At 34.8% G+C, this 72089-nt stretch overlaps 2 protein-coding genes and 1 long non-coding RNA gene across 3 annotated transcripts; 2 read left to right on the top strand and 1 right to left on the bottom strand.

Moving 5' to 3' along the window:
* Positions 1 to 29618: 29618 nt before the first annotated feature.
* On the top strand, positions 29619 to 32281 carry LOC113352941 (L-ascorbate oxidase homolog). The gene is made up of 7 exons (XM_026596686.1): positions 29619 to 29854; positions 29940 to 30049; positions 30244 to 30514; positions 30630 to 30732; positions 30838 to 31183; positions 31364 to 31729; positions 31814 to 32281. Exons 1-7 carry the CDS (start codon positions 29672 to 29674, stop codon positions 32085 to 32087), a joined length of 1653 nt encoding a protein of 550 aa, XP_026452471.1. The 5' UTR covers positions 29619 to 29671; the 3' UTR covers positions 32088 to 32281.
* A 497-nt stretch (positions 32282 to 32778) lies between these two features.
* LOC113346769 (rop guanine nucleotide exchange factor 1-like) lies at positions 32779 to 36402 on the top strand. Its single transcript, XM_026590277.1, has 5 exons — positions 32779 to 33271; positions 33407 to 33523; positions 33782 to 34317; positions 35125 to 35478; positions 35798 to 36402. The coding sequence occupies exons 1-5, from the start codon at positions 32980 to 32982 to the stop codon at positions 36221 to 36223; spliced, it is 1725 nt and encodes a 574-aa protein (XP_026446062.1). The 5' UTR covers positions 32779 to 32979; the 3' UTR covers positions 36224 to 36402.
* Positions 36403 to 45036: 8634 nt separating this feature from the next.
* On the bottom strand, positions 45037 to 49683 carry LOC113346768. The gene is made up of 2 exons (XR_003358614.1): positions 49514 to 49683; positions 45037 to 47578 (listed from the first exon to the last, which is right to left on the bottom strand). It is a non-coding gene; the product is annotated as an uncharacterized LOC113346768 (long non-coding RNA).
* Positions 49684 to 72089: the final 22406 nt, after the last annotated feature.

Raw genomic sequence — 72089 nt, 5'->3', positions numbered from 1 at the left:
ATACTGATGACGACATCAACTTGCATGCAAGATATTTTCATAGAATAATTTATTTTGATTCTTTGATTAATGAAATAAAAGAAAGGGAAGGTTATAAGGAGGGAAGCCGGCTGGAGTTTTGGGAGGCTACACGCCGAACAGAAACCGGAGAAAAGAAAAAGAGGTGACGACGTGTTTGAGAGCTCAAGAACAAGGGAAGAAGACGACACCATCGGTTTAATCTTTCCTCTTTTGTTATTATTTTTGAAGGGTTTTAAGAAACCCATGATCATGTCTTGCTAGATTTTCATAACTAGGGTTTATATTGAAACCACATTAAATATAGGTCAATTGAATTGAGTTATTTGACAAAGACTATTTTGATTTCAATAAATTAATCCCGTGATTTTATTTATTGATTTAATGATAAAAATGAGTTGTTGCTTCACCGGTTTTATATAACCTTTATGCGTAACTGTTAGGTTCATAAATACATTTTTTCGTCTCATTATTTGATAATTCCATGCTTGGGTTAATATCTTTGATAAGTTATGCTTAGAAGAGCCATAAATTATTTGTGAATCAATATTTTAGTTTTGTATAAATTTCTCGCTGATGCAATCTGATGGTTCATGCTTAGATTTAGTCTTTTGATGTGCCATGCTTAGGGTATGCCAGTGATATTTGCGATGCTAATATATATAATAGGTGATTTCAATAGTACGAACAATAAATAATTCATGGATTATGTTTCATTTCAGTAACTGAATAGAAGTTGTGGTGGATACTATAAACTCTGGTTACGAATATTTCCTTTGGATTCATTCAATTAGTTTACTTTATTTTCTTCGTTTTTATTATTTTCTAAAAAAACCAAAAGCATCCTTATTGGTTAAACGATTAGAGATATTGATTAGAGTATTTCCACCGCTCCTCCGGGGAACGACCCGTACTTGACTCTGTCTGCGATTGCGGTTATCACATATAGGGTTCTTCCCGGATCCTATCAAACCTCTAACAACTGGGATCTTTAAATCCCAACATTATTCTTGTGTGTCCTAGTTGTAAAACTAGAGTCATCCTATCTTTCAAACCTTCTACGGTTTAGCGATTAAAAAGACTTCACCTATGGATTCGTGAAGCCAGGTCCAATTATCTTAATCTTGATACTTCGAGTATCCTTATCTTGTTTTGATTGTTGAGTTTCTCACTCAAACAAGATATAAAAAAAATCACAAAGTATCTTCGTCTTAGACTTTGTGATTCCACAAGTTTAGACTTGTGAGGTGAATAATAATCTAGGATGCTATTCGCGAGTCATAAGACCGTATTTTGAGATTTTCTAGACTTTGTCTACTGCAATCGATTTCCCACCTCACCTTGATCATTGATCAGAATGGAAATCACAAATAGGCTTATCTGTGGAGGCAAATTGGTTTAAAGTCTTCAATTGAGTTGAAGCAACTCTTAGGTTATAAAGGACTTTAGCTAAGGGAATCATTTGCGCGGAATCCTGCTGGGATTCAATAGACGTAAGGAGCGCAACTGTAACTGAATTGTTGTGACGGTTTAATTCGCTCTAAACTATATTCCAGTTCGAAGTTCTGATAGTAGGCTAGAGTCTGTAGCGGTTTAATAAAGTTTGATGTTCAAGTCTGGACTAGGTATCGAGGTTTTTCTACATTTGCGGTTTCCACGTTAACAAAATTCTGGTGTATATGTTATTTTTTTCCGCATTATATTGTTTATCTTCATAATTGAAATATGACAGGTTGTACGTTAATCAACCAAAGTAGATACATCTAACCTTGTTTGTTTGGGTACAACTTGATTGCTTCTTGGATATTGATATTTGTAATCGTTCAAGTAGTCTCACACATAATCAGGTTCACGGATTTGGTTATGTAAACTTTCTGATTATGAGACAAAGAGATATTATCTCGTCGTATAATTCCTTGATTGAGATTCATTAAGTTGAACTCTCGGAATCGTATTCGAGTTTAGTCCATACAGGTTGCTTAAGAAAAAATTGGTGGTGCATTTTGGTACCCATCACGTTTTCAATCATGTTTAACCCATTGCACATAACTCAAATCTAGACAATAATAAAGTGAAAAGGGAAAAAGAATTGCAAGTTCTTATCAATTCTCAGTTTGTTTATTATTTATCTTTGTTTCAAGTCCCGCCTTCAGAATTTCAAAAGGAACGCAAGAAAAATGCATTTTCTTATCACTTCCAATGGAACGATATAAAAATCAACCAAAAAAGCAAACAAAAATTGATTTCCACAATCATAAAAAAAAAACAACTTAAAAAATCATTACAGAGCATATTAGTGTACAAATATGTGCACATCTACAAAAACCTAACAAATTTTAGTATCCATACCCACATGACATGCCATATGTTTATTACAAAGCATTTAATGTACAAAAGTGTACACTTTTACAAAAAAAATACACAAAACAAGTCGTGCATTCATCATAGAACATATTGTTCTACAGATATTACACATCTACAGAAAAATAATAAAAAAAATAATTTATTCAAACAAAACAACTCATGCATTCATCGCAAAGAATTCAATAAACAATATATAAACATAAACCAAATATAGCATTGATTTAAACAAAACAACCCATATATTCATCGCAAAACATTTCAGTGTACAAATATGTCCACATCTACAAAAAATAGCAAAATCAGACATCGTTTCAAACAAAGATAGGTATCTACAAATGAGGTCCAGTCAAGATCATTGTCCATATATCTGAATACGATATTCTCATGAGACAAAAACCTCTACTGCTTACATGCAAAACGCTTCAAATCATCTAAAGTTCTTTGCATACAAAGACACAAAGGTGATGAATAGTCACCATGATTCAAAATAGTATACACAACCTTCTCAACATGGTTGATACCCTGCATATTACAAAAAATATATATAGAGAACATGTATGGTGTATATTAAAGTGTGAAAGCTTTACAAAATGAAGCATATATATACAATGTACGAGAGTGTGTACATGTTATGAAATCACCATAAAGGATATCACTTACCCTTTTAATCAAACACCATCAATAAAATTCAGTGTGTTATAAAAAAACACGGATAAAAAAAAATCTAAATCATATATAAAAGATCTCAGAAAATGGTTATTCTTAGGATCAACCAACATAGAGATCTCAAATATTAAATCAACTAACACATAGATTAAAATCCAAAAGATTTGGATCACATTTTAAGATATTAAAGAAGTAATTCTTCGAATCAAGCTTACGATCACCATAAAATGAAACATGTACCGTATATAATAAAGCACATATTCTAAATAATTTAAAAATGAAAGCAAACAATTTCTTTTTCGATTAATAACTAGGAATGACTTTCAACGTTTTAATAAAGCACACAGATGAAGAAATCAAAGATCAAATCGATTCGATTTCATATCATACATCAAAAAAAAAAATCCAAAACAAAAACAGAAATGAAAAAAATTTGGATAAAAATCAAAAACTAAGAAATAAAATAATCAAAATCAAAAGATGAAACATCAAATTGATTTCATATCATTCATTAAAAAAGAAATAAAAAAAACAGAAGAAATAAAACAAATCGAACAAAAGATAATTGATTGAAAACGAACCTGGGATCAAAGTACACAATTTAGTCCAACAAAATCGCCTCCAAAATCTCTCGCGGTGTCTCCCTGTTCTTTGAATCTCTCCTAGTTCAAAATATGAGACCTAAAATTTAAACTCTCGATTATTTACCGTAACTTTGAAAGGGTAATTCCGGTACTTGGAAATTTTAAATTATAACTGAAGTTTTTAGACTAACGAGTACTTGGTTTGGGAGGGGAGGACTAGAATGTCCAAATCAAAGGAAAAATGGGACTAGACGATTGTTTCTACTTTATTTAACCTGCAAAACCAGACTATGGTCAGCTCGGTGGCCGATTTTGGCTAAAAATCGAGCCAACCGATAGATGTGCATCCCCAATGTTGAATGACCACTAAACTTGATCTTATATGATATTTGAATCTTAAAAAATTACTTTTCAAATTGGTTAAGTAAAAAAATCAGAAATTAGGTTGGCGCCTATAAATAAAAATGTTAAGTTTTTGTGAAGCAAATTTTTCTAACTTCTGGAAAAACATAAGCATTTTGATGGCCTAATGTCAACGTTTTGCATTTCCAATTTGCAACTGATATAAACGTTGAGAATTATCAAATTTCATTTTTTTTTAAATTTGTTTCAAATTATTTTGCATAACTATATTATTTATATCATTTGAGGATTTTTAAATCAAATTTATCTTTTTTATTTGATTTATTTTTAGTTATAATTCAAAGTATTTTACAAATTTTTTTTGGAATCTATTCCCCAAATTTCTCCCTCTCTTTTGTTACTACCAAATTATCTCCCTCCCAAAATTGAATTGTGTTTTTTTTTTCCCGCAAAACTAATTACTACTACTTCATGGAAGACATAAAGAAAATCTTTTTTCGATTTCGTTCCGTAAGAGTATGTTTGTTTCTGTTTTATTTATTATTACTTGTTTTCAGTCAACATAATAACCTACATTTTTTTCTCTATGGAAACTCCTCCATCGCTTTTGCTTTCTCCCTGTGCAAAAGATCCTCTTTTCGAATCCCAAACACCTCTGAGATCTGTTATAGTATCAACTTAAAATCCGTAAATCAAAACCTTCATCCACTAAATCATGACATCTGAAACAAAACACATACACCAAAAGTTTATATCTATAAACCCTCGACCTTTGAAAATCCCTTAGATTTTTTTTCCTGGAATTGCAAACCCATGTCTCAGAATTGTGATATTTGATTGTATTTTTAACAAATTTTAGGTATAAACTCTAACTTTGTTGTACGATTAATTGATGGAGTAATAATTTGATAATTCAATCTATTCAGAAAAGTAAGATATAAGGTATACAAGTCTATCCTTTCACATAGTAGTTTAAGAACTTTATACTACAAATACACCCCGCACTGATTTCTCAATTGTCTCTGCTTCCCTCCCCTAAGATTAACCAATCTTCTCTTTTGTGACCGAAGCAGGATGTGTACAACCATTTTCTGGTTTAGGCTTGTCATGTACGATATTGATATCTCAGACTTAAGTACTTTTACAGTATATTGTTTTTATCCTAAAACACATGCAATTTCCTGATAAGCAATCGTTGAATTTGAAAATCCCATTAAAGATTAAAAAAAATTGTTTGGACTTTTTCCTATAACGATGCATCTACTTTAAACTATCTTTTCAGTGCGGGAAAGGATCAAGGCCAAGGGTCTTCTATATGGGAAACATACATAAACTAAATACCATGTTTTTCTATATTGCAAGTTCTCTTCGAGAATTTTGTCTTAATTTTCTTAATAATTTCAGGAGGAGTGGGTGTATGCTCAGAATATCTACGTTGTGAGAATGGGGGCTAAAAAGAGTTCAAATATGATTAAAAGGATTTGGAGTTTACTTCTTTTTTCCGTTTGGTGGCCTCTTTAAAGAAACAGAATGATAGACAACACTTCAATATGCAATAAACAAGTCATATTGTTGTCAAATGGTTGTTATACAACTATAAACTCTGATTTTTTTGTGGTTTATTACTGTCAAACTTAATCTGTAATTGGGATGTCGTTATAACACATCCATGTAACTTCTTTGGTTTTGGTCATGGTTTTAATGGCCTTTATTCTTAATAAAATTCTCCATTTTCTCATTATTTTTTGCCTTTCCCATCAAAAATAAAGTTTAAATTTCTTTTTTTCATCGGAAAGTCCTACTAGTTTGGATCCTGCTGGGTTTTTTAATCAATCGTTCATGTTTCAGAAAAAAGTTGTAACTGCTCACATGTGTAAAGGAGTAGGGACGATCGGTTGTAATAAGTTCGACTAATAAAAAAAGTGGTAGTTTGTTTTCCGTTTTATTTTTTTATTTTTTTCACCATAACTATCTAATACTTTTTAATGACACATTTGGTATAACGCTACTATCATTTGGTTCATTATCGTCCTCACCATTTAGTATTGACTCGATAATTTAATCGCCCACAGTCGATTCCATAAGTGCATAATTTTCGATAGAATAATCCAAAAGTATTCGACATCCATTACATTTCTACAACGTCGTATCTTCTTTTCTTTTGATTGACCAATTTATGATTCGGAATCATCAAATTTATATTTTATAATATAAAAAACATTCTCAAAATAATAAATATTTATTTACCGTTAAATAAATAATATATTCGTTTATAGATAATTAAATAACCTGTTAAACGAATACTTTTCTCTATGGTTCAAATGTATTCATTTAACTAGGTTAGACTGGAATTTGGTTCCTGCTGGGTTTTCTAATAATCATTTTCCATTTCAACAAATTTGTAGTAAATGCTTAACGCGTAGGGAACTATCCTATTCTTTTAAAGCTTGTACAATTTAGGTTGCGATAGCTTTGGTAAATAAATTAGGGAACTTTCGGCTGTAATAAAAACCGTACAATAGATCCTAGCACTACTAAGAGAAAATGGATTATATCTGATCCGTCAATTGATTGACCAAACACTGTTAGAGTTGGAACCGAAACAACCCAAGCCAAACGCAACCCACAGAACAGAAATGACGGGCAAGAGGGAAATCAAATCAAACGGAAAATTGCTTCGGGGTGGGTGGGGGGTGACATATCATCATGTCATGTAGTATTACATACTATACAAAAGAGGAATAACAAATAGGTTTGCCTTGAGTATCTACCTATCTTTCCTGTAGTGGGAATAAAGTTTCTTTTATTCAATTGCTCAACAACGACATTTATTTTTGAATATGTGCAGGTTATTGTATGAAGAGAATAAGTTAAAAGACTTCTTTTTTTTTTTTTTTTTTGACAATCAACATGTTTGAATTCATTCAAATCAAAACATCGATTGCATGTTCGCTTAGAAAAATAACAAAAACATCAAAATACAAGATAATCAAGACCCTAATACAAATAAGGACATCAATTACAAGTAGATCGCGAAGAGAAAGAGCAATAAACCGCAAAGATATCCAATTTGTGTTTATGTATAAGGGGGAGATGATGGTAGATTCGGAAATGATTTCCGACCATTTAATCATATTGTAGCTTTCTTCGATAAGAGATGCTCCTAAAACAAAGGAGTAATTTTCCCATGAATTTGTCGATCCACACAAACACAGATGTTGATTGAAAGCGATGTGGTGATGAACCTTTGATATTTTTGAATCAAGAAAAGCAATGCACGAACCAGCCATTAAAATTTGAAGAACTCGCCCCACAACGACGAAGAAAAATCGCCCATAACGGCGAAGAAATATGTCAAAAGACACAAGAAACGATGTAAAAACATCTTATTCATTACCTACTACCAATAACTCAAAAAAAAAAATCTTGTTTTTGGACCAGATCTGAGCAAGGAAACTCAAAGGTTTTTGTTCTTTTGAGAAAGGGAGGAGAAAGAGAGAGAGGACAATGTTAAGAGACTGTTATGTAATGTTATATCATTATACTTTATTTCATGTATTCTCCATATGTGTTAGAGTTCTGTCACTAAAATTGACAAAGGGGGAGATTGTTAGAGCATTGCTCGGTTGAACCCGCCAAGCATTGATATGTCAAGCTTGGTTGTCATAGTTTAGTATTAAAACTCAAAAGTAGCTTGTTTAGATTTACTAGAGTCAACTTTGTTAGATTAGACTATGAAGTATACAAATGTTGAAACATACAAGTATTACTTTGAAGACCTGAAGATTCTGAAGACATAGCGACATCAGCGAAGACATCGTCCTTCTACTTGAGATTAGTAATAGAAAACTTGACTTTTTTCCATTTCTACATCATTACTTTCAAGTCATTTAGATTGAAAACATAACATGTGAAGTTATATACTAGTATTAGAAACTTGATCATCTTATTATGATCAAAGTGTCAAGGAAGAATACATAAGTTGTTTTTCAACTTAGGTACATTAATTTACGAAGTATAATTCTTACCTTTTGAACTTCATAATTGCGACATATAAATGATTTTTGTAACATGTTACTAGATTGTGTAATGAACTTAGGATTGATTTCATGCATAGAAAACTATGTTTGATTATACAAGTTTAAGGAAGTAGACTTACGAACTTGTTTCATAGTTGAAAAGAATCAATAATATTAGTGGTCTGGTTTTCATTGAAGATCTAAAGAAGGACCGATCCCTACTATGTTGGGAATCTTAGTGGAACCGATCCTTACCTATGTTGGTAGTCAAGGTGCTTAAGATGCGACTAGATTTGGTTTACATTTGAAAGTAAAGATTTCTATTGGTTTCATATCTTTGTGATTTGCTTCGTGCACAAACATAATCGTCTAGGATGCGACTAGATCTGGTTTATCTTTGATAGACTTGTTATATCTAGTCATATTAGATTGGAAAACTAACATTTGGTGGTATTCTTCAGTATCCAAATCTGATTGTTTGTATACCTACATCTGTTAAACTTGTTACTCTAGATCTTGGTAAATCTTACCTAACAAAGGAGTTTATTAGATTAAATTGAATAGTTTTTGTGAACTCAACTATAATATCTATGATTTACTTCGTGAGATAAGAAGGGTGGTTACCAAAAAGATTAGTTCTTTACTGTTTTGAAGACGGTCAAAAGGAGTTTAGTGCTTGAAGTCTTTACAACGGCTGAAACAACTTAAGAAAGCAGACTCTATCTGAGGATATGCGGGGGTTGGCCAGATTGGTTGTAGGTGCAAGGATACTGGGAGACGTAGGTTACTAGGGGTAGTTTACTTGGTCTCAACTATACGAATTTGGTAGTATTCTTTTTATAGCGACTTAATTATGAGAGTATTCAAAACTGGACTAGGTCCCGAGGTTTTTCTGCATTTGCGGTTTCCTCGTTAACAAAATCTTGTTGTGTCTTTACTTTTACTTTCTGTAATTATAATTATTGTTGTAGTTATAATCAAAAGTAAATATAAAGTACGTTAATCCTATGTACACTTTGGATTGATCCATATAGTTTAAGTTTTGGTTTCGAACTTGCATTATCTACCAAGTCTCTACCTTATGGTTTTCTATCTTCTTGACAGTCTCTGTTTATATTAGATCACGTAAGGTGTCGGACTTATAGGTTGATATCAAAAAGATTGTGATGTACTTGGTACCCTCATCATTTCAAAGCCATTGCCAAAATGTCTCTTTATTGTATGTAAGCAACCATTTCTCTATGACGTATGAGAGGTTTATAATCACGGTTACAACACCACAGTCATTAATACTCACGATATAGAAATCGTTAATCCCAGCCTACTGCATAAGAAAATATGTTATGCATATTTCATCATAGTATCAATTATAAGCGAGATCAAAATTGCAACCATTAGAAGTGAAATAAAAAATGCAATAATATATTGCCATGATAAATGAAAATTTACATGCCTGGACTTGTCTAAGCCAATTTCAGCCGTTCCATTGATCAAGATGCCTTAAGTGGGATATCTTCACAATTTTAGTGTCTTGCTGATGGTTTTCGAGCTTGATTGAGAAATATCCGTCTCTTAAAACCTTGTTTATTACTCCTTTGCACCAGTCATTCTCTATTGCAACTTCCACTTTATCCTCTTTGAGAAAAGGGTCATATTCTAGGAGCTGCACAGGGAGACGCATGTTAACAAATCCAAATTTTACAAGCTTGACCTTCTTAGTAGGTGGAAATTGATGTTCATGCGAACCTTCCTTATCCCCTTGCTTCTCCTTTAGGTTTTCAGCCTAACTCAAAACCAAAATTCAGGAACAAAACATAATTTGGGGTGGACTAGATAATTACATACATATCAGATGTAGTGATAATAGCGCAATCTGAAAATAAATGTGATACTCGATTATCAAATGCGTAAACAAAACATATACAAAGTATTTTTATGTAAGATGTTTTTCAACATTACAGCTAACATATCAATCAAAGTACAGTAAACATACAATATAAAAGTGAGCGTTTTTTTTACCAATAAAGGAAACAAAATAAAATCACTAATCTCTTTTTTTTTATTCGTATAAAATCATATTCAACTATACGAAGTTTAATATTGTACAAAGAGATAAAATCACTGATCTCATATTTGTATCTCTAATTTTAAAGAAACCCAATGAAAATAAACATTAGGTGATTTATTTTAAGAAACTAAACCCCCAAATCTTGAAATTCGATGCCTTGTTAACACGAGTCTTGAAATTCAACACTACAAGAAGTTAAAAATTGAATTCGATGCTTTATTAACACCAATCTTGAAATCCAACAATATACAATAAAACTTCAACAAACTAATAGTCCTGGAACTATTGAATTCTATCAATTTAGCGAAGTATTAATTTATCGATAAATTAATAAGTTACTAATATTTCGAAATATGCTAAATTTAAATTAAGATTTCAAAAAAAAGAAAATAAAAATATTATGTGTGTAGTGTATATACTATGATATTAAAAATTAGAATAATAAGATGAAAAACACAATAAAATCATTGCATAATTTATCAAGGGACTAAGAAAATTTAGAGACGAAGTCCAATGTTATAAACATATGAACATAAAACAAATAAATTTGGATTCTTATTTTAATACGGCACTATAATATAGTACCACTATACTTATTATTAATTTATATATTAGTTGATCCTTATTTGAACATAAATTTTTTATTAGCTTATAAACTTAGCAGGGTTATGAATTTAGCATATTAGCTCAAATCGGGACTAGCAAAAAAATAAATAGCGAAGTTATTAATTTATCGCGAATTAATTTAACGAAATTCTATTGTCATCAGAAGTTAAAAACCGATTTCGAAGAAATAGTATTGTACCTAAGGCTCATCTTCTTGAGGTTTCTCCAAGGCTGGATCGCAAGAACCATGATCACTTTGTCTATAAACTCTCAAACTATCACTACTAAACTCAATTTCTTCTGCCGGATCCTGAGAACACAATTTCACCGTAGCACCCATCCTGAAGAAGTTTAGTAACAACACCTTTTCGGCAAGCATTGTTATAGAAAGAATCAATTAAATCATTTACTTTCAAATTCATGTTATGATCATTATCTTGAGGTTGATTTGGTGTAACATCATGACTAGCCATTATTGCTTCTTTCAAAATCCTAGGTTGATTTTCTTGCAGAACTTTTTTTCTTCTTTTTAACAACAACACCCTAGATTGTTTTTTGCAGAGAAATTTGTTTCTTGACCCTTTAAAGGGTACTTGTACAGAGGACAAAGGAATAATAGAAATGGTTGGCTAGCAAGTAAAAAACCGGACACGTTTTATAGTAAACCGTTCAGGCGAGTCACTATATTTTAGGGATGATGGGGCTATGGTTTTGGTTCCTAATAATTGGTATCCCATTTGTAGTATGTACGTACTACACAAATATTTGGCGTTGGGTGTGTTTCTTTTGCCAATATGCTAGTGTGCGACGTTTCCCCCCCTATGATTTAGAAGTTAAAACAGATTAAGAACAAGAATAGGGATACATGAGATTCTCCATAATGTTGGCTACCTTTATCTCATGATTGTAATATGAGATATTGGAGTCACCCAACATTATTGTTTATCCCAAAAACTGAAAATACATCTGAATATTAAAAATGAAAACCTAAGCTATGGATTTCTCATCAAGTACGCGTCGTATTAACAAAGTTGAACTTGTGCATTAAAGTTCCAGAGCTCTAGAGTTTAACCTTTTTAGTTTTAAATGGTTAGGAGTTAATTTGTACGAAAGTTGTACACAGATGTAGTCAAATTTCCAAAATATTGGTCGATTAAAATTTACTATATGACTTTTTTCTTCTTCAAAAATACGAGGGAGTACCTAATATATTAAGATTGAAATTTAGTCACCACTATACCAAAAGTAAATGGGAGTTACTAGGTTACATAAGAGTTGTCTGAATTGAAAAAATTTAAGAATTCTATAAAAGAGTCTCCTCTCCATATGTTCTCGATCGATTATTACATACAACAAAGACATTCGCAGCCCAAAAATGAGATGATACTTTAAAATTACTAAATAACTCGTAGCATTTCCAAAATAATTATCAATATTATATCTTTGATCATTTGCTTTCGCATACATTCTTTTGAGCAACAGAGGAGTTGGTTCTGAATCGCCTTGAAAGGTAAACGTACGTCCATTCCATTATGTTGTCTATTGGAATGCCGGTTCAACACCTATCTGCTCTAATTTTTCTCTTGTTGAGAATTTTTCATATGATCCCTTAGCTTCAGTTATGTAACCTGCATAATTTACTAAAGTTAATTCAATTCATGAACTTGTTATATGACTTGACATTGACACAACATTTTTAATTATATACTCCCTTCGTTCCTTTTTAATAGGCTGGTTTTGTTTTTAGAGAAATTTAAGGAAATTAAGAGAACTAATCATTGAAAGTGGTCCTCATGACACTTGTCAATAAAAGAAGTGAAGTGAAATGGTCCCCATGACACTTGTCAGCAAAATAAGTAAAGTGAAATGGTCCACATGACACTTGTCATCAAAAGAAGTTAAGAGAAAAGTGGTCCCAAAAAATTAAAGTAACATTTGACTTTCTCAGTTAGGAAACCAACCTATTTTTTTGAAATATTTATTTATAGAAACCAGAAAATTAAAAAGGAACGGAGGGAGTAACTTAGAAAGGAATTTCAGTTTTCCATTGAGTTGATGTTATAGGATTGTAATAGTACAAATGGTTCAGATAGGGACAGGATTTTTTTGATAATGCTCCCGTATGAACGTGCCATTTGCTATTACCCAACTAAGGAATTCTATGCCGTGAAGGGTTAAAACAAAAATTCTAAATATTTTCTCATATACAAGCGAATAAGTGATACCAAGCAAATAATAACACCCACTACTTATTCTTCCACAATTAGAGAAAAATTCGAGGTGGAAGGATCCATTGCAACATTGCAGTAATGGTAATATCCGTAAAGGTATGTACTTCTTAGTTTCTGGTGTTCAATAAGGTGTGATGATGTCTCCTGATCTATCATGTCAAAGGAATTTCCTCTTTGGGTTTCAATTCTTTGCGTAATCCACTCCGAAAAATTGCTTGAGTAGTTCATCAAGGGTTCCTCAAGATGATCATATTGTTTCTTTTTTATTTGTGTAGTTCATAGGGGAGTTCGAAGGAGAATAGGGAAATACCAGAAAAGAAGATTAGGAGAGAAACTACATTTGTGAGCCAACCATGAAAGTTAATTCTACCATTTATTATATAATTATGTTGAAAATTCAGATGCAGCCAAACCTATTCGATTACATTGCATAAAAGGATGGATAAGGGTTTTTCTCTTATGTTATACATCTTACAACTCTTGTTAATATTAGAAATTATAGCTGCCACTCTCATGTTGTTTTGGAGAATAGCATGGGCTTCTTCGTTGAAAATTTGGTTGTTGGAGTGAGATTCAAGTTCTATATTATCTCTCGTTTTTTTTTTTTGATTTTCTGCAATTTGAGTTAATAGAATTGTAAAGGGATTCAACAGTAAAATTACCCTTTGAAGTAATGTTTCAATGCACAAAATCATTTACAACTTTCATCCGAACCCCAATATTTATGATCTGATTGATAAAATCTCAAAGCAAACTATTAATTTGTTCATATCCAAAATTTTGTTTTCAGCTAAAAGATGACTTACCTTTTTATTGTTATTTGTTCCACTTGGAGGCTTATTCAATGGTGGTTCGACTTATGGAATCCAGTAATCGTCTAACGTTAATATTTTCTCCATTACATAATTTTCATCTACAATTCTTTTTGATTTGCTTCATACCAGAAAACATCATTTCCATATCCAACGTATTGTTTGTTTAATTTGGTTTTGTGTTTATGTGGATAATATTTATGTTCGGGTAGTACTTATTTTGCTTTAAGAATTGAAACTCACCGAGTATTTGGGTTTTCCTTAAATCACCATCCTATTTTAGCTATCATGGATAAATTAATTTTTTTTTATGTTTTGTAGCCAGCCTATATCTTTAATTGGTTTACGGATCGAGTTCCACGTTTTAAGAGATTCCATTTTTTATTTTCCCATTCCCATTCTTACCCCACCATTTATCTCTTTGTAATCTAGTCAAATTACGAAAGACGTTCTTTGGATTTTAAAATAATTTATTTGGTATATGTCAAGTAAAGAGGTGATATTGTAATCATAACCTTCTTTTTTAGCATGAGAAAGGTTTTTTCCCTTCCAATTTAAGACTTTACTATTCATTTTTTCGAATAAAAGTTCAAAACATTTTACTTTTTGATAGAGGGGTTCTTAGATACCAATCATTTAGGAGGATAGCTTTTATTACCAAACTTTGTTTTATATCATATCCTGATCTCCAATCTATTTATGAACTAAAGAAAACCCTGATTTTCCAAGGTTTGTTAATTGTCTCGAAATAATAATAAAGTTAATGAAAAACTAAATTAAGTTGTTACTACTAGAAGTGTTCACATCACAGAAGATAAAATAGTCGTCGGGTGAATTTTTGCAAATTTTCATACCTTTTATAAGATCCATAGACATTTCTTTAAGAATAGTTCTATAAAATCTTAGATGTATGACATGAAAAGTACAGGGTTTACACCACCAATTTTTTTGTTCGAAAACCTGTATGGAAAAACCTAATACAATTGCATTAGATTTAATTAAAGATCCTTGAACAATATGTATATAGAGTTTTACCTAATCTCTTCCACAATTAATATTCTTAGACTACAAAGTCCATTAACCTGATTGTATATAAGGGTTCTTGGAAAATCTCACAAATCAAAGATCAGTCTAGTCGTATCCAAATCAAGAGGATCAGAATTCTGCCAAGTATGAAACTTGTTATCTATCTTTTAAGATACAAATACTACAAAAACAAGCAGCGTAATTGATCACAAATGATAAGAAATTAAACTACCTAGATTAAATACATATTTACTTGTGTTATTCCTATTATAAAGATAAAATAATATAATATGAAAAAGAAAATACACAATATACCAGAAGTTTTGTAAACGAGGAAGTTGTGTTTGCAGACAAAACCCTGGGACCTTGTCCAGCTTTGAACACCAAATTGTATTAAGACGCTATACACACTGAACTACTATCAGATTTCCGACTGGAATGTTACTGAAACCAAAATAAGTTCCAGTCCCTCTCCTTAGGTCTCTTGAACCTCGCAAGACTCTACACAATTGATTCATTTATATGACATCCTTTACAACCTAAGATTCTCTTCATCCTAAGTGAAGACTTTTGATATTAACCTTCCTATAATAGAGAAGCTTATTTGATTTCCTTTAGACCGTTTAGATCAAGGCTTGGAAATCTGTTTGCAATAAAAAAAAGCTAGCCAACCTCACGAATTCGGAACATTTACACTTAGTTAGCCGAGAATCCTGGATTACTAACTCTCAAGAAATTTTTTAAACCGATCAACAAAGAAGAGTTTTACATATCTATCTTGAGGAATCACAAAGTTAGAGACGAAGAGAACTTTGCAATTTTTATCTATCTCGTTCTTGATTGGAGATTGAAGGAAACCTCGACAATCAATAAGAACAAGATCATGATACACAAACTATTAAGGTAAAGATAGTTGGACATGGCTTCACGAATCCCTAAGTGAAGTCTTTAAGTCGTTAACCTAATTATGTTTCTTATGGGAAAACTAGGTTAATAGAGGACATGTTTAGCATACAACTAGGACACAAAAGTGTCAGTGATTGAGATTCCTAGTTGTTTGTGTCTCTCTATTTATATACTAAGGTAGCTTTGAATTCAAGCTAAGATAACTTAAGATTCAAGAAAACAATTTCTCAGTTTAGATGAAACTCTTGTAAGGATTTCATGTAAACATGTGAGAAGTTCATCTTCAAATTACATAGAAGAATATATACTATGGTCCAGGATACTGGAACCAGTCACAATGATAGTTCATAAAGTGTGCTATATGGATGTATAAGCATAATCATTTCCGTTTAAAACTCAAGACTCAAATCATGATTCACAAATACAAAGTGATGTAGTGATCAAAGATGTCTTAGAACTGTTTATGATAGTTGTAGGAATGCAAAACATATTTGCGAAAATAGTTTCTGAGCATCTGCTTAATTCGTACTGGGTAGGTATGTGTAAGGGTATAGTAGCAATGGACCAGTTCGTGAATTCAGGATGCTAGGGTACGCTTACTGGGTATGTATATCCTAAGAAGTTCAGGCCCTTGGGGTACACGTACCTCTACAAATATTCAGAACCTCAGGGTACACGTACTGGTTATGCGTACCTAATCCATGTCCATCGTTTCATTAAGTTCTGAAAACTCTCTTTCATATTTTGAAACATTACTGATTTCCATAGATATCAAATATTACTGTTGGAAAATTTCCAAATGATCAACTTGAAACAAAAATATTGCTTGAACAATAAGTTTTTCTTAACTGGGATTTCTAAGAATCGATGAACATCTATTGATTTAATCATATTTCGGGATGTTTAACAAGACAAGCATGACTCGAAACTTCTTATTTTCAATATGACACCTACCTAAATCATATGATATGGTCTCATAAAGATATAATGGTAATGATGTGAGTAAATAGATGGTTCATTTTTCTACCTCTTTGTCAATGAAGTTCTCCAAATATTTTTGTTTGATCTTCAGTCTTCAATCTTTGAGGGTTATCTAGTGATGTCTGATACTGAACTACCATACTCTAATCCTAGTTCGAGAGTTGACTTTAATAGACTAGAAATTGAGATATAGTTATGTGCACTATTGAGATATTAAAATTTGCGATTTGTAATGACACGTTCCTCCACCTATATTGTTCCCACTTACCTACTATGGTTATCCAGTAGTGTGGGATTTTTAACGGCACTATTGCGGTTATCCAGCAGCAGCTTCCCGAGACGTCACCCATCCTGTGACTACTCCAGGCCGAGCACGCTTAACTGAGAAGTTTTCCCCACAACTCAATCAAGTGTGCTCATCATGCCTCAGTATTATGAAAGGACAAACCATTACTTATATTCTATTCGGCCAACCACTGCCAAATATCGGGGTATTACAGTTATTACTGAAAGCTTCTTCCATATTTTCGTGAGATAGGGTACGTGACATGGATACATGCTTAATTGCAGAACACTTTGAATAAGAGAACTCAACTCAAGTATGTGGTATATATAAAGTGAACTCAAGAGGTATTTCCAAAAGTAAGGCCGGTTCCGTGACCAGTTTCTGAAAATCAGGTCAAAGTAATAAACATAGAGTTACTCATTGAACAAAACAGTACGTGAACCGTTTTCATATGGAAAAAATTTAGCAAACCATAAACAGCTTATAAAAATCTCACGGGCTTTGTGTTCCTAAAAGAATACCGTTTCAAAACGAGCTTAATATTAATATGTGAATGACACCTTCCTATATTGCAATGTTAAATTCATCAATTTTGCTTAAGCTTAAATATCATCTCAGATGGTAGATAAGTCTAAGACCATATATAGCTTATATTTTAGCTTGTTTTGTGTAATTTCTTATGGATTTTTTTCTCGTCTCTTGCTTAGGAGTCAGATAGGCACGGAGAAAGTAATACAAAGAGCATAAGATTTATTGAAGATCCTATCAAGTCATTTGCATTTTGGACTTTACTAGTGATGTGGTTGCACCAAGTGATTGACTTATAAAAAGTGTATAAAAGACAATAATGATACAAGGCTCAATCACTAAACCATTATTCTCAACCTGTCGTGTAATAGTTTGAGGATGAAAACATCTCTAGTAGCAGTGGGCTCAACAAGGGATGTCAATTTTTGTCTTTATAAAGTTGATGGAACGTGATAATATTACATAGTATTTACGCAGAGTAGATAATAAGACTCAAGGATATTAAGTGAAGAAGACATAAAGAAGAACTATTTGAATCAACTAGAACACCCGTTAATTAGAAATCCTCACCATACAAGATTTTTGATGATGATGAGGATCTAAATCTATGTTGCTTAGAAAGTACAAGGGTGGGTGTTTCAGCACTCACCACGAGATACAAGCCAACATTTAGATTTTTGCTTGACTTTTCTTTTTGAGTTTCAACCATTAAATCTGGAGAAGTTATCATAAAACTCAATGTCGTCATGGAACGAGATGAAGTTGGAACCTTTCCGTGAGTTTGTATGTTTTTCTTTGAAGGTGCAAGATAACTTGTCGACGAGATTGTTGTACCTAGCTATCATCACGTTCATGTTAGCCATCTGAACAGTTTCCATAACTGATAGCTCCTTGGAATCCTTTATGGTAGACTAAATACTTTTAGGGACCCATATCTTCGAAGGCTTTTTCCAATTTTTCTTGGAGCGTTTTGTGCCCATACTCTTGCTTTCAATTCGTTTATTAGTACAACACATAAAACTGGTATTCTTGGGATATGATACCTTGATGTGAGGATCAACACCCGTTATTCTATAACTAAGAGGTTTAGAATTTCGAATATTAGTTACACTTTTTAGGATGAGATTTGAGGTGTTTTTGAGATTTTCGAATCGACATTTCTTAAATATGAGCTTACACTTTATACGAACATTGTCATTCTATATGCAGAAGCAACAAATTTTCTGAGTTCTGATAGGATTAGAACGAGTTGCGTTGACATAAGACACACAGAAGAATCTACCCTTCTTGAAGGCACGATTTTTTCTTGCTCAGAGAAATTCAATTATTCCTCCCTTATCAAAGTAGGGACAGTTTGAGCATGGTCATGTGAAGGAGATTTTCTAGGACATCATGAGCACCATTAGCAATCACTTTTTCTAACTCCTTCGTACTTTCAGAAGCCATAAATACGGCTAACTTTTCTGATCCACAGACAATACTGCAAGTAGCATGAGGAACATTTTATATACGGGAGCGTCTACAACAGGGACAATAGGGAATGATCCAAATCTTGGACATGAGGTGGCACAATCTTAATGGTTAAGAGGGGAATGATTCTAACATCGGGATTAGTAATGGGATGAAGAGGGGAATGATTAAAGATCCAGATTTATTGTCCCATATCTGGACAATAACAGTTGTCCTAAGTGTAGAGTTACGGCACGGGCTTTCGTTCGTTAATGTTGTTACGGAAATATATGTAGTTGGAAATGTTTCTTGATTGTATTTTCTTAGTAACGGAGCTTGGCTGGTTTTTCAAAAAGATTTAATGGCGCTGCAATAACAACAACGTCGGATTCCGAACATTAGGTCGTGGTAGTGCTATAAAACATCATTACCATTGGTAAAATAATACTCTAATTCTGAAACCAAAGTTCTGGCAGTGTACCAATTAATTAAGTTCAATTCCATATTTTGTTGTTGTCCGAGTAGCTTGACATACTAAATCAACTAAGGTTTAGTACTAATCACTCTATGATGCATCATGAAAAGAAGTGGAACACCAAGCCACCAAGGCTTTTGGTTTTTGATCGGAATTCAACTGCCAAAGACTACGAACAATTGAAGTGAGATCATTATCACACACTCATCACAAAAGATTCATGTCCTATCCGTGACATCTATGACAAAGACAACTTGCAAATCTGGAGCTGGGTGGACATGGTACCGATCAAAAACTCTTTTAAACCCGGTTATTCCCAAAAATTCATCACCATTTTGGTACCTGATCGGTACGGTACCGATCAACAATTGTTGGTGATTCCCAAAAGTTCCTCACCGTATTGGTATTGGTATCGCTCAACAATTGTTGGTGATTCCTTACTGTATATACTTTTATTAAGAGATATATATTTATTGTGTATATTGTATATATGGTTAAGTATTTGGTCAGTTAGGAAAGACATTTATTACACATAGATTTGTTTTGTATCTATGCCTATTTAGTCATGGAAAAACCATTTTGTAATTCAAGCTTTTCATAATAAGAAAACCTTCGCAATTCTCTACCTTGTCGTTTCATGGCATTTGAGCCAGAATCGAAATAATCAAAATAATTGAAAATCAGAAGTTAATTTTTCTTTTAGCATCATGGCTTGCGAAGGATCGACTTCTTATGGTAAACTTAAAATTGATTCAATTTTACCGGAGAAATCATCATACCCGTATGATTTGAAGGATGTACGTAATACAGTGAAACGAAATGGCGATAATTATGAACAAGATGAAGAAATTGTTGTTAATACGGCATTTATGAATATTGATGTGAATTACAGCAAGTGACACATCTATACAAGTCACGGGATTTTCACCTGGAGAGAACTTTGACTCATCTGGGGTCCTACAGAACTCTATGGAATATGATGCAGCAATTGGTGATACTTCTGATGCAAATTTAACTCCCGTTACAGAAAGTAATGCTACTGGTGATATTTCTGATAAGGCAGTCAGACGAAGTGTTCGGCCTCGGATACCTAATACTAAGTTATAGGTTAAAGGATTATATATGTAATACTGTCAAAGCAATAGATCCTATCTCCTCCACTTCTCATTCGTCCACGTCCTCAGATACGCCTTATCCCATAATTAATTATGTGTCTTGTGCAAATTTTTCTGCTAATCATACTCATTTTTTGGCGGAGATTACTACTCTCAAAGAACCTACAAGTTGGTGTATAGCTATGTCTAAGGAAATTGGTGCTCTTGATAAGAATGGCACGTTAACTATTACTGATTTGCCTCCAGGGAAGAAAGCTATTGGATGCAAATGGGTTTACAAAATTAAATATAATTCTGATGGTAGTGTCGAGCGGTATAAGGCTCGTTTGGTTGTTGTTGGTAATAGACAAGTTGAAGGGGTGGATTATCATGAAACTTTTGCTCCCGTAGCTAAAATGGTTTATGTTAGAACATTTTTAGCAGTCGCAGCCGCTCGTGATTGGGAGTTACATCAAATGGATGTTCACAATGCGTTTCTTCATGGGGACCTTAATGAGGAAGTATATATGCAACTTCCTCCAAGATATTCAACTAATTCTCCTGGTAAAGTGTGTCGACTCCATAAATCTTTGTATGGTCTTCGTCAAGCTCCTCGTAATTGGTTTGCTAAGCTTGCAGGTGCTCTTAAGGATTTTGGGTTTATACAGTCTTATGCTGATTATTCTTTGTTTACCCTACGACGAGGTGAGAATTCCATTAATGTACTTGTCTATGTGGATGATTTAATTATTGCTGGGAATAATTCCGCTGCTATTAATGCTTTTAAAACGTATTTAAGTCGTTGTTTTCATATGAAAGATTTGGGCACTCTGAAGTATTTTCTTGGTAATGAAATTTCTCGAGGTGTTGATGGTTTGTTCTTATCTCAACAAAAATATACATTGGACATTCTATCTGAGACTGGACTTCTTGGAGCCAAATCAGTTTCTTCACCGATTGATCAACATCATCGTTTAGCTCTAGATGATGGACCTTTATATTCTGATTCCTCCAAGTATCGTAGGCTTATCGGACGTTTGATTTATTTGACCATTATGCGTCCTGAATTGTGTTACTCGGTGCATATTTTGGCTCAATTCATGCAGTCTCCTCGGGTGTCTCATTGGGAAGTTGCACTCCAAGTTCTTCGTTATCTAAAAGGCCATCCGGGTCAAGGGATTATTTTACGCAAGGATAGTGCTCTTCAACTTACTGCTTATTGTGATTCTGATTGGGCCTCAATGTCCTCTTAGTCGTCGTTCACTTACTGGTTACTTTATCTTTTTGGGAGGCTCACCTATATCTTGGAAGACAAAGAAACAACACACGATATCTCATTCTTCTGCTGAGTATCGCTCCATGACTCATACTTGTAGTGAGCTCACCTGGCTAAAGGCATTATTGAAATCTCTAGGTGTGATTCACTCTCAGCCTATGCGCCTTTACTGTGATAGTCAATCCGCTATTTATATTGCTGCTAATCCTGTTTTTCATGAACGCACCAAGCATATTGAGATTGATTGTCATTATGTGCGCGATCAAATTCAATCCGGTACTATTGTTACCTCTCATGTTCGGACAACTGCTCAGCTTGCAGATTTTTTCACCAAAGCGCTTGGACGCCCTCAGTTTGAGCTACTTCTTCGCAAGTTGGGCATTCGTGATCTCCATGCTCCAACTTGAGGGGGAGTATTAAGAGATATATATTTATTGTGTATATTGTATATATGGTTAAGTATTTGGTTGGTTAGGAAAGCCATTTATTACACATAGAGTTGTTTTGTATCTCTGCCTATTTAGTCATGGGAAAACCATTTTGTAATTCAAGCTTTTCATAATAAGAAAACCTTCGCAATTCTCTACCTTGTCGTTTCAACTTTATTACCGCTTAACTTATTAGGTGAACAATTATCAATTTGAATTGAAATATTTTGATCCGATAAAACAGTAGAGCTTTAAACTTAAGTGACATTTTCATACCCCAAGTCACCAACCATGGTAAAAAAAAAAGGAAGAAATTTTGATTTATATAGATAGTTCAAATTATAATAATTAGCAAATCCCTAAAATCAAAATCGAAGGTATCACGATGTCCGAATGAAATTAATAGCTAAACAACCACAAAAGACCATAATTTATAGAAATGAAAAAGATTCCCCAAGTAGTCAAAATAAAATTTTAACCAAATAAGCCTTCCAAATATTCATTTCTTTTTACTTGAAGTTTTAGTAGCCAATAAACGATTTCAAGTTACAGCTGTGTAGGCTCATATACTAAAATCCACCTAAAAAAATTGCTTCTTCAATCAAATCTAATTAAACCTTCAGTTAAAGTCTGCAATGAACCTATAATCCTCAGCGAATGTGAACAATAAGTTAACAACGATAGTTTGAGGCTCCTAATTTGATTCGGTTACACCAAAAAGAAAATAATAGAATTTGGAAACTGAATATGGATCTATGATATGGGTGAAATGGTTTAGCAAATTATTTTGGTAGTAGATCATATTTTACCTAGGTAATGGGTCTGAAACTTTCGCTCTACAACAAACCTTGCAACCAAGATAGTACCCTCCACTGTCCTGAATGATTTTGGTGGCAGAAGCTCTATCTTGAAGCCACTGCAAAAACTGGTAAACACAGATTAGTTCAAGCTGGTAGTTCAAAATGGCAATGGGATTTGGAAAAAATGAACCAAGTTGGCAGGAATATGCACCAAGTTTTGGGTCCCAAATTTGCTGCTAATATTTCTGAAAGGTTTTTGCAGAATGATTTGCTCCTATATTTGGTGACAATTAAAATTGATTATCATTATGTACTTCATATGAACTTTCCCCTCTCCAGGTAATATTTATTCATCTTAACCATAATCACGGTTTTCCTTAGCATCGTAGCAGCTCAAATGACCGGAACTTCCCTGCACATTTCAGCATTAGGTGTTAATATCATGAGGTAAAAAAAAAAAGAAAAAAAATGGGCAAAAAATGACAATGACAGAAACCTTGAAAGTTTTCAACATGTCTCGGTTTTACATATGGATCTCCTTGATGGAATCACCCTGCAGGGTTATTTAATTGTTCCCTTGCACCATCAAAGAGATGTCCATTAGCAGAAACAATCATTAATGGGATGAGTATAACCACCACAAAATAAGGTGTGCAAAATTCCTCACATGTCAGTCGTACCTCATGTTCGGCAGCACTGATGGACACTGAAACCGAAGGGTTCCCTTCTATTCAATGCTGGTGGAGTGGTTACATATGTCCACACACCCAAAACATCTGAGTATATAATAGGGTTTCAGAGACAAATGAGTCACAGTTACAGTAGTTCTTAAAATGGACCAAAATTATCAGTTTGGTTTGAAGCATAACTGACTCGTGAGATATGTCTTGGGCATGAAACTCTGAAGGTCTTTAGACACCAATCCTGGATCAACAGTAAGGAGTATTTTGTGCACATATATTGACAAACTCGGAAATTTTATGTTAAAGAGGAGTTTCTTAGCTTTGCAACCAGACCAAATTTGTTGAATTCCATCACACAATGATTTTTGTATGATTTTTTGAGTAAAGACCGTGAAATCTAAAAAAATTCTGACGACGTATTCAAGTCCTGAAAACGTGATTCCTGCCCTGTTTGTCGAGACGATTCTGACATACCTATAAAACTCATTCCTTTGTGATATAATTTTTATGTTAAATAGGAGTTTCTTAGCTTTGCAACCAGACCAAATTTGTTGAATTCCATCACACAATGATTTTTGTATGATTTTTTGAGTAAAGACCGTGAAATCTAAAAAATTTCTGACGACGTATTCAAGTCCTGAAAACGTGATTTCTGCCCGGTTTGTCGAAATAATTCTGACATATCTATAAAACTCATTCCTTTGTGATATAATTTTTATGTTAAAGAGTAGTTTCTTAGCTTTGCAACAAGACCAAATTTGTTGAATTCCATCACACAATGATTTTTTTATGATTTTTTGAGTAAAGATTGTGAAATCTAAAATTTTCTGACGACGTATTCAAGTCCTGAAAACGTGATTTCTGCGCTGTTTGTCGAGATGATTCTGACATATCTATAAAACTCATTCCTTTGCGATATAATTTTTATGTTGAATAGGAGTTTCTTAGCTTTGTAACAAGACCAAATTTGTTAAATTCCATCAGACAATGATTTTTGTATGATTTTTTGAGTAAAGATTGTGAAATCTAAAATTTTCTGAAGACGTATTCAAGTCCTGAAAACGTGATTTCTGCCCTGTTTGTCGAGATGATTCTGACATATCTATAAAACTCATTCCTTTATGATATAATTTTTATGTTAAAGAGGAGTTTCTTAGCTTTGCAACAAGACCAAATTTGTTGAATTCCATCACACAATGATTTTTGTATGATTTTTTGAGTAAAGATTGTGAAATCTAAAATTTTCTGAAGACGTATTCAAGTCCTGAAAACGTGATTTCTGCCCTGTTTGGTTTAGACCTTTGGGCACAGCTATCAAACCCATATTTATTTCTTATCATTTTTATGTTAATGAGGGATTCCTCGGCTTTCTAAAGAGATGAAATTTGCTGAATTTCATCACCATAGAATCTCTTCTTTCTTGCTTTGTTAAGTTCTAGTATTAGTCTAAGTACTAATGTAGCTAACATGTCACACCATAGAATGGAAAAATCCAGCTAATCTTCTGAAAACAACAAGAAGAAAAAGAATGTTAGGAAGAATAAGAATACGGAACCGGAAACGGAAGTGACTACGAATTACAAACAATGGACAACTCGAGAGACTGAGAAATTATTGGAACTGTTGGTAGAAGCTACACTTGAGAAGAAGAAAGACACTAGTGGATGTTTTACTAAGAGAATAGTGGAAGAGGAGATACTTCCAAAACTTAACCAAGCATGTGGTTGTGACAAATCTTTTGAGAACTATAAAGGGAAACATAGATGGTTGAAGACTAGATTTGGTCAATACCAGGATTTGTTTAAATCTTGTACTTCTGGATTCGGTTGGGATGATGCTAACAAGATGATTACTGGATCCGACGAGATGTGGAACAATTACTTTGAGGTATGTGTGTGTTACTTACTGACAACTAATTTGATATTTTTTTCTTCTATTTTGTGCAGAGTTCTAATTCATGCTTTATCCTTTATCTATTTTGTGTGTTAACAGAGCCATCCAAACCAAACTAACTTAAGGGAAGATAATGGTAAAGACTATGGTGACTTGCTTATTGTTTTTGGGAATAAATGTGCTTCTGGAAAAGTTACAGTTGATCTTACCCATGAGGGTACAAGTGCTAGAACCTGTGATAAGGAAGATGAACAAGATAATTACTTCGATGTTGATTATACTCAACGAGAGCAATATGATAGTGCTTTTAACGTATCATACGTGGGATATGGCTTAGAGGAAAGTGATGAACAAGATAAAGATGAAACTCAAGATATGAACACAACAAAAATTCCCGTCAGAAAAACGGCACCAAAGAAAAGACCAAGGTGTGACATTGGTGACTCTTCTACATCAACTAATCCTACTGGGCAGTCTGATTATCTAGAGAAATTGATTGCCAACAGTTCATCGATTGCTTATTCTATTGATTCAATGCATGCTCTTATTGCGAAAGAGAAAGAAGACCGCAAAATTGAAAAAGAAATGCGTAGAATTGATAAGGATAAGAAAGATAACCAAGTATGGGATCTTGTTTATGGCATGAATGAAATTTCTTTGGAAGATAAGCTGAAAGTAATTGAAATGCTGGACAACAATCACAAGAAGAACTTATTCATACGTTTTACTCCTGAAGAGAGAAAGTTGTGGATTGGTTCAAAGTTAAAAGCATAAACCTGTCATCTTTGCAAGTTTCTATTAGGTTTAATGGGCTTTTAGAGTTACAACATTTGATCGTTTTTCTTCGTAACTATTAGTATTTAAATTTTTTTTCTCCAAGTTGAGAACTTATTATTATGGATTGATTGCTACTAATTTTTATGGATTGACATCTTTATGGTTATTATGATTGAATTTATGAACTTTATATTCTATATGCTTATTTTCTATATACATATACTTTTATGCTTTTGAAATAATGATGATAAAAAAAGTACTTTTATCATCTTTTTAGGTGAACATGTCTGATTTGGATTTATCTACTGATAGTGAAGATGAAGCCTTTGATACAGAAGAAGAAAGCAGTGATGATGAAGAGGTAAGCAGCAATAATGAATTTGAACTATCTATATTTTTGAATATACTTTCAGCGGTGCATTCATGGTTGATGGATATAATCAAGCAATTGCAATACATACAAAGTCAGCGTATTGAAAGACCAATGATACGCCCAGTTACTTTGTTTGGATATAACTATATAAGGAGAGTTTTGCGTCAAGACCCAGAAGACTTTCGAAGAAGTTATAGGATGTACCCTGATATTTTTCTAAAACTATGTTGTATCATTAGAGAAAGTACATCATTATGTGATACAAGATGTGTTTCTATTGAAGAAATGCTTGGTACATTTTTACTCGTTGTTGGCCAAAGTTCACGATATTGCACAATACGTGACACATTTGGTCGCTCTCGATGGACAGTTAGTAAAAACTTCAACAGGATGTTGCGAGCTTTAAATGCTATAGCTCTGAGGATGATGGCTAAGCCAACAAGTGCAACTCCATTTAAAATTCGTGAGAGTACACGATTTTATCCTTACTTTAAGGATTGCATTGGAGCTATGGACGGTACACATATCCCAGCAATGGTAGAGAAAAGAAATGCAGCCGTTTATCGGAATCGACATGAAATTACATCTCAAAATGTTTTAGCGGTTTGCAACTTCGACTTGGAGTTCATATACGTGCTCAGTGGATGGGAAGGGTCTGCTCATGATTCGAAAATACTTAACGACGCAATGACAAAAAGAAATGGACTGAAAATACCGCAAGGTAATTTTACTTTTATCTAATGTGAAGTTTTGAGTTTTTTGGTTAAGTTATTTTCGGGTTCTACTTGACGAAGTTTTCTTTTTGTGTTTTATTCAGGTAAATATTACTTGGGGGATGGTGGCTTTGCAAACCGATGATATTGTTTAACACCATTTTGTGGCCAACGTTATCATTTGAAAGAATTTTCTGGTACGGGTAATCATGCGAAAAAGGCTGAAGAATTATTTAACATGCGTCATGCTTCTTTGAGGAATGTAGTTGAAAGATTGTTTGGTGTTGTGAAGTCTCGTTTCTTGATCTTTAAGTCTCAACCTCCATTTCCGTATCAGGTGCAAGCGGAGATAATGACAGCTTGTGCAGGCCTACACAACTTCTTACGAAAAGAATGCCGTTCAGATGAGTTTCCGGTCGAGGAAGAGGAAGATAGCCATCCATCAACGCTTGTAAATGACGACGAAATTTTGACACAACAAACTCAAGAACAACAACGTCAAGAAGCTAATGCATGGAGAAAGAGTATAGCGGATGATATGTGGGAAAATGTTCGTGAACAAAGGGAGTTAGAATTGTATGGAGACCGTTAAATTGAAGGGAAAAAAATATCTTGTTACACAAAATAATATACTATTGATACAGAGATATGATCATTTTCATTTATTTTTTTCTTTTGATTAAAGATCAATGTTATTTGCAAATGAGGGTTTATTGTTTCTTAAAAGAGAATGAGTTAGGAGTGAACTCTCTCAAACTCCCCCAAACTCCCTCTAATAAACTCTCTCAAAATCCCTACACTCCCCCAAACTCTCTGAACTCAAAAACACCAAACTCTCTCAAACTTCCTACACTCTCTCAAACTCTCTGAGATTTAAAATACACTCAACTCCCCCGAAATCACTCGAGGACTAACCCCTATTAGTACATTTACTGGAAAAATCCAAATTGGAACATGTAAAAATGGAAAAGGAAAAAAAACACAATCAACCAAAATAAGAAAATCAAATAATTTACGTCGATGATTTTAGCAAATAGTTTATATACAAATTGTTCTGTATCACTCTCCTATTTAGATGGAGTTCGAGTTCTTGAAGCTATATACTATCATAATGTTTTTTTTTATGATTTCGACCCTTATGAACAACATAAAGAATAAAACCAAAACTAAAACGATTGGAAAAAATAGTACTAATTTTCTACAAAATTTTAGAATGAATGAATGAATGCCGTTCTTTCATGGCGTCTCTTAGACGGGATTAGGGTTGGGATTAGGCGTTTGAACAAAAGAGACTGGGATAATGGAGTGTTCCAATGGCTGTGAGAAGGGTTTAGGGTTTGACAAAGTCGTTTCATTCAGAACAAAAGACACAGTTTAACAGGGAAGAATAACTCCCGAGCCAATCTTCATTTCCCTGATTACCCGGGCCAGAATATAAAACGGTTGCGGCTTTAATTTTCATGGGTGCGTTCTTTTTTTCAGCCTCGAGGGATGGAGCAATGGTGGACGTAAATCAATCTGGACCGTCCTTTATGTGTCTAAACTGTGAGTCTTCGTCCATCATGAAAAACAGGAAAGGCATATTAGCTGCTCCATCTAGGCCGTCCTTTATGTGTCTGAAGTATAGATAACCGTTGTCCCTCGTAATATAAATAAGTTCCAATGCGTTTTCCTCTCTACGTTATAATTGCATCATGTTTGCAATTTCACCCTTATTAAAATGAGGTGCACAAATTTGGACTCTAGATCGTTGCTACTCGTTAGAAGTAACTCATCATTTACAACAACTGCCAACCAAATACACCGTTCAATTTATTATTCATCGGCTCATGTAATATGTACTCGTATATTTATCAATTCCTCATTTTTACAAAGAACAAATGGAACCATGCATAAAGTGTTTGAAAATACATACATAAATTCTCATCTAACATTTGCTTTCAAGCAATCTATGTTTTTGCTCCGTATCAATCATTATTGTGGTGCCTCCAAACCCCATATAATCAAAAGCCCCACACCAACGACATTTCTCAACGGACACCATTTTCATTTCCTATTATTAAGATTTAGCAGTTAAAACTTGCATCCACCCCACTCCTAAACCGCACTTAAACTTTCTGTTTCCTGTCACTGTATATAGAGACCATAATTGTCCACAAACTCTTCCGCTTAAAGCCTCCTCTCCTAATTTCTTTAGAGTGTAGATTAGATACTACTGTAAATTCCTCCTTTCTCTCATTCTCTCTGCCAAAATGAGACTAACAAGATCAAAAGGAAGCCTTTTACGCGCCATATCTTCCAATGTAACAGTAATCTTAATTGCCGTGATCGTTAATAATAAGAATGTGGATCTAGCCAAAGCAGAAGATCCTTATAGATACTTCACATGGACAGTAAGTTACGGAAACATATATCCTCTTGGTATTCGTCAACAGGTAATCTGATTAATCCAATCCAATTAGCGCTTCTTCTCTGTTTCATGCATACATATGCAAATTTTGAAGTTCTGCAATATGACAGGGGATACTAATCAATGGTCAATTTCCTGGCCCTGAAATCTACTGCAACACGAATGATAATCTCGTAATCAACATCATCAATTTGTTACCTGAACCTTTCCTCATCTCATGGTAGGCATGCACTCATCTCTCTCTATTCCCCCAGTCTAATTCATTTGATGACTAGTAACTTCCTCCCCTAAAAGGCTGGATCTGTAACTACCATGTGCCATCATCTCTAGTGGGTTCACGGTAATTTTAGCATTCAGAATTTTACATTTGTAAATTGTACTCTGAACTGTGATTTGAAAATTCTACGTTAATAGGAATGGAATACAACAGAGGAGGAATTCATGGGAAGATGGAGTTTATGGAACTAATTGTCCGATTCCTTCTGGGACGAATTTTACATACAATATTCAAGTTAAAGATCAAATTGGCAGTTTCTTCTACTTCTCTTCTTTTGCGTTCCATAAGGCAGCTGGTGGATATGGAGCGATTCGAATCCTTAGTAGACCAAAAATTCCTGCTCCGTTTGCGGAACCGGCAGGAGATTTTACGGTTCTTATCGGAGATTGGTACAGTTATGATCACACGGTAGATATATTTACTCCTGGATAACTTCATTTTGGTTTTCACTTGTGAAGTTAAAAAGAACCAAATTTGATTGTACATTGATATCTGAGGACAGAACATTTGTTTTGCTGTATAGCATTTGAAGTCAGTTCTTGACGGTGGTATTCAGCTAGGACTACCCAATGGAGTTCTCATCAATGGCCGTGGGCTTAATGGTCAATCATTTACAGTAGAGCAAGGTATAACATCTGAACTGCGTTCTCTTTAATCTCATAAGTGTGCGGCCAAAAATTACCTAATGCTACAGAAATCAAGCCGGTTGCTCCATGGTTTTTGTGGCACAGGGAAAACTTACAGGTTTCGGATATCAAATGTGGGATTACAAAGCACACTGAATTTCCGGATAGAGGATCACAGTATGAAGTTAGTAGAAGTTGAAGGAACCCACACACAACAATCTACCTATTCATCTATTGATATTCACGTCGGACAATCTTGTTCCGTTCTTGTCAGGGCTGATCAGTTTGCTAAGGATTATTATATTGCTGTGTCGACTCGTTTCGCCAGCATCACTCTTACAAGCACAGCTTTTCTGAATTACGCAAATTCTGTTACTCCTGCAACTGGTTCTCCACCTCCTGGCCCAACTTCTCAATATGATTGGTCCCTCAACCAAGCTCGCAGTATCTTGTATGTATCGCTCAAATTCTATATCGAAAAAGCAAAAGAAACTTGCCGACTAAACCGCAAACATATGATCTGACTCAGTGACATGGCTATTGATATCGGATGATTTTGATTCTCCCTGAGATGAGAATGACATGACTTCAAAACATTAAGTAATGTGTTGATCTTGTTGTGTGTATCCAGGACCAACCTTAGCGCGAGTGGACCACGGCCAAACCCACAAGGCTCATATCACTACGGTTCAATCAGTGTCAGTCGAACCATTCGGCTCTCTAGTTCTGCTGGTTTTATCGACGGCAAGCAACGGTATGCAGTTAACAGTGTATCGTTTGTCCCTGACGATACCCCGTTAAAGCTTGCTGATCACTTCAAAATCCCAGACGTATTTCGCTTGGGGAGTATACCTGACTACCCACCAGATGGTGTAATGCACTTGGGCACCTCAGTCATGGCTGCTGATTATAGAGCATTCATTGAGATTATATTTGAGAATCACGAAGATATTCTCCAAACTTGGCACCTTGACGGCCATTCGTTCTTTGTTGTTGGGTAAGCTCGGTTCCCATACTTGGAATGAGAACCTTTTAATGCATGGATCCTTAATTTGCATATTTTTTGTGGTGTCATGCACAGAATGGACGGAGGATTATGGTCGCCGGCTAGTAGAAGACAGTACAATCTTAAAGATGCAATTTCGCGTTGCACCACTCAGGTTTATCCAAATTCATGGACATCAGTATACGTTTCCCTTGACAATGTTGGGATGTGGAACTTAAGAACAGAGTTATGGGCTCGGCAATACCTCGGACAACAATTTTATCTACGCGTTTATTCACCGGCTGAATCTACAAGAGACGAGAATCCCATCCCTAAGAATGCTCTTCTATGTGGCCGGGCAACAAAATGAATAAAAGTATCATAGGAAGATCACATCAATTGACCGGAAAAATCGGATCCTAAAGATGACGAAAAATTCTTCTTGTGGTCGAAAGTTTTTACATTTCCCAAAACTTTTTATTTATTCATATGGAACATGGATTTGAGGACCACAATTTAATGATTTGAATTAGGATCAATTTGATCATCAATAGCGCGCTTTGAATTCAGAATCAATCTACACGGTTCGGGTTTAGATTCATTGACGTAATATATATTTTATTCCATGTATACGTGTACCAATGGACAATAATTATTTCTCTCCAACATTCTCCGTATAGCGGGTCCCATAAAATTAAAGCAAAAGACAGAATTGTGGTAGTGGTGAGGCTCCAAAGGACAGAAGCAGGACTCATGTCAGTATGGTCAGTCAAAGAAGACTCCAAAATGTTTGAGGATATAATCGTAACTCAATAATTCAATTTCGATTAAAATTGAAAATGTAAACCGCCATTTTCGTCTTTTCCCATCGAATTCTCCCCCAAAAAGAAGTGTTTTTTCCACATGTAGACCTACCAAAGTGCATTTTTTTGCTAAACGGCATTAAACCACGTCAAAAAGAAATCCTACGTGGAATAGTGAAAAAAGGGTGACGGAAAAAGATAAAAAAACCTGCAAACAGACGGCGTTTTCTTTGCTTTCTTATAACAGCAACAGAGATACAGAAGCGAAGAGGGGAGAGAGAAAGCGTGAGAAGGTTTGAGAGAGTGAGATGCTTTTAGCTAGGTTTGCCTTCATCACCACAGAAACTAAGAATCTCATTTCATCAGTGAAGAGAGATAAAATGTGGGGATAAAGATTTTATTTGATTTGAGTGGGTGAGTGATATTATAGAAGTTGATTTTGAGGGGATATTTTGATTAATGGGGAGTATATCATCATTAGAAGAAGATGAAATGGATCAAAGTGAAAGATATGGAAGTTACAGTATAAGTGCAGATGTGAGTGAATCAGAAAGTTCAAGTAGTTTTACATATAATCATAATCATTATAATGATGAAGGAGCTTCAAGTTCTTTTGCTTCTTCACCATTATCAACACATCCAGTAGTTACTAAGATTTCTGGTTTTCCGGCGTTAATGTTGCCTGTAATTGGTGGTAAAGATGTTGTTGCTTGGGAGGAAAAATCGGACAAACGTGAACCTAATTTATCTGGTAATTTACTTAGGTTTTCCGTATTAGACTCTCTACAGTATCATTTTTTTTTCCACTTTAGATCTTACTCAGCAGCACATTATAATTTCATTGATTTTTATTTTTGGTTGAATTTTTTCTTCAATTTTGTTGCAGAAGTGGATATGATGAAAGAGAGATTTGCTAAGCTATTACTCGGTGAAGACATGTCTGGTGGTGGGAAAGGAGTTTGTACAGCTCTTGCCATTTCTAATGCTATTACAAATCTCTCTGGTGAGTGTTAGTTTTCTTCCCTCTTTGATTTCAGATGCTTGATGCATTATCGAATTTTATGAGTGACTTTTATAAAAAAAAGTGAACAAAGAAAAAGGGTGAATTATTGAGCAAAATTAGTAGCTAGAAATAATCTCTTTGTTCGTAGTGTGACTGTTAACCTTAAAAAATGAAATAATTTTGTATTGATATCTTCTTAATTTGGTTTTAGGATAGTCCTACTGAGTAACTACTGACTTTTTTGCGTGTAAATGGCAGCGACTGTATTCGGTGAGCTATGGAAATTAGAGCCACTTGCACAACAGAAGAAGTCCATGTGGTGTAGAGAGATGGAATGGCTATTATGTGTGAGTGATTCGATTGTAGAGCTTATCCCTTCCATTCAAGAGTTTCCAGGTGGTGGGACTTTTGAGGTTATGGTGACTCGCCCTAGATCTGATCTTTATGTAAACCTCCCTGCACTTAAGAAGCTTGATGCTATGTTGCTTAGTATGCTTGATGGCTTCAGTGAAACTGAATTTTGTTATGAGCAAGGGATTTATTTGGCTGATGCTAACAGTGGTGTTGTTAGTCGGTCACCTTCAATAGTTGGGAGGCCTTCTGTAAGACAAGAAGAGAAGTGGTGGCTTCCTTGCCCAATGGTTCCTCCTGATGGGTTGTCAGAAGTTTCAAGGAAGAGATTACAGCAATGTAGAGAATGTACGAATCAGATCCTTAAAGCTGCCATGGCGATAAATAGTGGTGTACTAGCTGAGATGGAAATCCCAAGTGCATATTTGGAAAGCTTGCCCAAGGTATTAATAGTAGTCTGTTTTGAACTATTTTATCTGTATATGATAGGAGATGCAGGAAAGTTGAGAAGAGTCGATAGTAACAAATACTTCTGTTTATATTCGTAGAGGTTTAACTGTTCTGTCTTTGGGTCGTGCATGTAACCAATAATTAAGCATGGGATGTCGTTGTGGCACATATGCGGCCATGATTATGCTGTTTCTGTGCAATATAATGGAGTGGTTCACAAAGCTACTTCGCACCAGTCTCCGTTAAAACATCAAATCACTTCTATCTATAGACTCTTATGATGTGTATGTTGCTTTAACATAACGGCAAGGGTATTGATTTAGCAAGTCAATAGTTCATTTGCATATTTATTTATGCTATCTTGTATATATAAGATGAGAGCACTTCACATTTTAATTTAGATTACTAATTCTTTTAACCATCTTTGATGTATATGTATTCTCATTGGTAGTTATTCTTTCTTTTCCTTGCATAGTAGCTTGGTTAATCAATCTGTTGCAACATACTGTAATTGTTTTAGTAAAATGTGTAGTTTTTGTTTTCGGCTATGGGTTTATCAAGTTTACATCTGTAATCAGTCGATTATTAACTAGCTCTGTTCTTTCCTCGACATAGAACATAGATTGCTGCAATTTCTTGTCTATGATTTTCATCTACTTGCTATTCACGGGAGTGAAGCATTTTCATGGTAGCTTTTGTTGGTCTTCTAGTTTTGCTACTCCAGTGAGAGTAAGAACCTGATTTAGTTTAAAACAAATCTTTTGATTCCTGCCTTCACATGGTTTCTGTTATTGTCTCAGAATGGAAAATGCTGCTTGGGTGAAATACTATATCGCTGCATTACTGCACAACGGTTCTCCCCTGAGTCACTGCTTGATTCATTAGATTTATCATCAGAACACCAAACTGTGGATTTGGCAAACAGAATTGAGGCTGCTGTGCATGTTTGGAGGCTGAAAGAAAAGAAAAAACGTGCTCATCATGTTAGTGCTGGGCGTTCAACATGGGGTGGCAAGGTCAAGGGCCTTGTTTCTGATATGGGGAAGAGTCAGCTTTTAGCGCAAAGAGCTCAGACCCTCTTGCAGACTTTAAGGCTCCGCTATCCTGGCCTTCCACAGACTTTGCTGGACATGAACAAGATCCAATACAATAAGGTATCTCCTTGAGCTGCCCTTTAGTTTCACACCAGATTAGATCGGACTTGAAATTTTTGACAGGAGGAAATGAATTTGTGTCTTTATGGTTATATTTTATGGCTTAGAGAGTATCATTCTGTGGTAATCCAACCAAAGGCGCAATCATGTTTATTTTATTACCCGAAATTGGGTGCTGTTATGCTCTGGGGTCTTCAACACAAAACCTAACAGGGCACACTTGTTAAGGAAGATAGGAACTAGGGAGGGCTATGTAACTAAGGCTTTTAAACAAGAAATTCACTATGTTGTTGAACTGCTTTCTTTCTTTGAATACCAGGATGTTGGGCAATCAATTCTCGAAAGCTATTCCAGGGTGATGGAAAGCTTGGCATTCAATATAATGGCAAGGATTGATGATCTCCTTTACGTTGACGAAGCAGCCAGGCAATCTTTAGCCGCGGATTCAAAATCTGTTTTTGGTAGGGGAGGGTTGAGTGGTATTCCCATACAGAAACCAATCTCACCAAGCCCTTTCTCAATTCAAACTACCCCTTATGCGTCTCCATTTGCGACGCCAAGCTTCTTATCAAGTACACCAGTTACCGGAAGTCCGAAAAAGACTTATCCCTCTCTTGGCAAACAAGAACATTTGGGTTTACAGGATGCAAAATTAGAAAAATTGAATCAAAATAGTGGAGATAGAGTGTGGTCGGGAAATTTAAGTGTCAGAAAAGATTCTGGAGATGCACCAGAGCGAGATTGAATTGCCAACATGCCATTCAAGCAACTGATCTGTAATAATACCCCTCTTTGACATGGTGGTGGTTTAGGTTAGTCACCTTTGGGTCTTTTGTATATTCAATTTCACAGTTAGTTAATGGATAGTTATCAGTAACATCCCTAGGCAAGTAAAATAATTTCGTCTCTTTTTTATAACTCTCCCTTCTAGATCTGTTAATATTGACTACATTCTTTAGTTGCTCAATTTAACACTCATTGAACCAGCTACTACTGCTGACTTGTAGCTTAGTGTTAAGATCGAGGTGTTGAGCTCTTCTTCCTTTGTTAAGTAACTTATGTTCGTGAAAAGCTCTATCTGTATATTTTCATACTTCCGTTGTTCTTCCTCCTCTCGCGAGAATAATGGCCAGCAAATATATTAAGTTAGTTTTTAGAGTCTGGTATTGGTAGGGAATACTACCGGACCAGTGAAGCATTAAAGTCCCAGGCCACCAAGGCGCCAACTTGTACCATTGTAAAGGTTTTCTCTTACTAATGATACACATTACCCTGGACCAAATAATTAGTTTGAAGTTTGAATAGTCCAGAAAGTTATCGGCAGGTGATTTATGTTCATGGCCTAGACTGTGATGCCGGTAGTGGGTTCTGAATCAGTGGGCCTTGTTGGTCCCCTATTTCTTACATAGTTACATACCTCATACCTAAATTTTCATTTTTTTTAGAACCCTGTTTTAGGGCATACCTAAAACTTTCAGAACCTACAAACCAATAGTCCCATCTGGGGTGCCCTTATAAGGGGTATTTCTTGGATAGTTTAATTACCTATATACTCTTCAACCGTTTTAATTACTAATCTACCCTTATTCTTAATATAAAAACCAAATCAGTTTTAAGAAAATAAAATCAGTTTTTATATCATTTCTTCATCTTTTCCTCTCTAGCCGAACCCTTCCTCTCGCTCGCGAGAAAACAAAATTTCATCGCCGTGATTATTCGTCGATTCGCGAAAATTTGATCGACGATTAAACTCAACTACATAATGGGTCGTACAAAACAAAAAGCAGGAAATAGGCGTTCTAAATCGTCTTCAAATCCCTCAATTGAAAAAGAAGAACCAATTGATATTTACAACTAGTTTTTGTCTTTATTCAGTATGCCCTGGAAGTTTTACGTATGCCGTAAACATGGTTCTTTTTTTAAGCCCTACTTACTCCCTGCCCTACCTAGCAATTCAGGGGATGCCAGCTGGAGATGGTATGAAAGTCCATGTAAGACAAAAAGAAAAATTAGTTTGTCTTATACGGGTTTTAGTATGCCCCTGTAAACTGGTACATTCATTAACAGTCATGTTCAACGTGTAGGAAACGTTGGGACGTGAGAATTTGAATTTCGTTTTGACGAAATGTAAATTTAGTATTATTTAGTAAATTATTCATGATTTGGAGATAATTTTCCTGGCTAGTTTGGGGCCTATTGTGATTATTTGGGGCCTATAAATTTCTTCAACCAACCTAAAAAGAAAAATATGGGGTGTCTAAAATATGATGAAATACTATATTACCCTTTAAAGAAACCTTAATCATTCTAAACAAATACAAATACAAAATCATAATTACTCAATTAACAAATACAAAAATCATTAATCAAAATTCAATTCTTTTTTCAATTTCCATCAAAATAAAAACTAAAACTTAATCAATCACAGGCAACAACTGAATTATAATTATTTTTGTTTTGGGTTTTGATTTTTTTTCGAAAACAAACAATTCAAGTGATTGAGTTAAATCCCATTAATCCATTCCTCCTAAGAGGAACTCAACATGATTTAACTCTAAATCTTTGAAATTCACTCTTTAAATTTTCTGAAAATCAACCCAGAATCGGTTTATGTGTGCACTAGATTAGTCAGATTGTAATTGATGTTACATGAAATCGGTTTTTATTATACACCTACATAAAACGATTTTGGGTTGGCGTGATGAACACTAACCACAATCGGTTTACGCTAGTGCACACATAAACCGATTCTTGTCCCAAGTTTGGGTTTATAGAGAAATCAAGAATTGGTTTTTATGTGCCTCGTATGTAAACAAACTATGAAAAGGTAGCTATTTCCCATTATTCCAAATTCACAATCGGACTATTCGTGCGTTTATATAATCCGACTGTTACCGTTAACGTCCTTTTTTTTTTTTGAAATTGTAGTCGTTAGTCCCTTGTGTATATAAAGAGGATAACCTATTCTCTATCATTCACTACCTTATTCAAAAAAAATATTTCTCCATTGTTCATTTTTTCATTCTAAGATGTCAAATCCATCATCATCAACTACCAACTCATTCGAATACATACTTGGAATATGCAAACGAACTACTCCATCATCGTCAACTACCAATTCAATTGAAGACATAATTAAGATAACCAAACGAACTACCACATCATCGTCAAGTGCTACGATGGAAGAAGAAGACGTACTCAAGGCAAAAAAACGAGGTGAAGACCAATTCCAACTAAGGTACAGATTGAATGATGTTGAGGAAGAGGCCGAACTGGTTTAAAATTATTACATAGTCAAGGATATTCCCGAAGAACATCAACACGAGAGTGTAGGATTCAAGTTTTATTAGGCCCTTTTGTTAGAACAATGGACGGTAAGTACAAAAAACCACGCTATCAATATGATCCAGCCCACGTTTTTTCAAGGACGATTTCACGCTAAGAAATTGTGCTCCAAGTACAACGAGTTTCTCGCTAGGCACAGAAGTGACCGGTTTTCGGCACAAGATGTTTATACCAAGTAGAGAGGAGAGTTGTTTTATCATTTCGAAGCGCATTGCTAGTTGAATCTCGCACTAAGAAATAGAGAAGTTTCATTTTATACAGTTACAAGATCAATGTGGTAGTCTAGTACCGTTCTAGTTTAAATTTTAAGAGTTTATGCAAAGTGGACCACAATCGGGTCATGTTAGACCATATGTAGTCCGATTAAGGAATTAATTTTTTTATGTTTTTCTGTAATTTATTTCATCTAGAATCGGATAACATCGTTGTTCAGATAGACCGATTCTGAATGAATTCCCAGGCAAGTTTTGTCCAGAATTGGTTTATAGTAATGTTAGAGCACTGCTCGATCGAACTCGCAAGCGTTGCTCTCTAAAGGTTGTTTGTCAAGTTTAGTTGTCAAAACTATAAGTCTTGATTTCTAGTTTACTTATAGTTAAGTATCGTATTAAGATAAATGTGTAGTTGAGATTTAATCAGGCTCACGGATCCTATCTGTTTGATTTCCTGATTACATTGAGAAACAGAGGTATAACTCATGGATATATTTTCCTTGATTGAGTCTGACTGTCTAGTTTATTCTCGTGGAATTATATTGGAGTTCGTCCATATAGTTTTCGTAACGAAACATTGGATGTGGTTGTTAAACCCCCGCTTTTTCAATTGGTGCCATAGCAGGCAAACACGTTAAAGACCTCATAAGTCTGTGTTTGTAGCAATCTGACTCTGTGGACAGACGCCATCTCTATAAACGTACCTCCAGTCTTCAATGACTCAAATTACTTATGGTGGAAAAAATTTATGCGTGCCTTTCTCCAATCATGGGTTTGTGTTGTCAATGGTTATAATCCTCTATTGGTTACAGTATACGGTGTAATAGTTGCAAAGGATGACGAGATTCTTAGTGCAAATAAAAATTCTGACGGCTTAAATGCTATCATACATGCCATTACCCAAGATCATCAACACCATGTGACTGCGTGCACTCGGTCTAAAGATTCCTGGGATATCTTAGAAACCGTATTTGAAGGGAACACCTCTAAAAAGGAAGCTAGGCTTCAAAACCTAAATTTTGATTGGGAAAACCTTCATATGACTGATGAAAGTTCATTTGATGAGTTTAATCACAAAGTTTCTGAAGTTGTTAATGCATATTTTGCGTTGGGTAAGACTATTCCTGAAAAGGACATTGTGATGAAAATTCTCAGATCGTTACCAGCTAGGTACGATTCTAAGAAACATGCCATTTTTGAAGGAAATAACCTTGATACACTTTCCATAAATACTCTTGTTGTAAAGTTAAAGATCTTTGATCATGAGCATACATCCAAATCTGGAAAGGATATTGCTTTCAAAGCACAAAAGAACACTAAATTACTTGATAAAAGTAAAAGTGTTAGCAACTCTATAATTGATCCTACTGAGACTTACTCATCAGATGAAGATCTTGACAACTCAGTCTCACTGATCACAAGACATTTTAGAGATTTTCTTTTGAAGAGAAGTAAACGGTTCATCAGAGATAACCCAAGTCATCAGTCAAACCTCACGACCGTACACTCCTAAAAACAGAGACACCATTGATGTTGATGAAGAGGATATGCCACAGTGCTTCAAGTGTAAAGGTTTTGGTCATTTTTCTAATGGGTGTCCAAATCGTAAAAAATATACTGGGAACAAAGGTCTTGCTGCAAATCTTGATGAAACGTCTGATCACTATGATTTAAATGAAGATGAAAAATCAAGTGTTGCACTCCTTAGTGAAAATATTGATTTTGATAACTGTAGTAATAAGTACATCAATCTTGATATTCTTCCTGGAGAAACTTCTTCAACTAGTTGGAGGATAAAATGGATTTTTCCACGTCTAATAAAAATTATATTTCACATGTTTCAGGTACCTCAATATGTTGAGCAGCATGCTCAACTATGGTGTCTGAACCGTCCTCCACATTAACATGTTCTTATTGTACTTTTAAGGATCACGAGCTCTCTAAGTATTTCAAGTACAAACATAAAATAAGATATGTCAACAAACTTCAATGGAGAGAAAATCGATTAGAAAACAAGCTCAAACTTGTTCAGAAGTCGAATTCATCTGAGGTATGTAAACTCAACACTTCTCCGAAAAGGTTTATTTCTAAAGAAAAAGATAGACCTCTGAAGAAAACAACAAGGTCTAAGCAATCTACAAAATAGGGTATTAAGAATTCCGTACAAGAAGTTTATGGTGGACAGATTATTATTCACCCCAACACAGCTTAATTGTGTTGAAAGTGCATCTTGTCTCATGTACCTGGTCAAGACAATATTTGAGCACAAATCAGGCTTTAGGAAAAGAAATTTTTTTATTTTATTTTATTTTTGATTTCTGGAATTCTGTTGATCTTTTCATATCATAAATTGGTATTGAAAAGGTTTTCTCATTTTTGTTCATTGAAAGAGGGTTAAAATCGACAATTCTACCTTCTTTAGGGTTAAGAGTTGGTCGTACGTGAATCCTACTCTATATATAGGTTTTGTAACCCTACATTCCTTTTTACTTCCCTGAAAACTCTTTTTATCATAAGATTGCTTGCAGAGCTTGAATTGTGTACATCTCTCACAATTCCATATTGGAATAGAAAATCCAAGCATCCTATCTTCTGATGGAAAAGATGTTAATATGATTGTTAAGCCATCAATCATGAAGGAAAATGATAAATCTCTTTCCTCTACAACTTTGAAGAGAAAAGGGAATAATATGAAGAAATCAAGAGCTATCCCCTCAAATCTTTAGAAGTTTTCTGGTGTTCTTGAAGAGTTGAAGGAAACAATGAAGGAGATTCAACAAATAAATGATATCTTTTTAAGAACTCTTGAAATTCAGAAGGCCCTGGTTCGGCATCAGTCAAGAAGGTTTGTTGGAATTGACTCCTTTCTTCACGAACCTTATGTTCCATTCTCATATATGTCAAAAGTTAAGTCTATTATGTCTTTATGCAAATATTGATAAAATATAGAATGAACTTTTGAATATTCCGCAGTATTGATTTTTCCCTGATCCACTTCTATGTGAAAGTACTGCATGGCTCTGTAAGTTTTCTTATGTTGAGCATTTCTGATTAAATTAATCGTTAAGATTCCTTTATGGTTAATTTAATTCAGATTACTGGATACAAATTCACGTTTCATGTGATTTGTTAATGTCCAAAGAAATCTTTCTTTTCTTGTAAAATTAAGGTCGCTCTTGTTGTTCTTTCGGGAATGACATTTTATGGGGGAGACTTCTTAATTGAAATCGTGATTATTCCCAAATCTTTGTGGGGAGTACGGTTGTGGAATGTTGTAGGAGTTTTCTTGTATCTTTATAAACTCCTTGATGAATACACTAAGTTTCGACTATGTGAAATCATCAAAACAAAGTTGATATGTTCTCTTTTAGTCATGAATAATCTATTTTAGAATTTCATTATGATCCCGCTAGTTTTCGTACCTTTGCCAATTTATATTGATAAAAAGGGAGAATATTATTTTGCAGTTCACGCTACATACATATGGTTTATGGATCATTATGTAAGGGGGAGTGATTTTCACTGTGAGATGAAGTATTGACTAACGGGGAGTGATACACATCACCGTAGTATTATTGTCAAAGTTGTGATACAATTGAACTTTGATGTTGTGTAATAATACTATGACATTGTATAACAATAATTGAGAACATTTGTTTTTTTATTGTTATGGTTACGGATCTTCAATAACTATGATGCTGAGTTGAACACGGTCAGAATCACTGGAGTACTTGGAGTGACGAAGAATTCAAGGAATGTTGAAGAACTAAAGAAATCAATCATTTGGATGAGAAGCTACAAAGTTTATTTATTTTGTAATCCATATGTATTGATAGTTTTGTCACTAAAATTGACAAAGGGGAGATTGTTAGAGAACTGCTCGGTCGAACTCGCAACCGTTGTTATCTCAAGCTTGTTTGTCAAGTTTAGTTTCCAAAACTACAAGTCTTGATTTTTAGTCTACTTATTGTTATGTCTCGGATTATGATAGAATGTGTAGTTGAGCTTCAGACTTTAAGACGTTCATCGATTGAAGACGAAGGTCTACTAAGGGGAGCTTGGAGGAACTTCATCAACAAAAGATATGTGAAGAGTTGAACTCATCTATCACTCAGAAGTATATTCTATTCTATCTCCTATTGAAACTAAGTCGTATATCTATATAGACTTTACATTATACACATTTGATATTTTGAGCTGAGTTTAACTCGCTTATATCTTTCTCGAAATATGTGTTAGAAAGCTTTTTGCTTTAACTACGTTCATCATTATTCTTGACGAAAGTAAAAATATGATCATGTGAAAATTGCCTTGTAACATCTTACATGATTTGTGTAAGACAGTCATTTGATGTAGACTCGGAATGTTTCGTATTGATCATTCGATCACATGAAAATTGCTTATAAGCTAATAGTTTGTGTGAGACAACTATTATCGTCTTTTAAGAATATTTCAATGATTTAAATGGGAGTTTAGAACAATTAATCATTATCTGGATATAGCGTACAGTATGCATACCCGTATGTAAACTTTTGTAAGAATAATTCCGGTACGGGAACCAAGTATGCATACCCGTATGCGAATGGTTTTAACCGTCAAAGTCTGGGAACTAAGTTTTCGTACCCATTTGCAAACTGTTTCACCTGAATTCGGTCTGGAACGACAGTATGCGTACCCGTTTGAGAACTGTCGGAAAGGATCAAAGTCTGGAACTTAAGTTTGCGTACCCGTTTGCAAACTTATGTGATTAAGTTCTAAAATCGGTTAAGTATGATTTCATACTCATGAAAAAATACATTTATATATTAAGGATTGTAATTTGCAAAACGTGGCTAAACTGTTCATGATCTGATTCTATAAAATCAACCCGATTTTGCTTCAATTGTGTCTTTTATACTTCTATGAGAATATAAACAATTGAACAACTCTATGAGTAACACAGTTAGATTCAGTTGATTATCATTTGATCTAGAAGTGTTAAAATGAACATGGTTAATACAAAAGTGTTCGTATGGCTAACTTCGGTTAACTGTTATTGAGCCAACTCAATATACACGTTTAGGTACGGTTAACCATATCTAAATGAAGGTTAATTTATTTGTGTGTAACAATCTAAGACCATCTAACGGTGGAGAGATATTGCCTTGGTTTTGTGCAAACTTAGCTTGAATCTTAAATCAGGTTTTCATCCAACGGTGAATATAGATTTGTTTATCATGTCTTCAACTTTGGGTCGTATCAACTCTTAGTTGTGGGTGAGATCAGCTAAGAGAATCAAGTGTGTAAGTCATGTTGGGATTCAGGGGAGTAAGGAATGCGACTGTACCTTAATCAGTGTGAGATTGGTTAGGGCTCAACTATATTCCAGTCCGAAGTTAGCTTGTAGTAGGCTAGAGTCTGTAGCGGCTTAATACAATGTGGTGTTCAAAACTGGACTAGGTCCCGGGATTTTTCTGCATTTGCGGTTTCCTTGTTAAAAAAACTTCTGGTGTCTGTGTTATTTCTTTTCCGCATTATATTTGTTCATGTAATTGAATTATCACAGGTTGTGCGCAGTTCAATCAATTGGTAAATCCAACCTTTGGGTGTTGATTGAAATTGATTGATACTTGAACATTGGTCTTTGGTACCGTTCAAGTTGTTTATCATATTAATCAGGCTTACGGATTCTATCTGTTTGATTTGATGATTACATTGAGAAACAAAGATATAACTCTTGGATATATGTTTCTTGATTGAGCTCGCTTTATTAGTTGGTGCTCTCAGAATTATATAGGAGTTAGTCCATACAAACTGCCTAACGAAATATTGGGTGTTGTTGTTAGACCCCCACTTTTTAAAGTAATTCCAATGTAAACCTATTCCTCTTTAAATTTAGAATCGGTTTATAGTAATTCCATCATAAACCGATTATGAAAAAACTGCATCTTACTACCTTCAAAATCGGACTTTAACATTGTATAAGAAGACCGATTATATTACAAATTTCATGAGTCCAATGTACCCAAGAAAGACAAATCACTTTCATTCATTAAGATTGGTTCAGTTTGTAACATACAATATATGAAAGCGACAAAATATAAGCATCCAATAGTTCATGTTCTTAACAGAAGGAAAATACTCATTCCAACACTTGGAGACCCTTCATTTGATCCGACCCGACCAATACTTCCCACCGCTTCATGTTGGGATTGTATTTTTTTAGTTATTCCTTGGTGAGCTCTGATTCCTCATGAAACCTACACACCGGTCGTAATAGACAATCTTCAAGTAGTCTAAGACCAACATTATGAATGTTGTTATGGTTGAATAAAAAAATTCTCCGATCTTTAAAGCAATTCATCCCAAATGGTGTATTTCGGTGCGTGTGTAAAATATATTTCCTTACCAAATATATGATTAACGCAATTCCACATTTCCCCCAAGAGATGACCACATAGAGGCATGATCATCCAATACTCTCGGGTAATTGGTCCATTCCCCTTCTCTTGTAATCTAGCATCCATTTTATCAAATTTAACTTCTTTGTTTTTTCTTCCTTCATCATCGATATGTAAAATTCATTGTCTTCTTGTAGGCGTAAGGCCATCATCTTTCTCAATATTGGCATTGGGTTAAGTTCTCATCGTCCGCCAAACTTATATGGCCTATTTGTTCCAACGCAACATGATAACCACAATTCTCATCCGCATCCACGTCGTCGGTAGATAACACATAGGTCTTAATGATTTCATGAAGTTTTGATAATACTCCTCGAATATGGCGTAACACGTTCGATGAAGTCTACCTCGTTCATCCCTAGGCGCGCTTCCATCACCAAGAGTGTCCATTAGAGTCATCATAGAACCTATTTGTCTTGCTTGTCCCTTCCATGCACGTATCCTTGATATTCATGTTGTACTCGCTTGACTCTCTTGAGAAGGAACGATGAGATTGTTTGGATCCTCGTGTATTTTAGGCGCATGACTTTCTTGAAAATGATCAATTGGATCCTCATGTTGCAAATGAGAGATTGGATCATTTCAAAGGACTATATTTGCGCTACTTGTACCGCTGTGACGCCCCAACTCCTAAACCTACTAACTATAGGATTACAAACTAATTGAAGCATCAAATCCATATTATCAATCTCAAGAACCATCTTCACATACAGTGCTAACAAACAATCTCAAACTCTCTGATACATTATGTTTGAAAGTCTCTCATGTTATATAAATACATAAATGTGTTGTTTTACAGAATAAAGAAAGAATACATATAATACAGATACACGTCAACACTATATTCGGTAGAGCACTAAGCCACAAAATTGGATATCTTCGCACGCTTCAATCCTTCTGATTACTGAAACTAAAGTGGGAACAAGTGAGCACATCGTCCCAAAGGGGTGCCCAAAGAAACATATAGCTTCCAAGTAATCACCAACATGATTCACCGTTTCAAGAACAGAAATTGAAAAGAAGAGTAATGAAACTAAGCATTCAGCAATTCATGCAACAAGAAGCAAGTGTTATCCTAACCTCACCAAACTCATTGGAGAAGACGACGCGAGAACAACACTAACCAATAATAATAACATCATCCACACAGAGTGCCCATACAAACTATGATTCAGAATATTACCATCAAGATCAAAAAGTTAGACGAACAAGTATAATATGCACACGAGTGATTTTCCTCAAATAAAATAGTATATATAATATCATAACGGATGAATTACCGCCCTACTAAGATACTATCCAAACGGATGAGTTACCGCCCTACTAAATTAATAAGAAGTAATATCACTGAAAAGATCGTTCATCTCAGTTAAGGGACTTCTATATAATCATAACTGAGATCATTATTTCTGATGCTAGAGATTATCCCATGATCTCAAAATATTTGCCAATGTTTCATTTAAGAGACTTCTTTATCTTTATTATTACAACTGAGATTGTACCTCATTCGAGAGACTTCTTTAGGTCTTATTCGAAGGACTCTTTAGTCTCGAAATAGTTGTTTATATCTCTGCTATGAGATTTCTTTATAATCTTAACTTAAGATTTACACCAATGTCTCAGTTAAGAGACTACAGTAAAAATAAATTCTTAATGATCTCCGAAGAAATCTACACCAATATCTCAATTAAGAGATTACAGTAAACGGATGAATTACCGCCCTACTAATGAAATAGTTATAATAATATTTAAACGGATGAATTACCGCCCTACTAAATAATATTGTCGACGGATGAAATATCGCCTTACTTAACTTAGCTAGAGCCATGGGGAAACACAGACATTCATCGCAAGGAGATCTCACAATGCATATCAAACACAAACACATGGTTGCAACATCATATATTCGGATACAACATATACATCATACTCAAAGATACAAGAACTAGAACACTACAATATACGCTTTCATGTACTCAAATACTAAAGACTCATCATGCTCGCGGAAAAAGAAAGCTTAATGATTACAAAAAGGTACAGGGTTCCCACCTGAATTGATGACAAGCCATGCCTACCTCGAGTTCCGCGATCCACTGGTTCATCCTTTGAATCGATCGTTTTTAATAAAAGATTAATTGTTAATCACACAAGCACTCTAATATATTAGCCAAAAGGCTCATACCATAATCTCATACCATAATCTCATACAATTCTCTAATTATAGGCTAAGTGAACTATCTAATGGTTCTAAGCCCCTTTATGATTCTACACCCTTTCATTATCCAACTTTAACACATCAAAGGTTTACTAATTCAATTAGGTTGATTCTATAGTCCATTAGATACGTCTCATGAATATCTACAACTTTTTAGAAGGAATCAAAGGTCAATTCGGACCATAAAGGGTCCAAACATCAAACTAAGTATACATGGTACTAAGCCCATATCCACTAAACAAGCCCATCAACTAAGGCCCAGTCCAACTGGTCAACTAACAGTCAAACTGACGACCAAGGGACAAACTAACGGTCAAGGATCAGTCAAGGTCAAAGTCAAATGAGTCAACTAAATCGGTCAAAAGGATCAAGTCAGTCAAATAGACTGATTTAGGTGAGTCGACTCAGTCAGATAAACCGAGTCAGGCAACAACCTATCGAATCAGACTGAATAAGTTCAGTCAGACATGTCAGGGTTCTCACACCACTGCAATTCTGACTCCATTTTTACCTGAATCTATTCATTGCATTCAATTCATTTATTCCAATATAAATCTTATAACTCATTTAAAGGATCTAACTTAAATTATACATAGCCATGTCTACAATCTAGCAACACTGTCTAATTACTCTCATATCTTCATTCAATGAACCATCGTTTCTGCAATTCTAACTTCATTTAGTCTAAGCTAAACCTCAGCCTCCTCATCATTCCTACTTGGAGTCCAATTTCACATTACAGCCTCAGTTCTACACATGAAACTGACCCAAACTTATCATTCTAAAACAATATCTTTTCTACACCCAACACAACAACAGCATCACCACCCTTTACTTCATATTCTCACCAGCTGCCCTGCATTTTGAAAATAAATAGCTTCTATATTTCTTTACCAAGAACTTGGATCACAACATCAACTCCATTACCTCTTACTCAAACAGACCCATTTATCTATTCACTGCCAATTCCATGAACTGCAACCGAACAACTCGTTCACACAATCCAGTTTAATCCCATACCACCATAACTCTAACCCACTCTTCATATGCACCTAACAAACTATATGCACCTCCACCAGTTCACATCATCTACTCTGTCATACCAACACCATCTCCATACTTGTATCATGTACACCAATATCTCCAGAGACCACCCCTATCACAACTTACTTCACTTGCAGCTATCACAGTTCACCGCCAATTCAATTTACAATACTTGCAAGTATTCCATACAGATCTAACAATCATCTAAACACAAATACCAAGATCTCAGTGATATGACTCTGTTTCCAAAATCATTAACCCAAGGAAAACTAGTCCAACATCCCCATTTCAATTCCAACCTGCATAATTCATTCCCTGCCTGAAATCTCCATCAACAATACTACACATTCCTTCTTCAATTTCGACCACTATGCATAATGATCTTTGATAGCTTCTTCATGTTCTTCATCCGCCACTTGAATTTCATTTATAACCATTTCCCTGATTCTTTTGTCAATCCTCAACCACAGAATCTCCTTCAAATCCCTAATTTTCACTTCCTCCTTACAAAATCCTATATCAATAATTCAAATCCAATCACTATTACTCATTTCATATTCTTCATCTGAATTCTCCCAACTCAGGAACCCTAATTTTCATCTTCAATTCACTAAAACCCTAGCCAGTAACTCAGGTTCCTAAAGAAACCCAAAATTAAACCTAATACAATATTTTTACCCTAATTGACAACAAACCCAAGAAATAATTCACCAAATCATACACAATTTCATAAAGGAAATAAATTAGAACTGAAACCCTAAGTTAAATCTCAGATTTACCTTCTCCGATATCTCTGAATACGAAAATCGTATCAGCACCACCTTCACCGGTTACTCCTTGATCATTCGCTACCCCTCTTGATCTCAAAATTTCTTATTTCAACTCTTAAATCTCCACCAAAAGAGAACCAGGGGGAAGAAGCAGAAGAAGAGAAAGAAAAATAAGAGAGAAGAAGAAAAAATGAAGAAGAAGGAAGAAAAGTACGAGTTTATCTACTCGAATTGGATAAGGCCGAAAAAATTATTAAGGCACACAAAACTTGGATAAGGGAAGCCTGGCGGTTAAGATACAAAATAATTATTTTGCGCCTCGAACAAAAAATAAAAATATCTTCTTTGTCCGGTATCTGAATGACACGTGCAAGTAGTCTATTTCGCGTATCCTTTAGAGATCTATCTAGTAATACTAGTTTCGTATATAAATTATTGTTAGACTAATTTCTATTAATAAAAATCTATGTTAACTAATCCAGTCATCAGTGGATAAAATGTCTCTTGGTCATTGCTAGACCAGTCAAATAGTGTTGACGAGCTTGAGGGTCCTTACAACCGCTTTCTCCCTTCTTTGGTCGACCCCTTTTCCTCTTAGCCGGTGCCTCTTCATGCTCATTTTGGGAAGGAACGATTGGATCATTTGTTTTGGCTTGTTGTCTACTTGTCCCACTTTTCCCCTTCTTTAGTCGACCCCTTTTCTTTAGAACCGACGCCTCTTCATATTTAGTTTCTTCATACTCATGTTGAGAAAGGTTTCTTTTGTTACTAATCAATGGGTTTCTTTGGGTACTCATTGCAACCTTAAACTCTTTCTTTTCTTCCTTCTTATCCATGTTGGTAGGTGATCTACCCGTCGGCGGTAGCACCTTTGGTTCTCCAACCGGTACCATAATAGGTTAACGACTAGTTTCAAGTCGTACATCAAAACTTGTCGTGCCAAGCCATTCTTTTTTGCTAATTTCTCGATGATTTCTCTTCCAACATCTGTGTCCATAAAGGATTCGAGTGGTTCTTAGGTTGGGGGTGGTTTGAAACTTAGTTGCTTCAAAAACGGATTAATGATATCAAACGCAATTCCTTGTTCATACCTCGCAATCATGTGACGACACGGAAATCCCGAGGCCGTCATCGTCATACATGAACATACAATTCTCTATCTCCCCATCTCGTTATCCACATAATATTTGTATCCTTTATCATAGAAATGGTTTCCCAGTGAGATACCCTATGATTTAACTAATCAACTGATGGAAATCCTCGTAGCTGGTGATGATTTTCATCCTACTCTCTTCTATTTAATCCGTTATATTGACGATATCAGTCTTGGTATATTCATGGATGGCTTGTTGTACCGTAACCACACTGTTTTGGAGCAAGCTCTTCAAACGTCCATGAGATCCTTCCGCGATACTTGTCGCCTCATTCTGGTAATGCATGTGTTGGTAGGTGTAAGCATAGAAAATTTTCCTTGTACGGATCCAACAATTCCTTCAAGAAATAAACCACACATTTCTCGTAATCCTTCTTCCATAGCCCAATAAAACTCTCCAAATAAGATTCGAACTCGGCCACGGATATTGAGTGTACCATTAAATCCCAATGATGTTGAAAAGCCTCCATACTAACCCATTCACTTCATACTCTGTTTTGGTTTTCTTCATCTCCTCCTCTCTTTGTTCTGGAGTTAGTTCTTGAAGACGCTCATCTTCGGCATTTTCATGAGCATTACCTTTTTGTAGCTTTGGATTTTGGATATTACCCCTATAATTACTTCTACTGTTGTATTGTATGTGCCATGTGCAAAGAAAATGCTTAGCGTTCGGAAAAACTACCCATATGCATTCATTAGTGACAAAATCACTCTTAAAAATGCTTGGCGTCCGGGAAAATAAAATGCTTAGCGTTCGGGAAAATGCTTAGTGGTATAATGGCTGAGTTTATATGTTTTAAATGATTGTTTAGGACTTAGCTGCAGTGGGAAATGATGGTGAGCAGATGGTGGTGCTGATATTGCACTGGTTTTAGCAATGAAATTGATGCTGCTATGAGTTGTAATGATTTTGATGCAGCAATGAGATGATGGCGTTGTGAGTTGGTGTTCGGAATTGGAGTTGTGGCTGTTGCTGTGAATTGATGATGTTGTGGGTATTGTTAGCAGCCGATATCGAATGTCCTTGGAACTTAGATGTATGCTAGGAATTGAATTGCATGAAGGAGATATAGCTGAGTTTGGTTGGTGTTCAAGGCTGTAGCTGTTGCGGTGAGTGATTTGTGTGATTTCTGGTGATATAAGGAAATAGGTGTGGTGGAAGATAACCTGAGTTGTGCTTCAATTGAAATGAAGAAGAGCTGAGTTGCAATGGGAGTAGGCATATGATGGATTGAGTTGGCTGTGCAGGCATGTGCAGTGAAGCTGGAACAGGGAACTGAAGCTGTAAACGGATAAGATGGCACAACAGAGCTTGGGCCAATGGAAATGTCCTAGGCCCTAGGCTAAGACCATTGAGTCGAGTTAGCATCTAACTCAGATGTTACCTTTCTGACTAGCAGCTGACTGAGTAATGAATGATTCAATCAGTTAACTCGATGAGTTAACTCGGCCTGACCTTTCAACTGTATACAATTTTAGAAATCGCTTTACATCTCTTTACAAAGAAATATGATATCTTTGTTTGAACATCTCTTTGCTTTACAATTTCGCTTCACAAATTTACAAGCCCGACTCCGTGCCATTATGGCGGACCTAAATTGTAAGCACAAAGTTTAGTTTTGTGTCAATGTTTTTGGTCGGCCGTCCCATCTTGGCAGCGGTCATCTAAAGCAATATTAGCAGTTTTTATCAAAAAAAAAATGCTTAGCACCCGGAAAAATGCTTAGGTAGGATAGTACCAACGCTAGGCGAATGCATCATTGAATTAAGATTTTATATTTTTCTGTTACTTTGAGAAGACATATTTTCATAATGGAAATTGCAGAGATGAAGCTTCTTAAAAACACCACTCTTTACTCTTGGGTTTGAATATTGTATTACGGAAGGTTTGGAGATTGAAAATATCTTTGAGTTTCCATATTTGTTGGATATGAAGCTTGATATCCGGGTTATCAGTTTTGACTATTTTTTAAAATTTGAAATATGGGGAATTCACACTGATAATTATGGACGATTCAAGATGGATGATTTTGTGAGTTAACTGGGCAGATCTGATGGACATCATGATAAAGAAACTAAGCAACGAGTAAAGATTCTAGATTTTGAGATCAAAAGGAAGGAATATCAATGAATCAAACGACCTTTGAAACCAAAATTATGATGAGGAGAACCCAAGAACACTACTGTGTAATGAGAAAACACCAATGTGACAAACATCAGACGAATCTGAATCAAATTGGAATCCAGCCACCACTGGGACTACACAAAATCAATTATGGAAACCTGCAAAAGCAAGTTAAAAAACCATCAACTATAAATTAATATACGATGAAAAATAGTTGCATCATGAATAATTTAGAAGCTGATTTTCAAAACCTTCTACAAACGTTTTAAAAAAAAAGTCAGATAAATAGCCGAAAAAACATCAAAGATCGAATCTCTTTCAAAGGTCAATTGCCCCACTCTCAAACACAAAAGGAAAATGAAACAACAACTTGGAGAGTCTGCTGCATTGGCGTTATTACCCGATTACCCCACTCTCAAACTTCTAAGTCGTCAAAACCACCAAGATCATCAAAGATTACTAACCAATACAACAGAATATTAACATTCTACAACATCGTAATTATACTTATTTGCTTATCAAAGAGCATTCATTAGACTGGGAGAATCTCTTGTTTAATCGATCTCTATCAAACAAAGACGTTTGTTCCATGTTAATTAAGAAATTAACTAGATTATTTGGGAAAACGTAAGAGTTATTACTCTGTTTGTTTCGAAATTTATGTCTGTATACCATTTTCGTCTATTTTAAAATTCTTTCCTACATCTGTTTATAGTCATATTTTTACCCTATAGTTCGATGTGGTCAGGACATATATTATAAGTATGTGGCCCCTCTTTATCTACAAACACGTATTAAAAAATTAGTTTTAAATAATAAGAGTTCCTACTTTTTCTCACTTAAACTATCGATAAGGTTTTCTACTTTCTCACCTTTGTTTTTTGGACAATCAACATATTTCAATTCATTCAAATCAAAATAGTGATTACATGTTCGCTTACAAGAATAACAAAAACATCAAAATACAAGATAATCAAAACCCTAATACAAATAAGGACATCAGTTACAAGTAGATCGCGAAGACAAAGAGCGATAAACCACAAAGATATCCAAAAGAATTTTATGTATAAGCGAGAGATGATGGTGTATCCAGAAATAAAATCCGACCATTTAATATGATTGTATTCTTCTTCAATAAGATTTGCTCCTAAAACAAAGGAGTATTTTGCCCATAAAAATTGTCGATCTACACGAACACGGATGCCGATTCAAAGCGGTGTCTTGATGAATCGTCGATGTTTTTGAATCGAGAATAGCAAGCCACGAACCACCCATCAAAATTTGAAGAACTCGCCCCGCAACGACGAACAAAAATCGCCCTACAAAGACGAAAAAATATTTCAAAAGACACCAAAAACGATGTAAAAACATCTTTTTCAGTTACCTACTACCAAAAACTTTAAAAGAAAAAGAATCACTGCTCAGATCTGGTCCAAATCTGAGCAAGACGGCTCAAGGTTTTTCTTTCTTTTTTTTCTTTTTCTTTTTTTTGAGAAAGGGAAGAGAGAGAGAAGAAAGCTCTCTCTTTTGTTCCGGATTACTTTTGCTCATTTAAACTATCAAATTAGTTTTCTCTAAGAAGAAGCCCCCTCTAAATCTCCAAAAAAAGAAGAAAAAAAAACAGTTTTTAAGACATGTCGAAAAACTAAGCTGACCACGTACTTGAAATATGTGGCCCGACTACATCGTAATTGCACCGTATTTTTTCAATATACTCTCAAACATATTCTTGTTTTGTTTTTATTATAAATACATTTTCAATAAGATCTTATTTGAATCTTTAAAAATATTTATCTAAATAGGAAATAATTATAATTTTCCTTTTATAAAACACAATTATGATAAATAAATAAGGGTAATCTGAAAAATCCAATGATTTACTTAATATTTTGATTTTGTAAAAGCCGACTAGAATTTTCAAATGTATATAAATAAATGGTCATAATTTTTACAGTTGACCAGTCAACTTAGGCACAAGCGGACCATTACGTCCCGAACAGAAAATTACATGGCATAGTCCACGAACCAAATACAAGATAGCTCAAAAAGGAACCATGTAGAGACCAAGAACATACATACAAAACAAAACGAAACTGAAAAATGAAAATCTGTGTTTCAAAGTCAGTAAGTACATTGACGTTGAAGGGAAACTGGTATAAAAATCCTACAGATGTACTTTTACCATATCTAACATAGCAAACTAGCAAATTTTGAAAATGCAGTCTGTTTTGAAAATAACCCTGCAGAACAGAAATGATGAAAGTAGAAAGATGGAAAACAATGTACTATCGTCACATCAAATGTAACAACTAAATGGGTAATCAGGAAAATCCTGAAATATTGATTCTTTTTACCGTAAGCGATAACAGTTACGCGTATGTATATTATGCATTTCAGGTAACCATATGCCTAATAAATGGTTATCATGCAGCATGTTAATCTAGTAAATGGAATGGAGATTAACATGCAGCATCAGCAGCAAGTAAAGCAACATTCAAGAATCATCAAATGAGTTTTGCAAAGACAGACCAACAGGGTTCTGTTGGCAGTATGCCCACCTCCATTAACAAGAAGAAAAAGAAAGTAGATGTGGAGGTGGACAGAATGCCAAAAGTTTCTGTTGGAAATTCTTTGATAAACCCACATGATCATGTAACTGAAGCCACAGCTCTGTGTTTTTCTCTTCAAACACAGCAGAAGAGGACATATTTATAGGAGGAAGGATCAATCTAATTTAGTGGGTGTAATGAGAGAGAGAGAGAGTACTGGGCATAAATAGGGACAGCTGGGAAAATTTAAGAGGTAATAATATTGAATTAGCAGCTACCTATTATGGCTATATGGTTTCATTTCGATTCATCATTATCACCATCTCTTCGACCTCGTTACTGCAAACTCTACACTCTATAGATACCACATTAAGAGGGAGCCGAGGAGAGAAAAAGGGTTTATATTTCTTGGAAAGATATGCATGTGTTATGTGTATATAAATCTAGTGAAATAAAGCATATAAATGAGATATCTAGCACTTTTATTATTTTATCTTACTAGTTTCTGCAGCAGCAATCATCCATATACTACGTTGACCGGTTTGTAAACGTGATCATGACATCCGAATATCATAATCAAACGAGGCACTACGTACCATCTAAGTAGCCTATAGGTAGCTTGTTTGTGAGTAATAACTTTCTTTCCTCATTGTCCGAGACTCCAGACGGACCAGACCTATTGAAATTTTCCTGTTACGTACACAATTGATAGCTAGACAAATCCAAAATACAGATCAAGCTTCACCATTAAGGCATTAACTACAGTCAAACACATTCAGTAACAAGCTAAAGTTCATCATGAGATTATAGCTCATAAATTCAGCTAGTAATCGGGTTCATTCATTTATGCATGCAAGCCCACGACATATAGGAACCACACATCTATAAAGGTGGGTGTTTTGTTATAAGTGTGAATGTATAATTTTGTTTCTAGAAAACTGGCGTGCATGGTCGATGTAGTCGAAGTTGTTTTCGTCATCATCATAATAAGATGCTTTCTGTCTTTTCTTTTTCTTTCTGTTCTGTAAAATGTTAAAAACGTTCACTTTTAACTCATTTGTATGGTTGAAACACCAGAACTACTTGCTTTGAATTTGTAGCTAGAGCTGATCATTTCATTACACAAGCACAACTGATGCCAACTTTTGGCGAAAATGATTATCGTGGAATATTAATAACATCCCATTGGGCAAAGACTCCAAGCCACTGTAGAAAAACAATTTTACACAACTAGATTTTCTAATGAACTAGCTAGAACCTAAGCAATAATCGGGTGAACCAATTCTTCTTCCTTCCAGATGATTGAGATCAGTTAAAAGACGGGCAACACCGGCTATAAGACGTTCATGGGAAACATTCATACTTGGACCCAATTTTTACCTACCGTTTGTTCTCTTACTTAGCGTGTCTCTCTTTAAGTGGTGTGTTGCCATTAAGAGAGATTATAGAGGTTAATGAGAGTACAAAATCCGAGAGATTATACGTACAGTGTTAAAGAAAAGCCAGCAAGGGAGAAATGATGATTAATTATTGATCGTGTAGAAAATCAATAAACTAATGGCCTAATGCATGGAACTGGGGGATTATAACTTATTAAGCAGGTGAGGAGAGGGGGTGGAGTCCTGGGTGATGGTGATGACGAGGGGACAAAAGGAATGATGGAGAGCGTGATGGTGCTATTACTACTGCATTTTGCATGGCAAGCAAGACATATGATGGATTTTAATTATCGCATTTGATTTTTGCTGTGGATACTGTGTTAATTACTCCGACGAGGCCATTCATTAGTGAAATGTATTTGGTAGTTACTTTTCATTTTTCTGTTATAGTTGTAACCGTGATTAACTCGTGTAAATTTATTCGCGTGTATCTTTTCTTTCTGCCAAATATAATCGCTCGTGTGTATTTTTTTCGTCCGGCCATGTATAATCAGGTGTGTCTGACATGTATAACCTCTATTTCTTTCTTTTATTTTTCAGATTTATTTTTTCTCACTTCTGTTCTTATGAAATTTATAGATTCAATTTAATTCATCATATTAATTTCTTCAATTTAAGATTCAATCATAGATTTATTACGGTATCATTCGAGCGGGGAGCTTCACATATCGTTAATTTCGATCCTTCTTTTCAAATCTCTCAACTATTTCCTTAGCTTGTAGTCGATTCTTCATCTGTTTTCTTCTTCAAATATGGTATTATCTTGTTGATTTTAGGGTTTCTACTTCACTTTTTTCGTTCAATTTCATTTTACTTACATACTTCCATTTCAATATTTAATAATTCAAATTTTTTTCTGCTTTGTATCTCATATCCTCTATTTCAATTTCATCGCCTGAATTCAAATTTTCTCGAAATGGATCATATTCTCACATCCTTAATTATTTCAACACCTTCAAATCAAATTGGTAGTATTAATATGCATGTTAAACTTTGTGACGACAATTTTATGTTTGGAAATCTGCTTTTCTTTCTTTATTAAACATTACAATGTTATTTCATTCATAGATAGTACTGGTTTCTTCCCTCCTTAATTTTTGACTCGTGTTCATTAAAGAAATCAAGTTGTTAATCATGCTTACACTCTGTGGAATGAAGAAGATCAAATTATTATTCCTTGGATTAATTCTTCCATCTCAGATATTGTGTTTGGTCATATATATGGTGCTTCTACTGCGTTTGATCTTTGGAAACTCATTGAGGAGAAATTTGCATAAACTTCATCTACATATGTGATTCAGCTTCGTACCAAATTCCATACTCTTCGACAAGGGAATATCACGGTCTCTCAACTTCTTTTAGTATTGAAGAAAATCACAGATGAATTAGCAGAGGCTGACTGTGTTGTTTCAGATTTAGAACTTGTGGTAACTATTTTAAAAGGACTTCATGCTGATTATGTTGCTTTTGCTACATCCATCTGTGTTCGTTGTCCACCAGTTACTAGTAGAGATATTCATAATTTAGTACTTAGTGAAGCAATATTGGTCAATGGTAGATTACATGTTTTAAAATTTTCACTTGAAAAGGTTTTTGCTGCTAGCTCTGATATTTAATATGCACCATACGGTTACTATTCTGTACCTAGAGCTTTTACTCTATCCTAGAGGCAGTCGTGGTTGGATACTTGCATTCTCCAAATCTTATAACTCCTTTAATCAACCATACTTTACACCTCTTCAATATGCTCAATGACCGCCTTCATTTTCTCAAACTTCTACTCCACCAGAGAGGCCACCATGTCAAATTTTCTATAAAGTTGGTCATTCAGTACATACTTATAATCAGAGGCTCAATTTCGCTTATCAAGGGAAAGTATCACCTCAGAATATATCTGTTATGCTATTCAGTGTCAATGTATTTGGTGAAAATCCATGGTTTATTGATTCTGGAGATAACAATTACATCACTGCTAATGAAGAGTATATAACTATCCACTCTCCTTTCACTAGTTCAGAAGTGATTACTACTGAAAATTCAGAAGGTATGAAGGTTTTTCACTTTGTCTCTAATATGAAATATTAAGATAATCATGCTCCATTCCTTCTAAATAATATAAGGAAAACTTTTCTCAATTTTATTATTCTTGTCACATATTCCAACAAGAGTTTGAATAATTTTGAATAGAACATGAAAACTCAGATAACCTTAAAAGGCTGATAAAAAATAGCTTTAAACTCTCCAAGATTTTTTTTCTCGATAAAGATAAATTTATTGGAATATGAAAGAATGTTAAGACTATAACCAACCACTAAAGCAACAACACAGGAAAGAAAAATTCCAACACCAAACATGAAAAGACCCAAAGCAGATTGAAGAAAACAATTAAGGAGGGTTGAAAAACAATTCCTTCTAGTTAGATATTACATCACTAATAAGCAGTCCATTTATACGTCATTAAATTTGTGTTAGTTATCAGATCTTCAACTTTGCGCCCTTTTTTGTTGAAGGTTTTATTAGATCATTGCTCGGTCGAACTCGCATGTGTTGCTATCTCAAGCATGTTTGTCAATGTTAGTGATCAAAACTATAAGTCTTGATTTCTAGCCTATTTATAGATGTCTCGGACTAGGACATAGTTTGTGTAGTTGAGCTTAGACTTCACGGCGCTTATCACTTGAAGACGAAGAACTACTAAGGAGATCTTGTGGAACTTCATCGATAAAAGGTATGTGGAGACTTAAACTCATCTATCACTTGGAAAGTCAATTTCTACTCTATATCCTATATTGAGACATAAGTCGTGTTACGATATAGTTTTCTCTATACACATTTGAGATTTCGAGCTGGGTATATCTCGCTTACATATTTCTCGAAATATGTTTTGGTAAGCTTTCGCTTCGACCAAGTTCATCTTATATCATGACAAAATTGCCAAGTAACATCTTACATGGTTTGTGTGATACAATCATTTGGTGTAAGACTTGGAATGTTTCGATAATGATTATTTCAATATCTTGAAAATTTCTTTGATGCTAATAGTGTGTGAAAACGTCTATTGTCATTATAGAAGAATGTTTCAATGATTTAAATAAAGATTTTAGAATCTTGTAACCATCTTTAGATATAAGCATAGTGTGTTCAAACATTAGTGTATAAGTCCAAAACCGGGAGCCTAAAGTATGCATACTTGTGTGTATACAAAAAGGTTGTAGGAGACTGGGTAAGTATGCGTACCCGTATGCATACTGGCGGAAGTTCACGTCCGTGAATTTCTACTGAGTTTGAAAACCATAACCAAAATCATCCGGTTACCTAAAGTATGCGTACCTGTACGCATACTGGCGGAAAGTTCACGTCCGTGAATTCTGCTGAGTTTGAAAACTAAAACAAACTCAAATCCGGTTACTTAAGTACGCATACCCGTACGCATACTTAAGTGGTTACTTTCTAAGATCGGTTGTACACGAACCTAAAACATTTATCAATGAGGAATGCAATCTTTGCAAACCGTGGCTATAATTCATGTATCGATTCGAGAGAATCAAACCGATTTTTCTTCAATTGTGTTCTTATATAAATCCATGAGAATATAGCAATTGAACAACCACTGCACCATATTTCGTGTTTAGCAACTGAAATAGGATGTTGCAAAATGGGGTTGTAACGCTACTCAGACGTTACAAAAGAGGGTGAAACAAATTTTAGGAACGGGCATGTTGGCGTTACTAATCTGGTGTCGCAACTGATTTCGTAATGGACATGTTTCCGTTACTAATTTTTCAATTAATAACAGTCTTCTAGCCGTTCCTAATTTTTTACAGTTGTTGTTAAATCTTGACTAGGTCAATGAAGACCGACTTCTGTTTTTTTCGGTAAAATTTTTGTAACGTGTACCCGCCGTTATTAAACCTTTGCAACATTAAAAAAAAAGTTCAATCTTCATTGACCTAGTCAAAATCAGTTTCCCCCCAATTTTTTGCCCTGCAACTACTCAGACAACCCTAGAAAAGAAAAAGAAATAAAATCATTTTAAGGTAAAAAAAGGTTCATATACATATCTAAGTTAGAAAAAAAATTAAGAATCATGAGATAAGAAAAATATGTCATTTGGATTATCGATGCACTCAATTTTATACCAACAGAATGTTTTACATAATGTTCCAAATAATAAGTCTTAACATTCTATGTGTTTCAACAGAAAAATAAAAGCTGAAAAAAAAATACATGAAATACCTGCCCATCCATCAATGGCCATACATTATAAAATTTTTGGTACTTCAACTGATTCATCTTTAGATATATCCTGCACCATAGACAAACTCAATAAGCTCCTATACATATATAGTGACAAACATAAAACATAGATAATGTTTAATAATGAAATCCATTTCAGATTTTTGGATTTGAATTACCTTCAATAAGACCAAGAATGGTGTTAAATTGCCTTCTGCCACCATATTAAGAGGTGCACTTTTAATACTCTTCATGGTCATAGAAGAAAACCAGTATGGAAGCATAGATTCTACGAGCAAACCAATGAAGATTTTTGGTGTAAGAACCACACTTAAAATAGCTGCACGACTCAAAAAGACACCAAAAAGTGCAAGTGATACAAGAGTATCTAGGAAAAGAACACCAGATCATCAAGACTCCTAACTTAATTTAGTTTCAGAAGTAAGATAAGACACATACACAAAGAATATATGAAACTCATATTTTTAAGTTAGTATCTGATATGAATGGTGAGTTCAACTCCTCTACCAGAACATGAAAGCAAACCAAGATCCACTTAGTACCAAGAATTGTGCCATACTTGAATTCAAATATTTTAAAAGAAACTTAAAAGACCAAGCATAGATATATGCTATGCAACAACATGAAAAGAAATACAGGTAACCACCTTTTGTAAGATAATCTGAAGGAGTGGACTTAAAATACTGGCTTAATGTCATTTTGGTATGCTAACAATTCTGACAGACTAGCCCTCACAAAATACTAATGAACGTTCCCATAGATTGTATATTACAATTGCATAAATTAATAAGAAGGGGCAATATGAGTTAACTCTTTAACTAGTTTCATTTGAGTCATTTGAACTAGTTATGGTTACGATGAATAAAGTTGATATGAGAGTAATCATATGGCTAACCTAGGTTAACTATTTGTGAACCAACATGGTGTACACGTTTGGGTACGGTTACATAAACCTAAATGAGGGTACATTTCATTTGTGTGTAACAATCTAAGTTCGATCTAACGGTTGAAAGATATTAGCTCGGTTGAATCAGGTTTTTCATCTAATGGTGATTATTGAATGCTTTGTTACCAAGGTAACTTGGATTGCAACCCTGATTCGAAAAATATATAAAGGAGAACTCTAGCAACTGGGAAACCTAATCCCCACACCTCATGTGTGCTACTAGTTGCATAACTAGAGTCGATTCTCCTTTAACCTTAGGTTTCTTCTCGAGACCCTGTAGGTTAACAACTTGAAGACTTCATTGGGATTGTGAAACCAAACCCAACTATTCTCTTTGTAGTTGCGTGATCTGATCTTGCTGTTTCAATCATGATGGAGTTCAATCGTAAAAATGTATTGAGATTTATATCTCCGATAGGCAAGATAGAAAAGTAATCACAAACACCTTTGTCTCATCGTTTGTGATTCCAAAATAACTTGTTTTGCTAGTCGATTAAGTTTATTGTGAGGTGATTGATAATACTAGGTTGTTCTTCGGGAATATAAGTCTGGTTTATCAATTGGTCCGTGTTTACCTTGACGAAACAAAAACTCTTGGGTATTTATGCGGGAGACAGATTTGTTCAATCCTATAGACTTTTCAGTGTGAGACAGATTTGTTTATCAAGCCTTCGACTTTGGGTCGTAGCAACTCTTAGTTGTGGGTGAGATCAGCTAAGGGAATCAAGTGCGTAGTATCCTGCTGGGATCAGAGACGTAAGGAGCGCAACTGTACCTTGAATCAGTGTGAGATTGATTAGGGTTCAACTACAGTCCAGCCCGAAGTTAATTGGCAGTAGTCTAATATCTGTAGCGGTTTAATACAATGTGGTGTTCAATCTGGACTAGGTCCCGGAGTTTTTATGCATTTGCGATTTCCTTGTTAACAAAATTCTGGTGTTTGTGTTATTTCTTTTCCGCATTATATTTTGTTATATAATTTAAATATAACAGGTTGTGCGTTAAAATCAATCAATTAGAATATCCAACCTTTGGTTGTTGATTTACATTGATTGACACTTAAACATTGGTCTTTGGTACCGTTCAAGTAATTCCTCTTATATTCAATCGGGCTCGCAGATTTCTATTTGTTGGTTGCGGATTGAATTACGAGTTAGAGATATTAAACTCTGTGATATACTTTATTCTATATTGAGTCTGACTGTCTAGTTGATTCTCTATAAAGTGTATTGGAGTAAGTCCTCTCAGATTTCCAAATGAATTATTGGGTGCAGTTGTTAGACCCCTGCATTTTCAATTGGTATCAGAGTAGGCAAACCTGTTAAAGACCTCATAAGTCTGTGTTTGTAGCGATCTGAGGATGGACGATACTGTCTCTGATAAACGCATTACCAGAAATAAAAGTTATGTTTCCTTAAAGTCTATTAAAGAGAAAGATTTGTCAATCTCGAATATAGAAGAACGTTGTGTTCAAAGGAAACAAACATACATTGACAAGTGTTTCGCTGACCACCTTACCGACGAGTCTGACTGTGAAGTTGAAAGGGATGCATCCAAAGAGAGTGAAGTGATTCTAAATCTTGTTATAATCCAGAATGATAATGTCAACCGGTTGTAACACAAAGTCAATGTCCTTGTTGGTATGATATGTGAGCGTGACTCTCATTTAGAGATTCTTCAAGAGGAAAATCTCAAAAAGGATGCTTTGAAAATTGAACATATCTTAAGTAAACTCTCATTTCAAGAGTGTTTAAAAGAGTTCGACATACCAACTGCTTCTGATTTAACTGAAAAAATTACTAGTTCAGAAGCAAAACCAAAAACCCTTTCTGTTGAAAACGATGTGCCTGTATCTTTTTCTAATCAAGGGAAGCCCACATCACACATATGGAAGAATTCTCCCTACAATGGTGTTAAGACTATTCTGGATAATCAATCAGGTGATCAAAGTGTGTCTCTTTTGTGATTCAAAAGGGTCGTGTAAACAGAAGAGGAATTCTAGGTTGAATGACAATTCTATTATTCGTCTTCAACACACCTTAGATTTAATTCTCAAAGGTGTAACTGACATTCGTATGTCTAAACCTATTGGTTTTAGTACTCACCCTGTGTACCCCACCAGGAAAGTCATTTCAATATGTTCCTCAAATGTTCAAACACATAACAGTCTTCTTAAGCCATATCGACGAAGAATAACGCATGGATGTTCTTCGATTAAGAAGGGATATTATGTTATTCATGATGTGAAAAAGGTACCATAAGAAGGAATCAAAAATGGAGGTATGGAAGACAACTTAAAAAGGATGATTGAAGGATATAAAGAAATTATCAACATGTTGTTTATTCCCTCTGGAAAAAAATCTTCAGGTAAGAATAAGCACTATGTGTCATATTTTGATGATAGCAATTTTTATGATAACTTTTCACATCATAATGGTTTTCCTCCAAAGATCAGAAAAAAGAGGTTTAACCAGAAACAACGTTCATTTAATGATCTCAAGGCTCATACTTGTGCTAATTAATTATATGGTTGAAATCTCACTCACAAAAAATCCTGGTTGTGTGAGATATAATTAGGTATACTTGATGGCAAAGTGTTTTGTGACTCTCTGGCTATTTTCTTATCGCTCTTAGCTGGATTATCAATCACAAACAGTTTTTCATAAGTATTTGTGTTTGTCTTTTCAAGCTTTTAATTTTTTTAATTTCTGTTTGAAATTTTGTATATCAAAAATTGTTACTCTTATGCTCTAAATTTTCTCTCATATGAGTATACAAAATTTATTGAGCTAAGATCTGTGAAACTTCTCACATAGGCAAATAATCCTTGTTGAGAAGTTTTTTTTTGAGCTATTATCTTCTTGAGTTATTTATGGATAACGGGCCAAGTTTGTGTTCGTACGGGTATCCTTATATACTACGGACCGACTTATAAACCCTAATCTCCTGGTTCCTGTGAAATATTTTATATAGCAAACCCTGTTTAAAAAGTATGCATACTCAGGCTGCGTTTTCATCAAGAATGGTTTCTCCATCGGGAACTTGTAATTTTACAAGAGGATTTCTTGATAAGGGTGTTTGTCTCGAAGAGAAGGAGGAAAATTCGCTAGTAGAAGTTGATAACACATCCTCTCAATCTCCTGTCAACTTCTCAGATTTTGAGGATGATGAAGAGATTTCTAATGCAGTTGTTCGAAACTTTATTGATCAGTTTAATAATGCAAAGAAGTTACTTGTTAACACTCTCAAAGATCTTGATGTGTTAAGAACCGAGTTGATAAATGTCAACTCTGAAATTGCTCTTATGAGGACACGACTTAAGGATCGCCTCAATGTCGTATATGAAGATGCTGAAGGTCTAGGTACCAGTGAAACCTCCGTACCTGAACTCTGATCTCTACCTGAGAAGTGTTTTTGATTTTTAGATTGGTTTATATTTGTCTAGTAAATCTTGTTCTTTATGTTTTTAGAAGAATAACTCGGGTTTGGAATAGCCATTATTGTGAGTACACATATCCATGTCCAACGATTTTCATCTTCTATGTTTTTAGATTTATTTATTTAAATTCTAAGTTATTTGGAAGACGATTTTTGCAATCTTAATCTTTATGATTTTATATACTGCAAATTGTTATGGGATATGTTGTTTTCTTCCGTGAACCTGTGACTGTCCCATACTTGTTCAAAAGTTATCTCTATTATGTCGGTATGAAATTATTGATAGAAGATAGAATGAACTTTTTACATTACAAAAGTTAAAGCCTTTTATGTCATTTTTTTGATGGAAGAAAGGATAAAACTTTTGTTTGCAAGGATTAAGTCCATTATATGTCATTGTGCAAATAGTGATGGAAAATAGAATGAATCCTTGTATATTCCGCAGTATTGGTCGATCTTCGATCCACATTTTTGTGCATATGATGTGTTGCTCCATAAGTTTTCTTATGTTTTAGCATCACCAATTGAATTGATCATTCTCTTGTGGTCAGTTTAGTTGTTGCTCCCTAAGTTCTCTTATGACGAGCATGACCAGATGAATTGATCACTTTTGTGGTTAATTTAGTTATGTAATTCCAATTGAATTAATCATGGGTTTTCTTGTGGTTAATTTAATTTTGCATTTCGATTGGATTAATCATGAATTCTTTTGTGGATAATTCAATTGAATACTTTAGATTCAAATTCATGTTTTCATGTGATTTGGTTATTGATAGACACATTTATGTGTCTAATATGTCTCTATTGTATGTATTGTTAGTGCTCAATTTTGTATTTATTGTGTTCTTTTATGTCTTTGTAGGAATTTTTAGAGAAATAAGCCCTTGCGGCGAAATGGGCTCAAAAAGCAGTGTTTTACACCCCGGAGAAATGTATCGTAGGCACCCCAGAAATGCACCGGAAACATCCCAGAAATGTCCCGGAGGAACCCATAAAAATTACTATTTCCACCCAATTGTTATTCGCACCCAAGCTCTGGTTAAGGGGCATCCATCTTCTCTTTAAATTCAAAAACAACTTTTTGGCGGGAAAATATATTCAAAACTGGCAGATTTTTGATCGAGAAAATGAAGGTGTTTTAGTGCGATTCAATCGCTGAAATTTGGTGGGAAGTTGTGATATGGGATAGGGAACACATTGTGGGCATCGGATTCGATCGGAATTGGCTGGAAATCCTGTTTTGAGTCACGATCTCAAAACAGATCAACGTGTCCTGTAACACGAGTTTGATTGTGTGTTTTCCATGCATGGAGTGTTTTGGAGGATTTCGATGACTTCATAGGCGTGGGGAAGGTTAAATAGAGCGTGCAGGATCAAAGTTTACGTGTGTAGAAGCCAAAAATGGAAATTATTGTTAAATATGGGCAGCGAGCAATGACGGGATTAATGGGAGATTATACGGTGTTATGGTCGGATATTTTTGTTCTAAAACACTATAAATACAAGGCTAAAGAGTTTAGAAGAGTTGGAGAGTCTTTGGGAGAGTTTAGGAGCCGAGAAGAATCGAAAGAAAGTCACGCAGGAGAAAAGCTTGCTGCCGGTGCAAGGAAGAACACGAAGAACATAATACCCTCAGGGACAGTCGTTGATTAGTGTCGCTTAATTGCGACAATACTCAATTCCTTTCCCCGACTTCGGAACAACAGCACCTCTGTTGTATCGTTCTTTTTGAACGCTCTATATGTGTCGCAAACACTGTTGTAAACCGTTTTTCTCCATTTTCTCTTGATTGTAAACAACTTTTGAGTATCAATGAATCAATTTGAGAGGTTTTTCATCATGAGTAGATAAACCCAATCCCAGGGGTGACGGAGGAAGCCATTCTTCCAAAAGTTATGTGGTAAAATTTATTTAAATTTATTTATGCAACTCTTTTATGATTAATTGCACCGAATAAAAATGGAGTAAATGATTTTTATTAATCAATTGTGTTTTCTCTTGATGGAGTATGCTTAGTAAATTGCTTTTGATACTTCATGATCGCGATTAACAGTGGATGTTTTCAAAATCTAATTTAGGCAATGATTAGAATCAAAATTTCCTTTGATTGGAGTTATATTGTCTAGAATTGCATGATAAGAATTGTTATTGAATCACATAAATTTTGGTGAATGGTGGAATCATGATCCCCGGTAAAAATTCTCTCCCATATTTTGTTAATATTGTGCATATAAAATTATTTATTTATTTTTATTAAGTCTAAAAAAAATTATCTTCACAAATCCGAGAGTTTGAACCTTCATTACTACAACCACATCAAAAATCTATAATCAGTTATGTCCAAAGAAATCCTTCTTTTCTCGTGAAAGTAAGGTCGCCTTTGTTGTTCTCTCAGGAATGACATTTTATGGGAGAGAGTTCTTTTTGAACTTGTGCTTAATTGCCAAATCTTTGTGGGAAGTGCAGCTGTGGAATATTATAGGGGTTATCTTGTATCTTTATAAACTCCTTGACGAATGCATTTAGCTTCGGATTTATGATGGCATATAAATAAGTTGATATGGTATTATCTTTTGATCATGAAGTATCTCTATGAGAATTTCATGAGGATCCCACTAGTTTTCGTACCTTTGCCAATTTATATTGACAAAAAGGGGTATAATTAATGTGTAGTGTGATACTACAAATACATATGGTTTACGTATCATTATGTAAGGGGGAGTGGTTTTAATGTTGAGATGAAGTATTGACTAGGGGGGGGGGGGTGATACATATCACCATGTTATCAAAGTTGTGATACAATTGAACTTTGATGTTGCGTAATAATACTATGACATTGTATAACAATGATTGAGAGCATTTGTTTTCTCATTGTTATCGCTACGGATCTTCAACAACTATGATGTTGAACTTACAACCTTTAGGATCATGGAGTATTTGGAAGTGATGAAGATTTCGAGTCGCGTTGAATATGCCAAGGAGATCAAGCATTTGGATGAGAAGCTACAATTTTTATTTATTTTGTAATCCATATGTATTGATAGTTTTGTCACTAAAATTGATAAAGTGGGAGATTGTTAGAGCACTGCTCGGTTGAAGTCGCATGCGTTGCTATCTCAAGCATGTTTTTCAATGTTAGCCATCAAAATTATAAGTCTTTATTTCTAGCCTATTTATAGATGTCTCGTACTAGGACATAGTTTGTGTAGTTGAGCTTAGACTTCATGGCGCTTATCACTTGAAGACGAAGAACTACTAAGGAGAGCTTGTGGAACTTCATCGACAAAATGTATGCGGAGACTTAAACTCATCTATCACTTGGAAAGTCTATTTCTACTCTATCTCCTATATTGAGACATAAGTCATGTTACGATATAGTTTTCTCTATACACATTTGAGATTTCGAGCTGAGTATATCTCGCTTACATATTTCTCGAAATATGTGTTGGTAAGCTTTCGCTTCGACCAAGTTCATCTTATATCATGATACGGAAGTTAGGAAGAACACAAAAAAAAGATAATAGAATACAAAGGAAAAAACACGATTGTTTCTTCTAACTTCTTCTTCTTTAAACTGTGAAAGAAAAACTCTATTACAAACCAAAAAAAATATGGCTGCACTCTCTCTCGAGTTTCTCTCCACCTGCTAACTTCTTCTTCTTAATTGCTTGAAAGAAAACTCTATTACAATAAAAAATATGACTGCTCTCCCTCTCGTTTTCTCTACCTCTTCTAACCTGCAATTCCCCTCCTTTTATAGGAGCGTAAACTTGCTGGAAAAGGAAATAAAACTATGAGTTCAAAACTCATCTAAACTAGGAATCCTACTTAAGTAAGGAAACCTCAAGACTTGTTGATTAAACAAACTAGTCGACCAACATCTAGTGTCTTCTAGACACTTTATAGCGATAATATGGCTCAACTAAACCTAGGCTAGTAATTAGCCTCAACTATAGCCACAATATGGCTCAACTGTTCTGTGCATAAAACATGCACACCACTTAGTTCCATGTATATAATCTTTACATACTTATGTACTTGTAATCTTCTAGTATCTTCTAGATACTTACTAGCCTTAACACGGCTCAACGGTCGCTAAGATACTCCTGTATCATGGCTCCCCCATTTTAGGAAGCTGAAACTGCTGTGTAATCTCTAAACCTCTATATCCGTATATTAAACTTATCTTCTAGCTCAGTGGTCTCGAGCTCATTCTCTAGTATCTTTGCGTAACACCCAGCTGACTTCCCACGGTCATAAACAAATCTTGTAACCTTAGATATCGTAAATGGCAATAAACAAGAAATGTTGTTAAACCTCATTGAAGCATAAGATATCCTTGCTTCTTTCCCGCGATCGAACACAAAGCTCAAACTGGACTTGGGTACACCAATATAAAACATCTGCTTCTTTCTCCCGTATTTAAAATATGAACATACTAGTCTCTGGTCACCATCTTTTGTTTTGCAACCAGTAACCACCATCTTCCTTTTCGTCTTTCCTCGATCAAAAACAAAAGTCACGCCAATAATGAGCAACGCCTTGACTTGATCCCCATCTCTAGTTTCAGAAAATAACCTCTCCCAGCTAGCCATTAAATCTTGCCAAGCAACCAACCAAATTCTCCTTTCTTTTCCTTGTAATTTCTGACCAATTTGATTAGCATTTGTTGTGCTTTCATATTGCACATTCAACATAATAGTTGCATTCAGAACGATCACCTGAACCAACCAATTAGTGCTGCGAGTTTGCAACTCTTTCTCCCTATCTTGATATTGGAAACATGTTAATATCTGGTCTACGCTAAATATCAAACCACGACAGACAATTAATAAATTCTCCCTTGTTTTTCCTTGGAAATCTTCATGCCATCGAATAATACTTGCTTCTCTTGGGTAATTCTAATTAGTCTTACTACTGGTAGCTCGTACTTGTTGACACAAACTTTTTATATGATCAGTATAACCCTCTCTGTCCGTACTAACATCATTATTCCAAGTACGAGCAGCACGAACACAAGCATCATTTGACTTAATTTTCTGATCCAAAGGTAACTTCCAATCTAGAAGCACAGTCTCGTCCTATAGTAAATCTTTGGTGTCTCTCTTTGCAAAAAGACGAAGTAGTTTCTTTGTTGTCTTTGAAATTTCTTTTCCTCTCTCATAATAATTGCCTCCACACTTCGAAAACAGAACAACACCATCTGCAGTAACACTAAGGACCCAAATTTGAGCCAGAGGTAACTCCGTCTCTTTCCCTTTCTGCCGGTGATGCTCGGCATAAGCGTCTCTAGAAATCCATTCTTGAATATCCACAACAGTTGTTGATATGCATATCTGCACTACATAGCTTCCATCAAAGCTAAAAAAATTCTTACAAACACCACTGTCGTCTGCTAGAACACCTAATATCACAGCAAGTACAAGCTGGCGACCATCATATGATGTATGTTTTGACTTGCCACGGTAAAAAACTAAAACCATTCTATGAACTCCATGTAAAACTTGAACTACTAGGAATTCCCCGTCATACTTGTTGAAAACATCATCTTTACGATGTCGAAATTTGTAAAATAAACTTATGCTAGTCTCTTTGCTGATAAGAGTATCAGTAGAACCTGTTGTAAAAACTTCATCTTCAACTTCTGAAAAACTATCGCAAAGTTCTCTACAGACTTCTTCAGGACCAAACTCTTCCTTATAAGAGTTTACGACTTCGTTTTCTTCCCTGATAAGGGCATCAATATCTTCAGATGTAAGAACAACTCCGCCTTCAACTTCTGCACAGCTGTCTTCATCTTCAACTTATTCTAGACTGCAGTCAAGGACTGGTGGTAAGTCTCAATCGACAATGACTTCGGTTTCACTCGCAAAGTCATCGTGTTTCTGCTCTTCAACATAGTTCAGCTCTTCACAGACGAAAACATCGTCTTCCTTTAATTATTCTTTTTTTCTCTTTGTACTTTCTTTTCTACGCTTAGGATTTCCTTTGATAGCACTTGCTTTCATGATCGCATCTAAGGTATCTGTTAAATCTTGTATCTTAAGTTCAAGTTTAGAAAACTTGTCCTCATATGTTAGTTTATTCTCGTCTTCTTCACTTCCCATCTTTGTTCTAATACTTCATATAGGTTTCTTTGTCTTCCCCTGATCGCGTACACTGAATTCGTGTTGAGTCTATGCACCACAACTAACCCTAGAAGTCAGAACGTGGCTCTGATACCACTTGATATGGAATCGATCAAGGGTACCTAGAGTCAGTACTTTTTAATAGGAAGTTAGGAAGAACACAAAAGAAAGATAATAGAATACAAAGGAAAGAACATGATTGTTTCTTCTAACTTCTTCTTCTTTAAACTGTGAAAGAAAAACTCTATTACAAACCAGAAAAATATGTCTGCACTCTCTCTCGAGTTTCTCTCCACCTGCTAACTTCTTCTTCTTAATTGCTTGAAAGAAAACTCTATTACAATCAAAAATATGACTGCTCTCCCTCTCGTTTTCTCTACTTCTTCTAACCTGAAATTCCTCTCCTTTTATAGGAGTGTAAACTTGCTGGAAAAGGAAATAAAATTATGAGTTCAAAACTCATCTAAACTAGGAATCCTACCTAAGTAAGGAAACCTCACGACTTGTTGATCAAATAAACTAGTCGACCAACATCTAGTGTCTTCTAGAC

The sequence above is a fragment of the Papaver somniferum genome, chromosome 2 (genome assembly GCF_003573695.1).
Source record: "Papaver somniferum cultivar HN1 chromosome 2, ASM357369v1, whole genome shotgun sequence".
NCBI classification, from domain to species: Eukaryota; Viridiplantae; Streptophyta; class Magnoliopsida; order Ranunculales; family Papaveraceae; genus Papaver; species Papaver somniferum.
Note: the sequence above shows the minus strand (reverse complement) of the source record. Positions and strands in the feature narration are given on the sequence as shown.

Coding starts and splice junctions, on each gene's coding strand:
- LOC113352941 (XM_026596686.1), top strand. CDS start 29,672: ATGAGACTAACAAGATCAAAAGGAAGCCTTTTACGCGCCATATCTTCC. Junction 30,050..30,243: donor GAACCTTTCCTCATCTCATG/GTAGGCATGCAC, acceptor CTACGTTAATAG/GAATGGAATACAACAGAGGA. Junction 31,730..31,813: donor CATTCGTTCTTTGTTGTTGG/GTAAGCTCGGTT, acceptor TGTCATGCACAG/AATGGACGGAGGATTATGGT.
- LOC113346769 (XM_026590277.1), top strand. CDS start 32,980: ATGGGGAGTATATCATCATTAGAAGAAGATGAAATGGATCAAAGTGAA. Junction 34,318..35,124: donor ATTTGGAAAGCTTGCCCAAG/GTATTAATAGTA, acceptor TTATTGTCTCAG/AATGGAAAATGCTGCTTGGG. Junction 35,479..35,797: donor ACAAGATCCAATACAATAAG/GTATCTCCTTGA, acceptor TTTGAATACCAG/GATGTTGGGCAATCAATTCT.